Below are 72,089 nucleotides of genomic sequence, written 5' to 3'. Positions count from 1 at the left end.
TTTTATCTAACAATTTGGTGCCGTGACTCGGATCCTGCTTCGGGGCGCGTCCCCTTCACGCTGAGCCGAGGGGCCGCGGAGGAGAAGTGGCCACAGGCGGTTGTTTTACACTGCCTTCTCCTCACGTCGGCGGTGGCAGAGGCGCTTGGGGACCAACGCCAGAGGGAGAGGGAGACGTGATCACTCCTTTTTGGCACCGGCAGTGGATCAATAGGCAGCTGGATGCGGCTGCGGGTGGGACAGAGGAGGCCTCGGGGAAGTGAAACAGCTTACTTTAGGGGATACATGCGGGACGGTGGTGTGTTTGTGATTGTGTGAGACGCCTACGGGCGAAGCGAGTGAGGAGCCCCGATCTGCATTTCCCTGTCTCGACGACGGGCTGGGTCAGAGGAGGGCGAAGCGCGAGATTTGTTGAGTGAAATCCCACCGTCATGGGCGGGTCCCAATCCAGGCTCACGGAAGAGTCCCATACGCCTTTGGAGTGTTGTTTGCGCAACTGGTCACATTTTAAGCAGGATTATGGAACTAAGATGACGAAGGATCGACTTGTCCTTCTTTGTGCCCGGGAATGGCCGGTATTAGAACCCAAATGGCCACCCGAGGGGTCTTTTGACCCAACCCTGGTATCTGCTGTGCGCATAATAGTAACGCAGAGGGGAAGTTGGGATCAGTTCCCCTATATTGATTCATGGGCAACTTGCGTACCTCTCGGCGGCAGGCCCGCCCCGTGGGTAGTTAAATGTATGTCCTTGGCCCTCCCTGTGATAACTGGAAAAAAATTGATGAGAAAGGGAACACTTAGGGTGGTAGTGACAGCCCCTGAGGATCTGTTGCTTCCTCCTCCCTACGGGACTGCTGTCACGGGGAGACTACGCCTGCCCCCCCCCCAAGGGAGCCTGCCCAAGAGTTGCAACCGTTAAAAATTCCCGAGATTGGGTCTATGACTGAGTTCGAGGACACTCTCCAAGATCGTTTGGATGCCCTCGAGAGAAATTTCAAAGAGATGAAGGGTGCTTGGGGGCCTCGAACCCAGGAAAAGGTGCCTGATAAAGAGGGGGAAACCAAAGGAGGGCCTAATTACAATTTATGAAAGGACCCTCAACCACTAGTAAAATTGACCTTCCCTATTAGAGAGGTCCCCGATCCTACCGCCCAACACCCACAGGGGACAATGTTTGTTTACGTTCCCTTTACGACATCTGATTTGTACAATTGGAAACAGTTCAATCCTCCCTTTGAAGACAACCCTGGTCCACTGTTGTCCTTAATGGAAAATGTGAGGCTTACACACAATCCTACCTGGGATGACACACAGATGTTGTTAAACACTTGCTTCCTTAGTCAAAAACCAACTATTCTTGCGGGGGCGTGAACTAGATTTAGAGAAGAGAACCCCCAGGCGACTGAGGAGCAAATGGCAGAGGTTTTGCCTATTGGGAGGCCTGACTGGGGAGTGGCCACGACAGCGCAAAGGCAATTACATGCCGAATACTTTCGGCTTGTTTTAGCGGGCATGAAACAGGCCTCTCGAAGGGCCCCAATCTGCAAAAGGTCTTGACGTTGAAACAGGACAAAAGCGAGCTCCCCGCCGTCTTCCTCCAAAGGCTGAGAGAAGCCTTTGCTAAATATTAGGGATGGTGGAGAATTTCTCCCTGAAACTTCGGGGGGCCGAGCGCCAACGTGTTCGGCCCCCCGAACAAGTTTCGGGGAGAAATCTTCCGCCCCCCCCCCTCCGGGACGGGACTTACCTTCCCTGAATGTCCCTCCCGGCGGCGGGTCCGGCTGGCGGTTCGTCCGGTGTTCGAGCGGGGCGGGAGCGGCAGCCGGTCTTTCGACCGGCTGCCGCCCCCGCCATTGCAATGAAAGAAAAAAAAAAAACACGTCCCCTGATAGGCTACGTGACGATTCACGTAGCCTATCACGGCAAGATTTGCAAAGTCAGCCGTGATAGGCTACGTGAATCGTCACGTAGCCTATCACGGGTGACTTTAAAAAAAAAAAAAAAAGTGTGCACAGATAATGGCGGCCCCCATAGGGAGCCGCCATTCCCCTTCCTTATTTGGTCGCTGTAGTCTATGTCAATGTTTACGTAGACTACGGCGAAAATAAGGGCAACGCAAATAGCGTTGCCCTTATTTTCGCCGTAGTCTACGTAAACATTTACGTAGACTACAGCAACTAAATAAGGAACGCGAATGGCGGCTCCCTATGGGGGCCGCCATTCGCGTACGCGCTTTTTTTTTTTTTAAGTCAGCCGTGATAGGCTACGTGACGATTCACGTAGCCTATCACGGCTGACTTTCCAGATCTAGCCGTGATAGGCTACGTGAATCGTCACGTAGCCTATCAGGGGACTTTTTTTTTTTTTTTTTACTTTCGTGTTCGCGGCCGGGCGAGGCAGGAAGCCTCCTCCCCGGCCTGAATTTCGGCTGGGCGAGGCGGGATGCCTCCCCCCCCGGCCTGAATTTCGGCCGGGCGAGGCGGGAAGCCTCCCCCCCCCGGCCTGAACTTCGCGGGGGGAGCAGCGAAGCGCTCCCCCCCACCGCGAACAAGCTGCGAGAAAAGGTAAGTGACTTTCGTCCACCCCTACTAAATATACTGACATGGACCTGAATGACCCAAATAACCTACGAATTCTCACAACGCAGTTTGTAGGAAATAGCTGCCAAGATAGTAGAAAGAAGTTACAAAAAGTCGAAGGAGGACTGGCGGCTGATTTGGGAGTCCTGGTTGAGGTAGCCCAGAAGGTCTATGAAAGACGAGAGGAAGAAGAAGAAAAAGAAAAAGATAAAAGGCAGGCAAAACTACTTGCTGCTGTTCTCAAGCCAGAGAAAGGGGGGACTAAGAAGGGTGGAAAGGGGAACACAAAAGGGCCTCCCTTAGGAAAGGATCAGTGCGCTTTCTGTAGAAAGATTGGGCACTGGAAACAAGACTGTGAAGCCCTGAAACAGAAAGAGAAAGAAAGCAGGGGGGAGAACAAAGAGTGTTGTATGAACAAGAAAGAGATTAGGGCAGACCGGGGCCCGGACCCCTCTTGGCCGTTTCCGAGGCAAGACGGGACCCCATGGTCAAAATTAAAGTTGGGGGTCGCTCCTATGATGCCCTTGTGGATACAGGGGCTGCCTTGTCCATACTCCCCCTTAACAAGCCACCAACGGGAAGTGGGGGAACTACCACCATAATGGGGGTCGAGGGAAGGGCAACGCGAGTGCCCCTTTCTCGTCCTTTGTTTACTAAAATTGGAAAAACACACCTAGAGCACACATTTGTCTGTACCCCCTCCTGTCCAGTGGCATTGTTAGGGAGGGACTTATTGACTAAGCTCCAAATTGAGATCACTTTCACCCCTGATGGAAGAATGGAAGTACGACTTCCCAAGCAACAGAGCAGCAACTATCAAATGGCCCTTTTTAAAGCCATGGAGGAACCCACCTCAGAGGCAAATGAAGACTGGTGCTTAATAGAAAACAGAGTCAACCCACTGGTTTGGGCCGGGGTTGGAGGGGCCTCTCGTGCCAAATCGGCGGCACCATACAAAATTCCTCTCAAGGAAGGGGCGAAACCAGTTCATATGAAACAATATCCCCTTTCCAGCCAAGGGAAGCTGGGTCTACAACCAGTAATAACGAAGCTCTGAGAGGAAGGCCGACTCATCGAGATAATGTCCCCCTTCAACACGCCCATTATCGCTGTGTCAAAAGGGGGGGGGCAAAAGGTTTCGCCTCGTGCAAGACCTCCGCCTCATTAACCAGCAAAGCGAGGCCCCCCACCCTGTGGTCCCTAACCCACACACCCTTCTCGTAAGAATTCCAGGAGATCATGCATGGTTTACTGTCATAGACCTAAAAGACGCTTTCTTTAGCATCCCACTCCACCCTGATTCGAGGCCTTTGTTCGCCTTTGAGTGGGAAAGCCCAGAGGGTGAGTCAAAGGTTCAATTAACAGGGACAGTGATCCCTCAGGGGCTCAATCTTTCACCGGTCGTTTTTGGTCAGCAACTTCAAAAGGACCTCGAGCCTTGGGTCCATCAGCACCTTGAGGTGCATCTCCTCCAATATTGTGACGACCTCCTGATCTCAGCCAAGGCTAAGGATATGTGCCTAAATGGAACAATTTCCCTCCTTAATCATCTAGCAGAGAGAGGCTATAAAGTGTCAAGGGAGAAGGTGCAGCTAGTCCGACCAACTGTAAAATTCTTAGGTTACCACTTAGCCTAGGGGACCCAAAGCTTGGGATCAGAAAGAGTCGAAGTCATTCGTGACACTCCTGTCCCTACGTCCCCCCATGAGCTAAGAGACTACCTGGGCTTGACTGGATTCTGTCGGCTGTGGATAGCCGACTATGGGGAAATAGCACGACCACTATATGAGGCACTGCAAAAGGATAAATTAGACAAATGGAAATGGACTAAATAAATGAATAAGTCTTTCCTCAGCCTTAAAGCTGCCCTTGTGTCACCACCGGCCCTCGCCATGCCAAATCCCAGTCGACCGTTTAGACTCTATGTGCATGAGAATAAGGGCGTAGCCTCGGGGGTACTCTGCCAATGGACGGGCCCTTCCTGGAGACCAGTGGGTTACTACTCCAAAGTCCTTGATGTTGTAGCACGAGGATGGCCGAGCTGCTTGAGAGTGGTAGCAGCAACAGCCTTGATCTGCACTGAAGCTGAAAAAATGACAATGGGAGGGACCATCGAGGTCTGGGTGCCACATGGGGTGCCGCAAATCCTAGGGTCAGGGGGAGGAAGCAAATTCCTCAACCCAGCTTGGCACTCCTGATATGAAATAGGCTTGTTAACGAACGAAAGCCTCACTTTCATAGGGATGGCGGAGAATTTCTCCCCGAAACTTCGGGGGGCCGAGCACCAACGTGTTCGGCCCCCCGAACACGTTTCGGGGAGAAATTCTCTGCACCCCCCCAACCCCCGCACCCCCCCCGGGACGGGACTTACCTTTGGCGAATGTCCCTCCCGGCGGCGGGTCCGGCCGGCGGTTCGGCGGGTCTTCGTCCGGGGCGGGAGTGGCAGCCGGTCTTTTGACCGGCTGCCGCCGCCGCCATTCCAATAAAAGAAAAAAAAAACACGAACGCCCCCGTGATAGGCTACGTGACGATTAATGTAGCCTATCATGGTTAGATTTGCAAAGTCAGCCGTGATAGGCTACGTAAATCGACACGTAGCCTATCACGGGTGACTTAAAAAAAAAAAAAAGCGCGTACGGATAATGGCAGCCCCCATAGGGAGCTGCCATTCGCATTCCTTATTTGGTCGCCGTAGTCTACGTAAAGATTTACGTAGACTACAGCGACCAAATAAGGAACGCGAATGGCGGCTCCCTATGGCGGCCGCCATTTGCGTACGCGCTTTTTTCTTTTAAAGTCACCCGTGATAGGCTACATGACGATTTACGTAGCCTATCACGGCTGACTTTGCAGATCTAGCCGTGATAGGCTACGTTAATCGTCACGTAGCCTATCACGGGGGCTTTTTTTTTTTTTTAACTTTTTAGTTCACGGCTGGGCGAGGTGAGGCGCCTCCTCCCCAGCCTGAATTTCGGCTGGGCAAGGCGGGAAGCCTCCCCCCCGGCCTGAATTTCGGCCGGGCGAGGCGGGAAGCCTCTCCCCCCAGCCTGAACTTCGCGGAGGGAGCAGCGAAGCGCCTCCCCCCCACCGCGAAAAGCTTCGAGGACAGGTAAGTGACTTTCGTGCACCCCTACTGACTTTCAAAGCCTGCTCTAGCTTCAACATCGCCACCCTGTTACCAGCAATACAGGCCACACGTGGGCCGGGGCTCCCAGATCATGATTGTCTTGAAGTACTTGACTTGGACACCAAGGGTCGGCCAGATCTTGAAGATGAACCATTGGAGGGGGCCGGAGATTTGTTTGTGAATGGGTCCAGTTATATGCTAGATGGGAAGCGTTACACAGGGGCGGCTATCATCACCCATAGCGAAAGTGTCCATGAAGAACGACTGCCTCCTCATTTCTCCGCCCAATCCGCTGAACTGGTGGCCCTGACAAGAGCTTTGCAGGCAGGCAAAGGAAGGCGGGTAAATATTTACACTGACAGTAAGAATGCTTTTGCCGTTGTGCACGCTCACGGACAGTTATGGAAAGAGAGGGAATTCCTTACAGCAAATGGATCCCCAGTTGCCAATGGCAGCTTAATCGTAGACCTCTTGGATGCCCTCCAGTTACCCTTACAAGTGGCAGTTATCCATGTCCGAGCCCATGGAAGGGAAAAAGAGGAAAAGTGGAGGCAAGGAAATCAAAGAGCTGATGAGGTCGCAAAGAGAGCAGCCAGGGAAGGAATCCAAGGAACATTCCTTGTCTTACCCAGAAGGGGGGAGTGCCCCACATACTCCCCCTCTGAGTTGCAAATGGCATAAGAACACAAAGTGAGTCTTGGCGATCATGGATGGATCCAGATGACGGATGGAAGACTGCTTCTTCCACAGACCCTGCAGGGAGCTATCCTGGAACAAGTGCATCACTCTCTTGGACACCCTGGGGCATCAGCCATGATTAACTATTGCAAGAGGCTATTTGTCTCCCCTGGCCTAACTGTACGTGCCCATCGACTAGCCGCAACCTGCGAGGTCTGTCAGAAAACTAATTCCCCCAGAGCTCCCCCTCCACCAAAAGGAGGGCGACCATGGGCATACTATCCCTTCCAGAGGGTACAGATCGATTTTGCTGAAATGCCACCATATAGAGGTTACAGGTATTTGCTTGTAATAGTGTGTCAAATGATGGGGTGGGTAGAAGCGTTCCCATGCAGGAACTGTCAAGCAAAAACTGTAGTTGCTAAATTGTTACAGGAGGTGGTGCCCAGGTTCTCCTTGCCTGAAGTTATAGAATCCGACCAGGGCTCACATTTCACTTCAGCTGTTATGCAAGGGTTGGCACGAGCTCTGGGGGTAGAGTGGCACTTACACTGCCCCTGGAGACCCCAGGCAAGTGGGCAAGTTGAAAGAACCAATCGGAGTCTCAAGGAGACTCTAACCAAGCTCCAGCAAGGGGTAAGACTCACTTGGGTTGAGGCTCTGCCAATAGCTTTGACAAATCTTCGAAAAATGCCAAGAAAAGACATAAAGCTGTCCCCCTTTGAACTAATGTTTGGATTCCCGCCTCGGGTACACTGCGGAAGGAGGGAGGAGGTCAAATGGGAAATGGGAGATCAGATGTTAAGGGGCCAGTTGATTTCTCTACAGTCTGTTCTTTCACAGCTACGAGCCTACTCTGTCCCATTCCAGAGATTGCCACTAAATGCTCCCATCCATCTTTTCCAACCGGGAGATGAAGTACTGCTGAAAAAGTGGAATAAAGAAGCTTTAAAGGAAGGGTGGGAAGGACCCTACCTAGTGGGACCAACCAGCCATTCATGTGTAAAACTTGTAGGTTCTAGCAGATGGACACAATGCAGCCGGTTGAAGCCATTTAGACGACCCCTGCCTCCCCCTGTCACCCGGAGAGAACAGGAGGACACGGGCAATGGTCCTCTGCTCCCTGGCACTCCCCAGGAAGCTGCCAGGGACACAGGCGAAGAAGCCATCCAGGAGCCACAATCGCCTCTTGTCTCTAAATCCCAGCACCTAGGAAAGGCCAAGATCCGACTTAATCGGGCTTGATAGAATAGCTACTCTTGCTAAAATGAAGTGGCCGTGGATCCTAACATTGCTTACCTATGGAGTAATGGGATCAAAACAATCTTGTTGCCAAGAAGGGGGAAACACAGTCTTCAGAACTTCTCTAGGGACAGAATACTACAAATCCATGAAGTCTATCACTTGCTTAGGAAAGAAGGTTTTCAAGATACAATTAACCAAACCCTACACCTATTATACTGGTACTCGGAAAAGCCAATTACCACTAGGGGCCAAAGTTTGCCTCACTAAGGGAGGGCAGTGGGGATTAGATCGATGGACCCGCGGCGGGTCCATCAGACCATTAAGCAAGTTGTGCAGCAAGCCAGGCTAACCCCTGCAGCCCCACGTCCGCCCCCCTTAATAAAGATCCCAGAGATAGAGAAGCGCCCCTGGAAAGCCAGATTAGGGGTCCCAATAACAGAAGAAACTGATAATGTGTGGCTAGAATGGGTAAAGTACACCGCCAAGTCCTTAAATAAGTCTGACTGTTTTATTTGTGCTGCAGGAAGATTGGTAGCAAGGGTACTGCCTTTTCCTCTGGGATGGGACACTCCCTCCCTCCTCACCTGTGTGATCCGTTTGTTCCAGCACCCTAACGCATGGGGAGAGGAGGAGTGCCAGACTCTCAATAAGTTGTACCCTCCCCTCAAATTAGAAAATCGTGTTATACTCCCTGTAGCTTTTGTGCAACAAAGAAACCATACTGGATGTATATACTGAAATCTTATAGGGGGAGGGGAGCCTGTAGGGAACCTGACAAACAAATGGAGATGTATTAATTCCACTAGCTTTAAAAATGATTCCCTCCCAATCCCACAGGCTGATCTCTGGTGGTATTGCGGGGGTCTAGAGTTGTATGAAGTATTGCCCTTCAAATGGTCAGGAGTTTGTGGACTGGTTCAGTTGGCAGTCCCCTTTTCAATCGCATTTCATCCAACAAGGGAGACTAGCCAACCCCGACAGAAACGGTCAGTAACCCCTTTTGATAATCGAATATACATTGACTCTGTAGGGGTGCCAAGGGGAGTGCCAGATGAGTTCAAAGGGAGAAATCAAATCGCTGCACAGTTTGAATCTACCCTGTTTTGGTGGGCGACCATTAACAAAAATGTAGATTGGATCAATTACATTTATTATAATCAACCAAGATTTATAAATTATACCCGTGATGCTGTAAAAGGATTGGCTGAGCAGCTAGATGCCACTAGCCAAATGGCCTGGGAAAATCGGCGTGTTCTTGATATGATGTTAACAGAAAAAGGAGGGGTATGCGTTATGTTAGGTGGGCGGTGCTGCACCTTCATCCCTAACAACACTGCCCCAGACGGCACAGTAACAAAAGCATTACAAGGTCTCACCACCTTATCTGAGGAGTTAGCCAAGAATTCAGGGATTAACAACCCCCTGACTGCCTGGCTAGAAAAGTGGTTTGGAAAATGGAAACACCTAGCAGCCTCAATCCTTATCTCACTTGTAGTGGTGGTAGGAGTTCTGGTATTATTTGGTTGCTGCATTATCCCCTGTGTCAGAGGCTTATCCCAGCGATTGATAGAAACCGCTCTGTCAAAACAGATGCTCTTGTTTTATTGTACCAATAAAGAGGCTCCGTTTTAAACGCTTTAAGACGTGAGTAAAGACTTAAAGGAGGGAATTGTTAGAAAAAGAGACTCCATAACCGTTGGCGCCTCAGTTACGTAGGAGCCCGAGTGGCGGGAAAAATGTGGGCGGAGCAAAAAGGAGAACCATAATGACGTGCTCATGACTAACAGCTTGGTAAGCTGATATTGACTGTTTATTGGCTATTGGCTTGGTAAGCTAATGTACTGACTGTTTCATTGGTTATTGGCAAGAACAATAGAGGTGATAAGGTATAAAAGGCTTTTGCACACGTGTCTCGGGGTCCAGACTGCTCTGCACTCGTTTTGCAAAACGTTCAATAAAATAGTGTTGGATCCACTGCTGCCTGCCTGGCATCCTTTTCTTCTAAACCGAAAGCAAGAACTTTTATCTAACAATGTGATACTAAACATGTCACTTATATTAGTATAATAATAATACCACCACCACCACCACTACCACCAGTTAAAAGTAGTCACAGGGGGAACTATTTTTTGTCAGGAACATGACACACGGAGAGGGAGGGTTAACCTTTTCCTCCCCCCAAGTTACGCTCATCCCCAAGCTGCTATTAGGCCTGGAAGTGAAGCTCCCATTGGTACTGCAGTCTTCCCATTTTCTTCGAGGGGGTAGTCTTCACAAGGGATTTGGTGTGAAGTTAGTTAGAGCAGTTTGAGGCCCTTCGCAACAGATGACGTCATCGCCAATCTCTTGCCAACCAGCCGCTTCCCTCTTGAAAAGCCGCATTTTCTGAAACTCCTTTTACTCTGACTTTTTTTTACTGAAAGCGGCTCCCTGGTGGTTTCGCCACAGTGTGCCATGTCCCCCCCCCCACATTAAATCCTGGGTATGCCTCTGTGACCTGGCAGTGACATGTTCGAGTGGGTGGGATGCCCCATTCCCCCTTGTTTCTCTAATCGAAGTAATTTTTCCCATTGAGAAAATCCCCAGGGGCTCAGCAGCAACCCCTCACATTGCCACAGTAGTGGAGACACTCATTCACCTTTCCTAGCCTGCTTTGAATCTTTAACATATCCCCCCTTCTGTGCATGTTTACTCGGAAGTAAGAAGTAAATCTTGTACCCCTGTAGTGAACCTTAAACATATCTCTATGCATTCAGGTCTCATCTACAAACCTCTTCCAGCTTCTCCAGGGTATTTCACTATAGCAATAAAGGGTTAAAGGCTAACTTTAGTAACTCACCCTAAAGCGCTCTTTCACTTCTCTGATTCTCTCTTAAATCGCTTTTGCCATGCTGTGCTTCTTTGATGTTCTGTAGTTTCTCAGATGTAAAATCATTTCTCTGTTGTTATGTAAAGTCCCTTCTCCGCTTTATCACAGTAATGATGATCTTTTGGGTTTACGGAAGCTTCTCATTGTGAGCAGGGTGAAGGAGAAAGGGAGAAAGGAGGGGTTGGAAGCAATAACTCCGTGGCAGAGTGCTGGAATGGGGTGAAATTGGGGGGCTGGGCTGCTTTCAGGGTGGGGGGTCTTCAGATGCTGTACTCCAGAATTGGGGATTTTGGTTTCTCAAGGCAAAAAGTGCACACATTGGAGAAAAGCGGGGGAGATAATGTAGTAGCAGCAGGAAGCCTGGACAGGGGTGGGAAACAAGCCTCTCTCATTGGTTGAGCCACCCCTGCCAGGTTGATGACACTCAGTTATACTCCCTGCCCCCCACCTGGAAGTATGTTCCTTTCAAGTGCTGTGTGACCCCTGAAAACCAGATTTTAAAGGTACAGTACATGGGGCTTATCTTGTGTTGTGTGTCCCTGGCAGACCAAAGCTGATTCCATGACAGCCTGGATAATACTCCAATGCACTTCTCATTCTGTTGTTGTGAAGATCTCCCCCTGGGCTCATAGCAGATGGTGGGAGTGGGGTTTTGGAACCACAGTGGGCTAGGAAAGGGTAACTCCCATACATTACAGTCCTGATGAAAAACTCCACCCCACCACTACTGTTCTGTGTGTGTGTTGTTGTTTTTTAAAAAAACTCACTCAACTGCAGGTGACAAGTTTAGCATCATATCTAGTTTGTCCCTTACATACTTCTGGTATCAGATCTGGGCTGGGAGAAAACATAGTGTCTGTGGGGCAGAGCAGAAGAAGGGAGCGGGGGGGGGAGGTTCAGTTCTTCTCATCCATGCATCCCTTTTCATACTGCAATTACACTCCCCCACACACCAGACCAAGATGAAGCAGACCAAGATGGTGCCCCTTCCGATTTCACATACAAAAGATGACTGGATTGCCAGTCTGTGTTTAGTAGTGATAATGCGACAGCAGTCTCCACTGCACCTGAAGGTAGCAGGTTAACTTAGGGGGCAGAGAGCAGGCTTCATGGCACACAGGTCTCTCCTCCAACACCTTGCTGCTGCCTCTCAGCCTCTGCTGCCAGAGGCAACTGCTTCACTCTGCCTAATGGTAGAGCCGGCCCTGCCCCCTATTTTATATGTGAATAGGTCAGGCAAGTGAACAACCACCATGGCTGCCCCAATCATGTGTCTTATTTGGCCCCCAATGATCAGCTGGGCCAACTCATCATGCTACCTTCTTCTATATTTCTCAGTTTCCTTTGACCTGACAAGGGTGTGGTATGTAGGGCACACTTAAGAATGTACTTGGCATGTTTTCATCAGATACATTCACAGTGCCAAGCAGGCAACATGTAAAATTTCAGACCTGTATATCTGCAGAGGACACAGGTTATTAAAGCATTCCTTAGGAAGCAGTTGTCAGAAGTCCTGTCCCGTCCCCTTCCACAAGCAGGACACTTTTAAGGCTACCATTTCATTGAGCGGTTGTGAAATTCAATTCTGAGTGCATTTTAATGGGTAACTCTCCACCTGCATCCAATAAGGACCAGTTCATTTGGGAAAATAAGTGAAACCAACATATGTATTGACCTTTAGCCTTTGGTTAATCTGCTGTCTGAAAAGCAAATTATTGGCTCTTCTTGTCAATGAAGTCATTTCTCCTTACTTAGGATGAGAACTAAGAGCTGGGTGAGAACAATATAAACAAGAGAAACTACATTGGACTAAAAATGTGGATATTCTTAACAGCAATTTTTTTTTGCTGTGCACCTCTCTCTATTGTGCTCTTATCCTAAAAAGGAATTTTCTCCTTTCGGTTATTCCTCCCCTGTGGCAGCCACTCCAGTGCAATATACATGAAGAACTGGCTGGAGTTCTGCCACAAATTTGCTGATCAGCTCACCATGTTGAAGTCCCAGGCAGCAAGTGACCGCCGTTTATGATTTTAACACCACTCAGTATAGATAAGGCTATCCATGGCTACCAGTAATTATGGCTATATATTACCCCAGTATCAGAGTCTTTATGCCTCTGAATACTAGTTGCTGGGTGCATGAGCAGGAGGGTGCTATTGTACACATGTTTTCCTTGTGGGCTTCCCGTAGATATCAAGTTGACTAAGGTGTAAACAGAATACTGGACTGAACAGGCCTTTAGTCTGATCCAGTATGGCTCTTCTTACGTTCTTTAAGAGGAATACATGATCCAGAGGGCAGTCCACTACCATATATTCAGTGGACAGTAACAGGATATTACTTTCAAGCCCAAGTCTGATTCTGTGTAAAACATGCAGCCAACCAGAAGCAACCCAACTCATAAGCCCAGTTGAAGTCCACCAGGAGAAGAGCCTTCAGTGTGGTGGCCCCCTTTCTTTGGAACTCCCTGCCCCTGGAGGTCAGGCAGACACCAACACTGTGTTGTGTTTGGTGCCTCCTGAAAACAGCACTGTTCCAGGATGCATTCCTTCACTGGCCAGCCATGGTTTCTATTGGTATTGTTTTTAAAAAGCATAATTTTCATAATGGTGTTCTAATCTTTCATCCTTTTACTATTTTATCTTTTATGTTCACCCCTCCAAAATCTGTTTTAAATATGGAGCTCTATACAAATAGTGTAAACAAACAAACAAACAAGCACTGGTCAATAAGGAACAGCACACTAAACCAGAGAGAACTCTTGAAAATGTTGATTTTGAGCTCCTTACAAATGCTAAACCCGGCCACATTAGAAACACTAGGAAGTTGTGCAGTAAAAACATGCATCATGGATTATGGAAGCTAATACATGGTTTCTTACTAAATTGGGTTGTTCTACCAAAGGGAATTGTGTCCTGTGCAAGGGGTTTGCTTCCACTTCTAGAAAGTTTCACCACAGCCCTTGAGTAAGCTACAGCATTTGAGATTATTTCCCCCTGCAGATCACAAGAAACCACATTCTCAGGCAAATCCCTATTGTTCTCAGGAGAATGACTCCTTTGGCACATACATTAATTTAATCCTACAGAACACAATGCCTTCTGGCCTGTGTTTTTTTGTTTTTCTTTTGTTTTTAAATACAGTTTTATTGTTGTGGAAAGGCCTTAATGAGGAAGAAAAAAATATTTAATAAAATGGATCAAGTGCCTTTGGGAAAAATTAGCACACAATGCCTTCTTGTGAAGCCAGTTGAAACAGTGGATTGATGCAGTGATCGACCTTACAGGAAGTATTTAAAAAGCACAGATGGCTCAGGTTTACATGTTTACAAAAAGCTAGAAAGGCAGTTAAAGTCTTCAAGTGTGGTATAATTTACGAGAAGGTCATATATTCAGTGGTTGAAAATGAACCCAAAGACTATTGTAAACACACTTATTAGGGTTTCTGAAGGTTTAATCCCAGTATATTTAATTCTTCTCTGCAGTATTAGAGGCAACTGTTTTCATTTCTTAGTGAGAAGAAATCCCTCGAGCATGGAAAAAAATGTAACATTTCATTTAAGGGTTTGGAAGAATCAAGTTGTTGCCATATGCTGGAGTTTTGTTACGCAACTGCTACTGTTACTATATAATTAGAATACTTTTGACACTAATTTAACAAAATGGCTCATGATGTGACCAAAATAAAAATTCTGGGGGTGTGGGAGGAGGGGAGAAAGTGATTAGAAACAAGGTAATAGCAAGCAGCAGTAAGAGAAACATACAACAGCCCCTTCTGCATTGAGATTTTCCAGTGCACCATGATAGAAAGGCAGTGACCGGTGGGCCCCGAAAGGCTATCAAGTTCCTAAGCAGTTTAGGGGCAGCTAAACAATGTAGGTAAGGGAAGTCAGCAAGCCAGATCCGTAACTTTCTGGATAAGGATAGTCTGGACTTTCCATCCATCCTTCTATTTTTTTTTTCTAGCTGCTGTCTGAATGTAAGTGGATCAAGACTGGTAAACTTAACACTAGACTTTAAAAGAAGTTCAGATTGCATACGTGCAAAAGTAAGTAACGTTACACATTGTGTAGATATTACTTGGCAGGGGTAATTAACTCACCAAGCCAAACACTGGTTAGTTTACCAAGCCCTAAATTCATGTTAACCTCTTTTTTCACTGAAACAGGACAAAGTAAGGAATTAGGGCTCAAATAAGGTGGTCCCTACCTCACTGCCATACTGGGAGCTGGGAGACCCATGTTCAACTCTCTGCTACCACCATCCCATGTACATTTGTGAACACACAGACCATTTGCACAGGGCAACTATATCTAAGCCTGAAGTATTTAACAGGGCTGTAGCAAAATAGGAAAACTTCATATACTCTGCCTTGAGCTCTTGGAAAAATGGTGGAATACAAAAGTAATATATGAATAAGTTCATTATTTCATAAGTTCATAAGGTGTTTACTGTTGTTCCCTATAGAAAATAACTTTCTGCCTTTCTATTGTAAATCATTTCCATTTAAAAGCAGAACACAATCGAGTCAGGATTTGCGAGGAATCCAGTAGAGGCAATGGACTGTTTTTACTGAGTTTACCATAGGTGATGTTCAGTTAACCAACGTGCACCAGCTATACAGAAAGTACAAGCCATATGTATCAACTATACAGAAACAGAATTTGTGTGGAGATGTCACTGGAAGTTGTTCGTAAACCAGCTATCATCTTCTGAAAATCAAAATGAACTTCTAGTTCCCTTCAGCTCACCTTCGGAACCGTGATGAAAATAAAATCAAGTTGACCATGGTGTAATATGTATAAGCATCTGCATACACACAGTAGGAACACAGGAAGCTGCCTTATACTGAGTCAGACCCTGGGTCCATCTAGCCCAGTACTGTCGACACTGACTGGCAGTAGATTTCCAGGGCTTCAGGCAGGATTCTTTCCTAGCCCTACCTGGAGATAATGGGGATTGAATCTTGGACCTTCTGCATGCAAAACAGGTGCTCTACCCCTGAGCTACATCCCCTCAGTAAGAAAGAATCCTAAACAGAGTGAACATCAATTATTACTCAAACCTAGCAATGTAGTTTCAAATCCCTGGAACGGGGTGGGGAATGAGGTGCTGTTATTTTGTTTCTGGGATTGGTGCTGCCCTTGCTGGAGAAGCCTGTGGGTTGGATCCAGACTAAGTAAGTCATGCTTTAGTCCCACTGAAATCAATGGGACATAAGTTGGTCATGACTAACTTGTCCTATTGAGTTCAATGGACTAAAGGAGGCTTCCCCAACCAGATGCCTTCCAGATGTGTTGGACTTCAACCCCATCACCTTCAGACAGCAACTGCAGTGCTAGCTAGGGATGATGGGAATAGTAGCCCAACCCATCTAGAAGGCATCAGGTTGGGAAGGCTGGATTACTTGACTGGATCCTGGATTGCTGGATCCAATCCTGTGTTCTTACATCACTAGAGAGATCAGACAGAGGTCAGTGGAGGTGTAGTGGTTCTGACGTAGTTGGTACCAGACTATTTGGCAAGTGCTTGAACAGCATTTACCAAGCACGACTCATCACAGAAAAATCCCAAGAAAACAATGATGAGCTCATTTAACATCAACAAGAAAATTTGGTTACCATAGCAACTGAAATACAATGCATCAACATCTCCTGACAAGTTTGAAATGTCTGGGTGAAAGAAATACCCTAGCTTTGTGCAGTGTTATAATATCTAGGGGGAGGGGGGGAGAGCTTCATGACAACAGAATGAGAAGCATGTTGGAGTATTACCCAGATTTTCATGGAATCAGCTTTGGTCCATCAGCGACACATAAAGCGAGATAAGCTGAGTGTAGCATACCTTTAAAATCTAGTTTTCAGTGCTTGAAAGTAACATACTTCCGGATAGGGTGGGGGAGTAGAACGTAACGTCATCAAACTGGCAGGGGCTGCTCAGCCAATGAGAGAGGCTTGTTTCCTGCCCCTGTCCAGGCTCCCCACTGCTACTACATTATGAATGGAGAGCAACTAATTTTCCCTGTGGGTGCAGATTTCCCTAAAGAACCCCAAATCCCCAGTTCTCCAGTGCAGCATCTGAAGGCTCCTGAGAGCTCCCCTCCACCCCAATTTCACCGCATCCCAGGAATCTGCTGCAGAGTTATTGCTCCCACCCCGTTTTCCCCCAAGTGCGCACTTTTACCTATTGCTTCCAACCTCCCTTTCCCCTTCTCCCTGCTCACAATGAGAAGCTCTCCTAAACCAGGAAGATCGTTACTGCAATAAAACGATAAAGCGGAGAAGGGACTTTACATAACAACAGAGAAACTACAGAACATCAAAGAAGCACAACATCGCAATGGTGATTTAAGAAAGCATCAGAGACTAAAGTTAGCCTTTAACCTTTTCACTGCAGGACAGATAGATTTATTTCTTACTTCTGAGTAAACATGAACATAAGGGGGGACATGTTAAATATTAAAAGCAGGCTATCTAAGGTGAATGAGTGCCCCACTACTGTGGTAATGTGAGGTGTCGCTGCTGCGCTCCTGGGATTTTCTCAATGGGGAAAACTACTTCCATTGGGGAAACAAGGAGGAATGGGGCATCCCACCCCCTTGACCATATCACTGCCAGGTCACAGAGGCACGCCCAGGATTTAATGCGGGAGTGTGTGTGTGGACAGACACATGGCACACTGTGGTAAAACCGCCAGGGAGCCGCTTTCAGTAAAAAGGTTGGAGTAAAAGGAGTTTCAGAAAAAGCGGATTTTCAAGAGGGAAGTGGGTGGTTGACAGCAGATTGGTGATGTCATCTGTTGCAAAGGGGCTCAAACTACTCTAACTTTGTACTAAATCGTTCGTGAAGACAGCCCTTAGGACACAAAGTCTTGATGACAGGGATGAGGTTTGGGGCCAAGATGCCTAAAATCTTCTTAATCTGGCTGCAATGTTAAATGCACCATATCTTAAATCTGATTGCTCCAAGTCTAGATGAAGACTCACTGCCTCAGGGCTTAACATTTCATCTTGGCGGTATGATTAGCAGGCTGCTATGACTTCAGTCTTTCGAAGCATCAACATGTTCTACAGCGACAGTATGCGTCAGGCCACAGGAGTCGATCTCATTTTGGAAGGAGTGTGCATGCGGAGCCGGAGCAAATGGTGGGACAAAGACTGCAGTCACGTATGGGTGCCAGGAGTCTGCATTTACAAAGCCAAAAGTTGTCTCTATGTTAATGAAACAACTTGTATGTTAGATTTAGCATGGATATAATGCCTCATGCAGAAGACACACAAAGGATAACATTCCAGACATAGCTCCAGGGGGTCATACATTTTCTCTGAGAATGTATTTTCCAACATGGCACTTTCAGAGCTCCGTAGGCTCGGGTGCAGCACCCAAGAATGTGTTTTTTAGTCCTTCAGGTGAAACAGGGAGAAGTGAACCTCAATTCAACCTAACCAGCTGTAGACAAAAACCGGAGTTATCTGTGAAAAAATAAGATGGCATGTAATTTTTTCTTAAAACAGCAAAGACAACTATAAGAAATATTTGCTAAATGCTCAAAGCAAATTTTTTGAAATGTTTGGAATTGGTTTCAGGTTTCAATGGACTTAAGTAAGCCTAACTCTGCATAGGACTGGTCTGTTAATGTCACTTTCATTATTATGAGCAGATGCAGTAAGTTCTATTTCCCATCTTTGTTCATCCTCAACAGGAATGTATTCTATTTCCTCACACCATGTAAGCTTTTATTATTACAGTGATTTTTTTTCTCCTTTGAAATGTCCTAAACCACATTATATTTGACAAACCCCCTTTCAAGTCAGCAGATATGGCCTGATACCTTACTAAGCTGTCAATTGATGATACAAGGGAAGTCTCTGAATCAAAGCATTTAGATATGTGAGCTCTCTGTTTTCATTTTGACAATACCCCCAAGGAAATGACTTCTGCTTCGTTACTACCAGTGCCAAATCCATCACAGTGAAATTATTTCTTAAAATGTAGGAAGTTATTAAGCCGAATTGTCATTAAATTGTTCTGAAAGAGGTCCCCCCACCCCACCCAAGAACTCATATGTAGAAATGTGGGTGGTAGAGACTGGCTAAAAGCAGAAAATCATGGACCTTTAAAAAAGTGGCTTCTAACAGCAAACAACACCCCACCTTTTCCAAACCTCACAAGAAGAATTTGTGCAGTGCAACAACATTGCCTGTTTTTTTAGTTTTTGATAGATGCCTTAGTTCAGTGCGAACACTCAGGAAAAAGAGGTATCGAAGGTATCAAAATGGTTACTGCAATGTAGACTGCAGTCCAGTCATAGGTGAAGCTGAACACAGGTAGAGGAGAAGAGCAATGCAAGCAGCCCATTTGAGCTGTTTATGGTGTTCCTTGGTTACCACAAGTTCCTGGGTTGCATCCAGTGTTAAACCTATTGAAGTGAAAGGGACTTAAGTTAAACTAACATTGGATACAAGTCCTTGTTACTGCCTTGGGGTGTGAGGCTCACTTGAGACATTTCCAGAAGGCTATATAATCCCTACCGCTTTGCCTTTGATTAAGATAATATATGAAGCTGCATTCTACTGAGTCACACCATTGGTCCAACCAGCTCAGTACTGTCTACTCCAGCCTTCTCCAACCTGGTGCCCTCCAGATGGTTTGGACTACAACTCCCACCATCCCCAGGCAGCATGGCATTGTTCACACTGGCTGAAGATGATGAGGGTTGCATTCCAGCACATCTGGAGGGCACCAGGTTGGGGAACACTAGTGTTACTCTATTTGGGCAGTGGGTCTCCAAGGTCTCAACCTGAGATCTTTTCCAGCCCTGCTATCAGAGATCCATTTAGCTGAAGATAGCAAGGACTGCCTCCTGGGACCTTGAGCATGAAATACAAACCATGTGCTCCACACTGAGCTACTAATGTCAAGTTATGACTAGTACAACATCATCAGGGCTAACATGATTTTTAAGGATGTATCTGAAAGCACTCTAAATAGCATGCGCGCAGAATCGATAGACCCATGGTTAAAGTACTAGACCACTAAATTTATGAAGACCGCTTGTTTTCACAGCAGAAACTTCATCAATGTGTGCATCGAGGCGGCTGCTTCATCAACTGCACATTCAGTTTGAGCTAGGAATGTGTGTGTTTGGAGGGCTGCTATCTAAATCAACGTATGTGTAAATTAAACCCAGCATGGACACATTCAATTTCTAAAAAGAGAAAAGAACAAAAGGAGGGGGTTAGTTCAAAGGCGCTTGAAAGGAACTGTCAGAATGGTCAAATCTCTTCAAAATGGTTGGGGGTTATTTAAAGCCACAATAATGGACGCTCGGGGCATCTCTACCCCAGCCTAAAACCCCGCATTTAAAACGGGGCTTTCTGCTTCCATTTTAAATGCAGGATCACACGACTCCCTTTTTCATGTGCTTCCTTCCCCCCCTTCCCTTCCCCCTCCTTCTCCCCATATCTGAGTCTTCCATTACCTTTCATGGATCTCACTCCTCTTCATTGCTCCTCTTCTTGCCACTTTCCCTCTTTTCACAGAGGGAACTGAAGCGGGTAATTTGATAGCTCATTATCTGCAATCTATTTAAAAACGGAATTAAGGTCATTTAGTGCAGGAGACGCCCTAGTTCCCAACATCATTTAAAGGGCCTGCAACGTTCTTGAGTGTGCAATCTCAATAGCAGGATAAAAGCTCCATGTGAAGGAGCCCCAAAAGTGTAAGTGCTGCCCAAAGTGGGGCAGGGGGAAGAGCACTTTGGCAAAAACAGTGAGTATGTTTTTGTCAGGGTTCCCCTTATGACCTGGACCCCCTGAGCAACTCCTTAAGGATCTCTTGCCTCCTTAAGCGTCCCACGTTCCTTCTTTTAAACTTCCCCTTCCCAGTAACATGGGGTTTAGGCTGTAGATGTGGGTGACTGACACTCTAGACACAGGGCTTAACCACAACAGTTTACTTAGTAGATTTAAAACAACCAATTTATAACTACAGGTATTTAGACAATAGAACCGAGTGATACAAAAGTCATTAAAAGAAAAGAAAATTTGCAAAATGCAAGTTCCTGTACCCAGCGGTGTAAAGGTGGTGGGCTGCGCTGGCGCATCGCTCTGGCACTTTTTTTGAAGCCTGCCCCCAGCCGGGTCACAGTCTGCTAGGGAAGGAGGAGGGAGCAGAGGGAGTGTGGGCGGCTGCCTCTCATCTACTACGCAGAGCCAGCCAGACAAAGGGAGCGAGAGAGAGGGAGCCGCCTGAGGGAGCTCTGCAGCCTCCTCTGCCCGCCCTTCTCCTCCTCAGCTCTTGGCTTCTCCACCCATCCCTGCTCCGGGCCTGCACGCCTGCGCTGCCCTCGTCTCCTTCAACACCGGCCACCCATTCAGGGCTGCTGCTGGCCACAGCAGCGGGGGTGGGGGTGGGGTGCTGCCACCATTATTTACTTATGGGGCGGAGCAGGTGGCTGGTTTGTGCCAGTTTTTAGGATTTATCACACCTTCCTATGCATGTTTACTCAGACGTCAGTCCCACTATGTTCAGTGGCCAATTGGGCTTTCTCCCAGGTAAGTGTGTGTACCGCTGCAGCCTTAGCTGTCTTCCCAAGGTCTCTGTAAATTTAATTCGAAATAAACACCCATTGGATTGCACTGTTAATTAGGGATGTCAGAGAATTTCGCCACGAATCTCAGGGAGGCCGAATGCCAGTGCATTCGGCCCCCCGAAATCGGTGGCGAAACGGTCTGCCCCACCCCCCCCAGGACGGGACTTACCTTGGGTGAATCTTCCTGGCGGCGGTGGCTCGGCGGCGGTGGCTGCGGCAGCCGGTCTTCCGACCGGCTGCCGCCGCCATTTCCAGTAAAAAAAAAACAAAAACAAAAAATCGTGATAGGCTACGTAAAGATTTACGTAGCCTATCACGGCTAGATTTTTAAAAAATACCGTGATAGGCTATGTAAATGTTTACGTAGCCTATCACGGCTGAGTAAAAAAACAAACAAAAGCGCGTATGAAAATGCCGGCGCCCATGGGCGCCGTCATTTGCGTTCCTTATTTTGGCACGTCCAGTCTACGTAAAGATTTACGTAGACTACGGCGAAAATAAGGGGAACGCAAATAGCGTAGCGTCTACGCTATTTGCGTTCCCCTTATTTTCGCCGTAATCTACGTAAATCTTTACGTAGACTACGTGTGCCAAAATAAGGAAAGCAAATGGCGGCGCCCATGGGCGCCGGCATTTTCATACGCGCTTTTGTTTGTTTTTTTACTCAGCCGTGATAGGCTACGTAAACATTTACGTAGCCTATCACGGCTGACTGCAGGGACGCAAACGGCGGCGGCTATGGCCGCCGCCATTTGCGGACCCGGCCGGCCAGGATTCGGGGGGGAGGGACGGAGCGCCTGCCCCCCGGCCAGAATTTCGGGGGGAGGGATGGAGCGCCTCCCCCCACCTCGAATCAAATTTCGTTAAAAGGTAAGTGACTTTCGTACATCCCTACTTAATTCTTGAACCTTAATTTCTACAGGAAGCGGAATTGCCAAACGCAGCCTGCTCTGTCAGCTACACTTTTTGGTACAAGGTTGGCATGTATATTTGGGCAAACAAACCCTGGTGGAGGGGAGGGAAACAGAAAAAAATCAGTTGGGGGGAGAGGAGAAAGAAGGTGTGTGTGTGTGTGTGTGTGTGTGTGCGCGCGTGCGCGTGTGTGGTTCAATCCAGCTGGGTGTGTGGATGTTTCTGTTGGAGGGAGAGGGGAGAGCTATAATGAAGGAGCTTAGGGAAGGCTAATGGGTAATGTTGGGGTGCTACGGGAGTGTGCTAGGGGGCTGTTGAAATTAGAAGGGATCTGCCCATGAGGGCTGAGTTGAGAGGGTGAAGCTTCCATAGAGGATCATATTCTGAAAACTTAAAATGTTTGTGTTTGAGTGAGTGAATGAGTGAGTGAGTTGGTGGTGGGTGAAAAAGATTAACACCCCTGCATTTTTTCTCAGACGTCCAATTGAAATACCACTGCCTTACTCTCAGCTGCGCTGTTTTTGAATCCCAGTTGAAGGCTGTATATCTTACACGGTTGTACTATCTTAGAATGGGGCGTGGCTGTGACTCTCACGAAGGGACCCTGCACTTCTGAATGTGCCATTACACTACTGCCTGTACCCTAACTCCAGTTAGACTTTTCAGTCCGCTTCTTCCTGCTCCCTCTTCGGGCTCTGCTCTCACTCTCTCTGTTCTTGCTGCTGCTGCTCCTCTCTGATTCTCTCTTTTAATATCCTCCTCTCCACAAAATGAAGGTACTGTTTCAAATGTGAAGAAATGAAGCTTACCAGGGGAATTGAAACAGAAACTTAACTGGAGAAATGAAACTACTCCTCTCAGAGATACCCCCTTCCAACCCCGCCCCCCAGGCCTTTAAGCCTGCCCTTTCCCCCCTTTTGCCTCTGTAGGCCTCAAACCTTCAAAGTTTTATTCGAAGAGAACTAATTGTGAACAAAGACTGACAAGGAAGCTCTTTTACTGACATTGTTCCAGTGTACTCAAGATGCTGAAGAAGACTAAAAGTCATGGCCAGTGAATTCAACAACAGTACACATGTGTGTTTCTATCTATGAACAAAATGCTCTGTCAAGCAGTGGACTTTAAGAGATATTGTTGCCAGTTTTATTATGTCCACAGTGTATATTCTGCACATGTATTCTACACATATTATCCTAACTTTGTGTGTGTGTGTGTGTGTGTGTGTGTGTATGTGTTGGTTTCAGTTTTTGAGTTAGGCAAGCATGTGTAAGAATGTAAGACAAACCCAGATGGATCAGCCCACGTAGTCCAGCATCCTGTTTCCAACAACAGGCAGCCAGATGCTCCTGGGAAGCTCATGTGCAGGCAATAGCCCCTCCCGTTTCTTTGGCCCCTAGCAATTGGCATTCCAAGGTAGACTGTCTCAGACTCTGGAGGTTCCATTTAGCTATCATAGTCAATAGCTGTTGATAGGCCTCCATGAATTTGTTGAATCCACAGCTATGTTAAGTCGACGGTGACCACTTGCGCATCGCCAAAAAAGAGGACAAAGATTTCCATAAATGTGCACATGCTAATTTATATGTATAGATGCACATTTAGAAATAGTTAACATAATTTAAATAGAAAGAAGACTGCAACCAGGTGACCTGGGTGTCTGCTCAGTCTGCAGTCTAGGTGCTCACTGTTGATGGGTAACTTCAAGGCCCCTCCCAGCTCACTCTTTTTGGGGTTCTTTGACTTTAAATTAGACTTGGTGTTTTATCTAGATTTAGTAATGACTACCTTATGTCCCATTGATTTCCATGGGTCTACTCTGTATGACTAAATCTGGATCCAGCCCTTGAACTGGACAGGCAGTTGAACAGAAGACATCTTCAAATAGAGGACTATCCTCTGACTGCCCTTTAAACAGAGGACTGGCTTCCAGAACATAGGACGCATGGCCACCCTATATAAGCTACCTAAGGCAGTTGTCACCCCACATCTAATGACAGCAAATTCCTTAAGAAAGTACTTTTCTTTTATCTGTCCTGAATCTCCTGCCAATCAATGTAATGGGGTGCCCCGAGCTCTAGCACTATGGGGGGGGGGGAGACAGACACACGCTTCTATCAGCTTCTCCAAAAAAAATGCATAAACCATTTAAAATAACAGCAAAATCCCATTCCCCTTTTTGTGCTTCTACATAAGTAATTGAACAACTTCTTTAACATCTCTTGCAGAGCTACACTGATGTAAACACACTCTGGAGTAATTGTTTTATTATGTTTCTGGACTGCTTAGCTATGGCTGTTACTTACTGCTTGCTTCTTTTCCCCTACCCAGCCTGGGCTCTGCCTTTATTCAAGTTGGCTACAGGAAGAATTTGATTATCTACAAGCTTTTAAGTACCTACGTTTTTTCCTGTCCACAACACCCGTGTCCCAAGGGCTTGAGTTCTAAATGAATTAGGCAAGGCCCTATAAATCATGATCAAATACATCGTCACCACAGTGTGCAATTCATTTTGAGCCGAGGGAGGGAGGGAGAAGAAATCTGAGGAAAGACAGGATAAAAGCACCTTCCTGAAAGATTGAGTGTAGATCAGAGATTACTTGTCAACTTGAGCTGCTGGCACATTATCTCATGCACACAGGCAACAACTAGTAGTCCTGTGAAAGTGCTTTATTCATAAAGCTTAGATGTCTCCTCTGAGGAGTAACTTTTTTAATGCCTTGTTTCTATTTATCTGAGAAGGGGGGAAAGGTAACACACAATGGACCCTAAGGGGTATTATGTCTGTTTCCATAAAGTTCTTACTGAACACTCGCCTTGAATTAAAATGTTCCTTGGATGAAAGCAATTAAGTGATTTGAAGAGAGGTGTCTGTGCTTTAGTTCTTTAGAAATTCTATCCCCAAGTTTGCAAAAATATGTCAGAGGAACAACTAAAGCCCTCAGATTTTGTCAAAGGGGAAAAAGAGCCATGACACGGGAGCGGAAGCCTGTCTTTAGGTTTTGCCGTCTGCAAAACTATCTGAAACTTGCTTATGTCAGGCCTACTTTATGATATGAGAGAATTCACAGTTCAAAGAGAGCAATTTATGAAACACACATCAAAGACTCTCCATCCCAAGTATCAGACCATAAGCTTATTATCCATAATTGTGAGCAGCTTATATTGGAGTAGACAGACGTTAATATCTTACATAGCACAGACTGCTTTATAATCGTATCAAGATTATGCAAACTACCTTGTAAAACAGATTGTTATTTCCATTCTACAGATGAGAAACTGAGGCAGAGGCAGATATCTGCTGCATAGCTAAGCAAGAATCCAAAGCCGAGTTCTCTGTTTTGCTATGTAGCCTCTCCTGAGCATAAGCTGTGCTGCTTCCCAAACATTTGAGACTTGAGTGCCAAAAGATATATAACATATGCCACTGATTCAGTATGGACGTGGCCAATTTTTCCTCCTCTAGTTTTGAAGTCCCCTTCATGGATCACTGCCTTGTTGTGGCGAAGGGGCTTGCGTAACTCAGTGAAGCCATAAGCTATGCCGTGCAGGGCCACCCAAGACGAGAGTTCTGACAAAATGTGGTCCACTGGAGAAGGAAATGGCAACCCACTCCAGTATTCTTGCCAAGAAAACCCCATGGAACGTATCACAAGGCTAAAAGATATGACGCCGGAAGATGAGCCCCTCAGGTCGGAAGGTGTCCAATATGCTACTGGGGAAGAGCAGAGGGTATTTCCAAGTAGCGCCAGAAAGAGTGAAGCGGCTGGGCCAAACCCGAAAGGACACTCAGCTGTGGATGTGTCTGGCGGTGAAAAGAAAATCCGATGCTGTAAAGAACAATATTGTTTAGGAACCTGGAATGTCAGATCAATGAATCAAGGTAAGCTGGAGGTGGTCAAACATGAGATGGCAAGATTGAACATCGACATCTTGGGAATCAGCGAACTAAAATGGCCAGGAATGGGCGAATTTAATTCAGGTGACCATCATATCTACTATTGTGGGCAAGAATCCCTTAGAAGAAATGGAGTAGCACTCATAGTCAACAAAAGGGTGGGAAAAGCAGTACTGGGGTACAATCTTAAAAATGATAGAATGATCTCAGTACGAATCCAAGGCAAACCATTCAACATCACAGTAATTCAAGTCTATGCCCCAACCACTGAGGCCGAAGAAGCTGAGGTTGATCGGTTCTATGAAGACCTACAACACCTTCTAGAACTCACACCAAAAAAAGATGTCCTCTTCATCATAGGGGATTGGAATGCTAAAGTAGGAAGTCAAGAAATCACCGGGATAACAGGCAGGCATGGCCTTGGTGTACAAAATGAAGCAGGACAAAAGCTAATAGAGTTTTGCCAAGAGAACATGCTGATCATAGCAAACACTCTTTTCCAACAGCACAAGAGGCGACTCTACACATGGACGTCACCAGATGGTCAATATCGAAATCAGATTGATTATGTCCTTTGCAGCCAAAGATGGAGAAGCTCCATACAGTCAGTAAAAACAAGACCTGGAGCTGACTGTGGCTCAGATCATGAGCTGCTTCTTGCAAAATTTCGGCTTAAATTGAAGAACGTCGGGAAAACCACTAAACCGTTCAGGTATGACCTAAATCATATCCCTGATGAATATACAGTGGAGGTGAGGAATAGATTTCAGGGATTAGACCTGATAGACAGAGTGCCTGAGGAACTATGGACGGAGGTCCGTAACATTGTTCAGGAGGCAGCAACGAAATCCATCCCAAAGAAAAAGAAATGCAAGAAAGCCAAGTGGCTGTCTGATGAGGCTTTACAAGTAGCTCACGAAAGAAGGGAAGCGAAAAGCAAAGGAGAAAGGGGAAGATATACCCAACTGAATGCAGAGTTCCAGAGAATAGCAAGGAGAGACAAGAAGGCCTTCTTAAATGAACAATGCAAAGAAATCGAGGAAAACAACAGAATGGGAAAGACTAGAGATCTCTTCAAGAAAATTGGAGATCTCAAGGGAACGTTTTGTGCAAAGACGGGCATGATAAAGGACAAAGAAGGCAGGGACCTAACAGAAGCAGATGAGATTAAGAAGAGGTGGCAAGAATACACAGAAGAACTATACAGGAAAGATCTGAATGTCCCTGATAGCCATGATAGTGCGGTCACTGAACTTGAGCCGGACATCCTAGAGAGTGAAGTCAATTGGGCCTTAGGAAGCATTAGTAACAACAAAGCTAGCGGAGATGACAGTATTCCAGCCGAGCTATTTAAAATCCTAAAAGATGATGCTGTTAAAGTGCTGCATTCAATATGCCAACAAATCTGGAACACTCAACAGTGGCCACAAGACTGGAAAAGGTCAGTTTACATTCCAATTCCAAAGAAGGGCAACGCCAAAGAGTGTTCAAACTACCGCACAATTGTGCTCATTTCACATGCCAGCAAGGTGATGCTCAAAATCCTACAAGCTAGGCTTCAGCAGTATGCGAACCGAGAACTACCGGAAGTACAAGCTGGGTTTCGAAGAGGCAGAGGAACTAGAGATCAAATCGCCAACATTCGCTGCATCATGGAGAAAGCAAGAGAATTCCAGAAAAACATCTATTTCTGCTTCATTGACTACGCTAAAGCCTTTGATTGTGTGGATCACAACAAACTATGGCAAATTCTTAAAGTGATGGGAGTACCAGACCACCTTACCTGTCTCCTGAGAAACCTGTACGAGGGTCAAGAAGCAACAGTAAGAACCAGACATGGAACAACCCAGTGGTTCAAAATTGGGAAAGGAGTACGACAAGGCTGCATATTGTCACCCTGCTTATTTAACTTATATGCAGAGTACATCATGAGAAATGCCGGGTTGGATGAATCAGAGGTCGGAATTAAGATTGCCGGGAGAATTATCAACAACCTCCGATATGCAGACGATACCACCCTAATGGCAGAAAGCGAAGAGGATCTCAAGAGCCTCTTGTTGAGGGTGAAAGAGGAGAGTGCAAAAGCTGGTTTGAAACTCAACATTAAAAAAACGAAGATCATGTCATCTGGCCCTATCACTTCCTGGCATATAGAAGGGGAAGAAATGGAAGCAGTGACAGATTTTACTTTCTTGGGCTCCAAGATCACCGCAGACGGTGACTGTAGCCATGAAATTAAAAGACGCTTGCTCCTTGGGAGGAAAGCTATGGCCAACCTAGACAGCATAGTAAGAAGCAGAGACATCACCTTGCCGACAAAGGTCCGTCTAATCAAAGCTATGGTTTTCCCAGTAGTAATGTATGGCTGTGAGAGCTGGACTATAAGGAAGGCTGAGCGCCGAAGAATTGATGCTTTCGAACTGTGGTGCTGGAGAAGACTCTTACGAGTCCCCTGGACTGCAAGGAGGTCAAATCAGTCCATCCTAAAGGAAATCAACCCTGAGTGCTCATTGGAAGGACAGATAATGAAGCTGAAGCTCCAATATTTTGGCCACCTAATGCGAAGAGAAAACTCCCTGGAAAAGACCCTGATGCTGGGAAAGACTGAAGGCAAAAGGAGAAGGGGACGGCAGAGGATGAGATGGCTAGATAGCATCACCGATGCAATGAATATGAACTTGAGCACGCTCCGGGAGAGAGCGCAGGACAGGAAGGCCTGGCGTGCTATGGTCCATGGGGTCACGAAGAGTCGGACACGACTGAACGACTGAACAACAACAACAACAACAACAAGTTTTGAAGTAGGTGTAGAAAGCATAAAAGCCTAAGGTAGGGCTGAGCCAAAAGTTCTCCTTTCACCTCAAACATAGTGACTTGGGAGCGGGTTCTCTGTGGCTTTTCCCAACTTGTTCTCTGCTCTGTTTCTACTGCTTTAGCACATTTTGTTGTTAATGGGTTGATTCCGAGACCTGGTGTAACATAGTGGCTCTGTATCAGAAAGTCCCAGGTTCAAAATCAGCTCTGTCACCCTCCGGCAAGCCACTCTCAACCCTTGTCCCCTGGACCCCATCTGCAACACTGGGATAATAATGCCAACCTACTTTATAGGATTGTTGTAGGAATTAAAACACGATAATATATGCGAAACACTCTAAAATGCAATCTAAATCCTAAATGTTATTATTATATTCCTGGTCAAGCCAGTCAGGAGTCATGTACTGGATGTGTTGTCAAACAGATGTAGCTACATACTGATGTCACTAAAAGCAAACAAAACCTATCAAGCGAGGGCAATGCTTCCTATATGGGTCTCATGTTCTTCATTACCAAGAGAAGATTTATTTTCACTAATCTCAAAGGGTATATTTTAGATAGAATATTTGGAATGGAACACATGTGGTATACCCTTCAGATATCCGCAAGCACCTCCAAGTCATGACAGGTTTTCTTTCAGAAAAACCTCAGGCAAGCCTCAGCAGAAGCTAGGATAGTTCTTTATTGGAGAAAGGACCACTGAGGCGGCTGGCTTGTTCTTATGGCAAAGGGGTAATTTCTCCTATGTATCAGCCTTTCCCAGGACAGCCACCACTCCCAAGCATCCCTCATGTTGTTACCATTTTGCTGCCAGTTCTAAAAGAAAAGGAAAAGCATGTAGCAAGTGCAAGCCACCCTCTCAGCCACTCGGGGTGGCATCTAAATCATTTTACCCCCTGCCAGGTCCTGGAATCCCTCCAACTTCCTTCTCTGCCCAGCCATTTTTACTGGGAAAAGAGAAAACCACGTTGTGGCAGTGGTATGACAGAGCTGCGTCATGGCTGTGTCAACAGAAAGGAACAAGTGGCACAAAGATTGAAGAAGGTGGTCTCAGACTTGAGGGAGCAGATGATGGTCCAAAGCCCTATTGCTAGGTTTTATCCAGAGTCAAATCAAGTATGCCACTAACGTGTAGCAAAAACAACAAAAGAGTCTTGTGGCCCTTTAAAAACGAATATATTCATTCTTGCATAAGGTTCTGCGGACTATAGCCCATTTCATCAGATGCACAGCAAACCTCTGGAAATGGTTACTTACTTGTAGGAAACCACAATACTGAAGATGGGGTGTGGGGCAGAATTCTGCTGGTGGCAGTTATTGTCCTTTTCATGACATCTTATGACTCAGTAGCTGAAATTGGTCAGTAGCTGAAAACATGAAAAAATAAAATGAGGTGGCAGAGTTGTTGAAACTTCATGAAAATGACATAGTCTGTCACTTTGTTTCCTTATGTTTACTATGTCTCTTTGCCCACACTGAGATGGTAGACGTGTGTCTAGATTAGCCATTCACACACACACACACACACACACACCCCGGACGCCACTGTAAGCCACACTGCTGCCACTACAACCTTGCTGTTGAATTCAGGTGCACAGCAGTGGTGACATTTAAAAAAAAAATATTGGCAGTTTGAAAACAAGCTAAATTTGGCTTTTCTAAGACCCTGTCATGGTCTGCTACTGCATTTCAGCAGCAAACTGGCCAGTTTTTTACTGCTGCACTGCCAAGTTCAGCAATGCAGGGGCTGCACAAAGAGGGTTGGGGGGTGGGTGCATGCAGTCCATAGCCCACCCCTTGTCTAGACTATACCACTTCAGATTGCAGACAGGAGCTCACATATTTGAATGATCCATACAAAATTATATCCTTCCATGTAGAAAAGTAAGTCCAAGGGAAGTAGTTCTAGCTTAGCCTTCTATCTTGCATCTAATTTTCTATATAGAAAGGGAAGGATTTGGTGGGGGAGCGGGCTGGAGGGGCTATGGAAGAACCTTCAGTCATGTGTGCTCCCTTGTGTAGTCTGAAGTGGTACAACCCAGAGAGAAGTCTACAACTCAGTGAGAACTAGATTTTAGACCTAAGATTCAAATACTTCGGAGGCCTATGGTTGCATTTCAGTTTTGCACATCTAATGTGTGTGCAAACAAATAATGATTTAAATGTATAACTGCTGCCATAAAAACATAATAGATACACCATCCAAATATTTCAAGGTGAACTCCCAACACACAAGATGTACATGTTTTTACATGGGCGATGCAAATTCAAGGGTCTTCAATATTGCCCTGTTGTATGAAGGAACTTATTTCAGAAAGTTCTGAAGAAGTGGCGAGGGGAGCATTGGAATAACCTCAACATTATTAACCCACATAAAGAGCAATCAATATAGCACAAAATCAGTAATGTTGATGTTGGCATCTACCAGAAAGGAAGAGATCAAAGGCCTTTTGGCTACTCTGCCGAAAATGTTTCTTATTAGTTTGTTTGCAGAGCTTTAATGTGAGATTGCCTTTACCAGCTTACTACTGAAGCAATATTGTTGCCCTGGTCAGTAGGGCTTTTATAGTCGGTAAGCATGCTCTCATTTATTTAGCTGCTACTTTGGAACTTTGAGGCCATCATTTCCTGTAGAAATGAGGAAGTTCTCCCCTTTCTTAAGGAGTTGATATTTTAAGGAATGAGAGGGAGTTAGGGTTATTTATCAATTTGTGAACTTTCCAGTTCAGGATGACTGGAAGAGGCCATGTAATTGTAAAATGTGCAGAAAGGATATGGTCAGCAAATATATTTTAGAGAAAAACAAACACTATAAGCAAAGAGGAAACCATCTGATACTTTCAGGGCATACTGGTATCACATTCATGGGATGGTGTTGTGGACCACCCCAGAGGGAAATATGCTATCTGCATAAGATTATCACATTGTGGTGATGTTTAGGGATACACACCTTAAAACCCCCCACTTTTCTGCCAAGCAAAAAGCACAAGTGTCACACTTCTGTCCACAAGGTCTTGTCATACACTTAATTTCTGGTCTATTTCGAGATCATGAAGTCACAGAGAAGGCCAGCCAAATACGTAGCCTCTTTTAGGCTGCAATCCTAAACACATTTACTAGGAAGTAAATCTGACTGATCTCAGTGGGACTTGCATCTGAGTAAACATGTTCAGAATTACACTGCAAGTCTGTTTTCTGGGGTCTTGATGAACCAATTTCTATCTTGGGAACTCATGGTTAACAATACTTATATAGTGCCTTCAAGTGTTCATCCTGTTATGACCCTTACAACACACCTGTAGGATAGGTGACTATTATTATTCCGATATTGCAGGAGGAGAAGGGTGATGAGAGAATACCTTGCCTAAAGCTACCTAGGGAACTTATGCTACAGGTGAGACTCAAACTGGCATCAGCTCTCGTGTCTGGAACTTCCTTGGTGGCAAGGAGTCCTCATTAAGGGCATTTGCCTTTGTTACACTCAGTTCACACAGTTAATAACTCGGGGTTTGTTAACCATGGGCTATTTTGGAGCATGTGGGACTGAGCGAGTGTGCTGGTTCCCCAAAGCTTGCCCACTTCCACTTTGTTAAACAGCCCAGGAATACCCCATTCCTAGGTTGTTCTCCATGATGTCTAAACCTGGAACTCTGGGTTGTTTCTCCCTAAACAACCCAGAATTTTAACCCATGGAATGTTCTTGGGTTAAAACTCTGGGTTGTTTCTCCCTAAACAACCCAGAGTTCCAGGTTTGGACATCATGGAAAACAATCCTGGGTTGTATGGGTTGTTTGTGTGAACTGGGTCATAGTGACACTGCCAGACAATTGTCATGATATTTAAAAGTGGCAGGTCTATAGCAGCACCACCATTTACCACAATACTGTACTTTATGCTCTACACCCCAAAAGTATCCACAGGTTTTGGCTCTGTTTCAATCTGCTCCAAGTTAACGACACTCGTATGCACATCTGTCTAAGTTTTTTTTTAAGGTTTACCAGGCTTGAATCAACATTTCTAGGCATATACCTGAACATTCCTAAGAATCGCCATCATATTAAAAGGGTATCTGACACACCAAACCCTCAAATTAAATGGCAGTTTCAGAATGACAGGATACTAGGGGCTGTTGTTTTGTCATCCAGCCTGCCACCCACAGGAGAGATCCCTTCTGTCAGATTGGAATTGTCCTGGTACTGACAAGCTTTCCCAGGAAGCGTTTGGGGAAAGCTCTCCTGAATTCCAAATGTTCTCTACCAATTTAAAACATTGGTGCATGTACCTGGATGGTGCTGTGTGCACCTGGATGGTGCTGTGTGCGTGCACATGATCGTATAGCCCCCTGGGAATTGTAATTGTCAATGTAATTAGTTTATTACTTTACACAGCATGGTATCATTTTCTAAATTGCATGCTCATTTCACAGCAAATTAATGAGAGTTTCATCACAAGGAAAGGGGTAAAAAATGTCTGTGCCCCTACTTACAAAGGTGACTTGGGATGCCTCCTCAGCTGAACGCTGAGTGTGCATGTGGGGAATCTAATTTAGCATTCCAAAAGCAAGGAATAGTTTTGGGGGATGGTGCTCCATTCGTACAATAGCTAAGCACTGCAGGTTACCTGGGCCAGGTAATTATGAACACCGACTCCATCGCTAGACAAGAGAACAGCATGCTCTGCTTGGTCAGGCATTCGTCTGCATTTGTCTCAGGTGTATTCTGACCCATGGCAGACAGGACTGGCCCAAGACATTTGGCTGCCTGAGGCAGAACAACAAATAGTGTGTGTGCCCCTGCACTGCCCCACAAGCTAGTCAAGTTATTTTGGCACCGGAGGCGGAAAACCTCACATCCCCCCTCTCCCTCCCCGGCAATAAAAATACAACAAAAATAAAGAACAATTTGCTGCCCTTTCATGACACCCCAAATCAGCTGCCTAAGGGGGATGGGTCACTCTGCCTAATGGTAAGGCGGCTCTGCCACTTCCCCTAAAGGTCCTCTCTCTGTGTGTACAAAGCTGGCTGGACCACATGCAAGAATTCTTGCATGCACAGTCCACGTGTGAGAAATATCGTGTGCAATTCCCCCTTTCCCAGAGCTTTCCCTGTTCTTTCTCTTCTTACAACAAACTCTGTAATCAGGGCTACTTGGCCTAGGCCAGCTATAAGTCTACCTAACTAATTTTATCTCTACTGCTGCCCAGAGAAAGAAAGATTTTACCTGACCATGAAGATTGGTTTAGAATTCCCTTACAGTTGGGGTGCAGGCCTAGCAAATAAGTAGCATTTCCAGTCTCCCGAGGATACCTTTTACAACCAACTTCAGTTTGACCAAAGGAGCCAAGATCATTTATCATTTATTTAAGCTCAATCCTATGCATATTTAGACAGAAAAAAGTCCTGCAACCCCCAGCATTCCCCAGCTAGCATTGCATAGGATTGCATTTTAAACTGTTCCTTACCAGACTGTATGCACACCAACATTTTAAACAACCACTTAAGCACTTAAAGAATTTTTAATACCCCTTTGCCCAAATCCAGATATGCAGTTGTAGATTGCATACAGGCAGCTGAATGCCTGGATCTCCATTTGCCTACCCATCAAACAGATGGGTAGTAATGGGTTGTGGGGGGGGGGGGGAGAACGCACAACTTTGGTTTAGAAGGAGAGCCAGCATTAAATAACAACAACAACAACAACAACAACAATAATAATGATGATGCATTCAGTTCTAGATGCTGCCATATTGTCAACTGTTTACACATTTGTTGTGTGAACACCCAACATCCAGTGCTATTGTGGAATGTTACACTACTAAGAAAAGGCTTAATACGGAAACAAATAAGGCCAACAAAGACATCAGTCACTGCAAGCATTTGCATCTGGCAGGCAAGGTTTTGGAAAGAATTATCCAGCCAATCTCTTGCCTTTGAAAACTGATGTTATTACAATGTCCAACATGAAGCCTCTATTTCTAAAGTACACTAGATTAATAGGGCCTTAAATTGAAACCATGTTGGCTCAGAGGTAATAAAGCATGTTTGAAGCAAATGCTTCACTTAAAATGAAAGCATTCTTTATGCTACAAACTACAATACAATGCAGCACAAACCTTGCTCTTTGGATCACTTTGCCTTCCTAGAAAGCAAATGTGGCCATAAAAAGCACTCTTGGAGTCTCTGAGATCTGAGTGACGTTCAGAGGTTTGCTTCATAGAGGATCAGATCATCAGCCCTTATTGATCAATGTCACTTTATTCAGTGGTAAGAAAACAACAACCAGATTTTACTGGTATGTACCCACAAAACCAATTGATCAAGCCTGAGGTCTTCTAACACATACCTGCCAAAGAAATCTGAGCTCATTGTAGGAGACCTCATTATTTTACTATCTTTCCCTCAGCTCAGATACTTCATTCAATCTGCTTCACAGTTGTTCCTGACATAATCGGGTACAAGCTGTATGTAGGCAGTCATTTTTCCACATGTAGAGGGTGGTGGAGCAAATTGGGATCATGCCAGCAGACATCATGGCCAGCCTCTCTCCTTCAGGCATGCTGCATCAGCACGAGGTCACAAATGGCCAGCCTCTCTCCTTCAGACAGGCAACATCAGCATGAGGTCACAATGGCCAGTCTCCCTCACAGAAGCAAGCAGCAGCACGCAGCATAATTGCTCTGTCTTTCTCACAGAGGCAAACAGAGACCCAGTGTCTGGCGATGATGGTCTCTTTGTTGAGATGGACATTTGCTGGAGCAGGTAGACCCATCTCTCTGTTACTGAGGTGGGCAGCAGCACTGAGTGGACAGAGTGGCTTCCAGTATCCCTTGAATTGAAATAGGCTGGAGCATTTGAGCAGAGAAGCAGCAGGCTAGGAGTAAAGGACAGTTGGCAGCTGGGTACCCCAACTATTTCATGGCTTCTGCTTACAGCGAGCACCCAGGGCCATGTGAAGCACACAACTAACAGTTCTCTTCTCTTCCCCACTGCCATTTCATGCTTTACAACTACTTCTATGTTCCTTATATGTTAGAACAACAACAACTTAACTGTTTGCCAACCTTGATTAAAATAAGGACTGACTTGATGTTGAAGTCATGACGTCTGCACGGTCAGAGTCTTAAGATGAAATGGGGGAGGAAGGTTTGCAGACATTCAAACTGGGCTCTACCAGATGATGTAATAGTTTCAGGTTTTACCTGGAACTGCCCCAAGGACCTCTGGGAACAAGAAAGAATCAAGCAATGGTTGATTTTTGAAAATATAAAATCAGTTGTTACTCAGAACTGTCCCACATTCAGGACAAACCACATAGGTTCCTTGATTGGTGGAAAACAGTAGAGTGAAACTAGGCAGGCTTTATATTAACAAAGCTAGAGATAACTTTAGATGCTGACCTAGATATTCTTTCTCAGTTTATCCTCATCCCCATATTCCTCTACTGACCACCCTGTGTTGAATTTTAGATTGTAAGCTCACAGCAGTCTTTATGTTGTTGCTCAGTAAAGTACCATGCACATTAATGGTGTAGACAGCGGAGGACAGGAGGGCCTGGCATGCTGTGGTCCATGGGGTCACAAAGAGTCGGACACGACTGAACGACTGAACAAAGTAGTAGTAGTAATAATAATAACAGTAGGAGCTGAACATATGAACCAGCGCTCACAGATGAAGTCTGTTGACATGGTCCCAGCCATACATGCAATTGCTTGAAGAAGGGCAGCTATGATCACATAGTTGGTGGAGGCAACACAGACAATTCCCATACGAAACCACTGGTGTATACAAGCAATGCCTCTGCAGGATCGTTCCAAGCAGTGAGCCTGCCAGGTAGGTAGCTACATGGTGGCTTTTAAACATAAGAGCCAGAGCTACAGTTCTGGCAGCTGAAATATAGCATGTACTAATGTTTTCAAACTACTGGTGAACTTACAAAAACAAACAGGTAGAGTAGAACACTTGTACCTCAGAAGAGGCATACCTAAGGTCACACCCCAGGAGGTCAGTAACAGAGCCAGGTCAGATCTCGAACACAGGGCTCTTTTGGTAGTCTTCATTCCCTCTCGGATTACTTGAATTGCTACTGAACTGAGTCCTGAACTGGTCACATGGAGTAATGCAGAAGTCAACTTCTGCAGGCACTTGAGAGACTGACCTGCCAGAAAACTGTTGACATGCCAAAGACCAGTGAAGAAAAAAGTCATGTCCTTTACTAATCAGACCCTCTATAACACATCCTCACAGAGATGATATCAGCTAATGGCATCTGAAAGACACTTTGAACATACCATGGCACTTCAGAGATGAAAGCAAATGTACGATGTGTGAAGCACCAGAAGGAAGTAAAGGCCAAGTCTACAATGCATGCTGGAACTTGCCAACAGACAACCTGTAACTGAAGACAACAGCTTTGTCCATAGTCAGAAAAGACGAGAGTGAAGGGGGTGGGGCGGGGTTAAGGGATACATCTGATGAATGAGGGTTTTGCCTACAAAAGCTCATACCGCAAACAAACAAACAAAAACCAACAACCCAAACCCAAGAAATCTCTTCATCTGCTTCACAAAATCAACCTGTTCCAATTTGGAAACAGCCACATTAAAAATGTTCCTTTCCAAATCCAGTGAGCAGCAGGTTATGGCACCCAGGCAAACATCGAGGGGTCTTAAAGGCCATGGGAGTAATGGGGTGGCTTTAACAATTTGCAAAGACTTCTAGCAGTTTGTAAATGTGACACTGGAGGAAGGGCTGCTGTTCAAAGACTTGTTGGGTGCAGAGAAACCCTTAGTCATGCCTAATTGAGCTCAGTATTGTGGCCAGGGGTTTGAAGAGGTTGTTAAAATGCAGGCAAGAAAAAAAGCAATGTTGTGTCAACCACCACAAATCTATGCAACTTAAAAACAACAACACCCATACAATGTGGTAAATGAAACCTCTCATCACAAGCCTTCCACTTTTCTTTTCGGACAGGCATCGCTGATCACAAATTGAATGATCTTTGCCTACAGAAATATGAGATCATTTGCAGAACGGCAAGGTTGTTATACAATATGACAACCTTGCCTCTGTCATCCTTTATCCTCAGCCTGAGGACCTCACATCTCCCTCAGTCCTATGTTGAAGCTTTTCCACAGGACTCTATGCTTGCTGAAATGCTTTTCTTGTTGCCAGAATGAGAGCAACAATGCCAGAGATCTAATCAGGTGGTGACACAAAAGACTCTTAAGAGATGTTCTGCACATGGAAAAGGCTAATTCTACGGCCTTTTGTGCCAGTTGGCTCTTTAGAAACAGAAAGGTAAGGTTGGGAAGCTAGTCCTTAAAGGGGCCTGATGATCATTCTGCTTTAAAGCTGCAATGCTGTGGACTCATACTTGAGAGTAAGTCCCACTGAACTCAGGCCTGCCCTACACATCGAACGCAATGGGGTGGGAGAGAGTACTGAAGTGGTAGAATGGAGTGTACCACCTCGGACTGCAGGTGGGGGATTCCTGAATGCTCTTGCACATAAATCAAAACATTACTCCCTGCAAATAGAAATCTAGCAAAGTGGGGTTAAAGCTGCTATCCCAGCCTTTCTGTTTGTAGGGGGATGGGTTAATGTAGGGAATCATTACAAAAATGGGATTCCCTCACCAACAGTTGAGGTGATACAGTCCAGTCTGCCACTTCAGCATTCTCCTACCTCATTCTGCTGCATGTGCAAGACCTCACAGTGGGACTTACTTCTAGGTAGGGATGGATGGCTCTGTCAATTTTGGTCTTGCTGAGATTGTAGGTTGTTTGAGGTCAAGCACAGTCCATCCCGTTTCTGCACAAGCTTGTGTTCTATTTATTTTTAAATCTGTATGGAAATTTTTACTTTTTTGTATGCCTTTTTCATAATGTATGCATTAACGGTTGGGTTTTTAAATGTACACTTTTCTCCCAAGTACTTTCATTGCTGAAATGTTTTGTGCACTGCACACATTTCTCCCTAATAGGCACATTGCATGACATTTTTCTCAGGATGAGCAGAATCTTATAGGCCTTATAGGCCCCTTCCAACCCTACTATTCTATGATTCTATGAATCAGAAAGCTCTCAAAAATGCGAATTTCAGGATGCAACTCTGTCTTGGCTCTCTGAAAGGCTTGGGAGGTGCCAGATGGGTAAATCCATAAAAAGAACCTTGATGGAGCAAATTTCTCACCCACCCCTAATTCTAGATAAACCTGAATAGGATCGGGTTGCATGGCATGATCCTCTATGTTGTGTATTAAATCTTCCAACAGTGCTGACTCCAGGGTTTTGAGGGCCCTTGGCCAAGAGACCCTCAATGGGCCCCCTCTCTGGAGTTTACCTTCTCACCACCACCATTGGTCTGGGCCAGAGCAAGAGGCAGGTGACTAAGTAGGTTGCAATGGTGAAGAAGAGGAGCAAGTCCAGGGACCTCTTGTCATTGGGCCCCTGTTGGGGTGTGGGCCCTCAGCAAGTGCCCCACCATGCCTACCCTTGATGCCCTGCCTCACAGATGGATGGCATATGCCCCCAAATGCATTTCCCCATCCAGATTCTGCCCGAATGAAGCATGGTAAACTGCATGTGACTAGAGGTGGATCAGGGCACATGTTTTGCTGTGCAGCACTGGAAGCAATGAAACTGCCAGCATGGCGAGGTGGCAGAGAGCACCACCCATCTACCTGGGCAATGGGCATGTGTTCCCTTTCCTAGCCCCTGAAGCAGCAGCGCTCAATGGCTGCAAACAGGTGCCAAAAAAAGGAAACAAAAATGAGGATGACGGGGTGGTGTGTGTGTGTGTGTGTGTGTGTGAAAATCAGTGGAGGTTGGTGGCTCCTATATCAGCAGGCCTGTGAATCCATTCTGGGTTTCAGTCAGAACCAGCCAAAACTCCAAAGGAGCTATCCAAGGTGCTGAACCCTATCCCCAAAATAGTTCCTTTAGAGTTCTGGCTGGTTCTGACTGGAACCCAGAATGGATTCACAGGCCTGGGGATATAGGAGCCACCAACCTTCACTGGTTAAAATACAACCCCTTTTGCAATGAAAACGGAACCTCACAAAATGTTGATGCAACACTCTATGCCACAAGCGGAGCACAGATGCCTCAAATGGGCCCAGCATGTTTCCGAGCACAGTTTAAGATGCTATTCTCAAGGAAGTGGACGGAACCAAAATATTTAAAAAGAAAAAAGGGAGAGGGCAAAACAACACAACCACACCTATTGCGACTAGACTAGACAATCAATTCTGCAGAGAAATTCCTTCCCCAGATGAGTAAAACCTTGACTGTGAAGCGCATGTCCAAGACCGCTGCGTGTGTTTGAAGGGAGAATATCCTGGCACCCAACTTCTTGTCGTCAGTTATAGCAATCTTAGCCCTGTCAGGGCAACAAGGAAAGGAGGGGCAGGGCTAACTCAAGAAAGTCTCTGATGGAGGTATCGCGTGAAATACAATACCTACAACTCTGAGTGGTTTGGGCAGTGCAACCCTAAGTACACTGTGTGAAAATAGACCCAGCCAGCTGTGATGAGAAGAGCCTGGTTCAAATCTTGCCTCTGCCCTGAACTTAGTAGGTAGCCTTTGTCAAATCACATTCTCTCAGCCTCAGCCCATCCTTTTATAATATGGGGATGATCATACCGAGCTACCTGATAGAATGGTTGGAGAAATGCTGAAAAAAGATACTGTATGTGAAATGCTCTGAGCATTCTAAACTTAAGTGCTGTATAAATGTGAAGCATTCTGATTATTACTATTATTACAATTCTATTGCTCTTTTAATATGGTGCCTACCTTTGTATTGCAAAGTATGTTTTTAAGTCCACATGGTTCTTTATGCCACTGCTCAGAATGTTTACATTTGCAGAAGTGTGATGTTTTCTGATCACCATTTCAAGTGCATTAACAAGATGGCCCAAAGCAGGGCAAAACTGAGGACAACTCAGGCCAGACGATCTTATAATGTTGCCATGCTGGTGGCCAGTCTATGCCAGTGTAACACTGGCTTATGCTTGGCATTATACTGGCATGGAGTATGGCTGTGGTACATCTCCAAGAATCGCCAATGTAGAGGATTTACCCTGGATTTTAAAGGGCTCCAGCTGGTGTCATTTTGGCATAATACTTGTGATTCCTCTCTTATTTCCCATACCATTGCTTCCCCCCCACACACACTACAGTAAGAACCTTGTTAATTGATTATTGCTTTCAACTGGACATAACCTATACTTAAGGAAAACACCCTATTCCAGTCTATAATGAACAATTGATATTGCTCATACTGAAGGAATGCAGAATGTAAAGACAACAGATTCCTGTTTCTCCAATATGTGACTTAACCACTCTTTGTAGGAGACAAAAGACTATAATGTATTTACATGGGACATTACGTATGTCTAACCCTGGCATTTCTGTTCAGAAGTCTCAGTCTTTTCTTATGGCTTATTCTCCTTCTTAGTACTGCCATGCATATTATGTTTCAAATACAAGGTTGATTTGGAAATATATTCTGGTTAGTTCAGCTACCTTTTCCTACCACAGATTATCTCCACTCGTTAACAGGGAAGTGACTCAAAGAAGGAATGTGCAGTAACCTGCCTTTCTGAAAAAAGGTTGCTAATTACAAGTTTAATTCGGCTTTGTTTTGAAGAATCCAGGTGCCCAATCTTTTTATGACAAACACAACAAAGCTCAATACAGGTGTGCGTTGGCAGAAAAGATGGCTCAGCTGGCAACCTGCCGATCAGGTGGTTCAAACCTGATATTGAAGAATCACTTGAAATGACATAACGTGAGAGGAATTTGCTGTGGTCAACATCACGAGTGCCAAAACAGCCATATGTAAAGTTGAGCCTTGTGTGGCTGGGAGGAAGAGGGTCAGAGTGTGTTGTTCTGTTTGGGTGATTCAAATCAGGGGCTGAAAGGGGGATCCCTGAACAATGTGTAGTCAATTGACTTCTGTTGCATCCAGCTAAACAGCTTTCCAATGGATGTGGGTAGTGATGCCGGTGAAGTTTGCTGTACTTGAAATACTTGCCTAAAAGAGGCAATAATTGTGGTTGCCTGAATTCTTCTCCAGCTTGGATTAATATCTGAGCTGGAGACAAATTCCCAGTTTACTCCCCCGCACTCACCCCTCATTCCACAAACTCCTCCCTCATATCCAGCTCTGCCAATGCTCCCCTTCCCTTTCAATACAACTAACCCATCTGTGGCAGCAGTGGTGGTTTTCCAGACACAGTAAGAAGGATCTGTCCTCCTCCTTCCCTTCTCTGACATAGACATTAAGAGCACTAGGTGAAATCCTTGGTGGCCCTTGGGTGGCCATTGCTGTAGCCCCTGGGAAAAAATACATTTTTAAAGGCCACTGGGCTTTTCCTCCTAGAGCTCATAATGAGCATGCCAGAGAGAGAAGGGGGGGGAGGGAGAGATTGGGGCTCCTTCTTTCCCCCTAACTGTATCACGAGCACTTCTGCTCCACACAATTTAGTTGTGTTGGAAGGGAAGGGTAGTAGGGGTTGGGGGGATCAGATGAGTGAATGAGTGATTTATGAATTTTGGATTGACTTGGAAAACAAACCAAGATATTTCAGATTGGGGTGGGGGGAAGCAACTCATCTTATTTTCCAATCCAATTCAACACAAGGTGGCTGGGAGCTTGCCCATCGCAACAAATCTTTTGGTGGTACCCAAGATTTCGGCAGTTTGGTCCATCATGGCTCAGAATATGGCCTTTGGTGTCATAATGCCCACTCTCTGGAACCACCTACCAGTTAGGCAGGCACCAACACTTCTGGGTTTCCAGCGCTGACTAAAAACTTTTCCAACAGGCATTCCCAGGAAGGTGATCTTGTTCTCATTACATCACTTAGAAATTTATTTAATATAAGTGATTCATAAATATTGTTAAACAAACAAATCTGTTATGATGATATTTTTTAACAATACAGCTAATTGCACATGTTGGGTGTGTGTGCGCGCGTGTGCATTGGAACTGAAAGCACAGGGGAGATGGAGTTGACCCTTTCCCCATGCCATTTTCCTAATTTAACCCCTTCCCACTATTTTCTCTGAGGAAGGATGTACAGTGCTACCACACCTAAATCTGAAGTGCTAAAGGTGATGCACTACTGCAAGAAGGAGACACACGATTGTAAGCTGTGATAGTGCATCAGCATAAAACACTGCAGTAACTCAGCAAGCAGAATTAACCCTCGGCACCACTACAAGGCAGGCAAAAGTGCAGAGGACTGACTCATCCAATTCACAGCTCTGGCATTAAAAAAAAAAAAAAAATCCTTCCCAACCCCGTCAACTAGCAACCAGCTGGACAATGCAGCATACCCACTTAACATATGCCAAACAACCTGAAACCAACCTGGCTAAGCCTGAGAACCTACCTACAATACACTGTTGGTGAGATTAGAGGGAAGCAGTTTTTTCACCAACCCTACCCTCCAAGCAAGCCACACCCTGGGCTAACTCTTCAAAGGGATGGTGGCAGATTGGCCAGCTGCATACTTAGCCCACAATAATAGCTCCCATCTGTTTTCTGACTCCTTCTGGGACTGCCTGCCTGTCACAGTGGTGTCCCAGCCCAACAGAGGCACCTTTTCTTTTGCTGCTTTATCCAACTGGCTGTCTCAATGGCAAACGTTTCACAAAGGCAAAACCACCACCCTTATTCCTTCCTATGCCAAAACTCTACAACACAACAGTGCACAAAGCTAATCTCTGCTTTTGTATTTAGTACTGGAGTTGGGTTTAGAGGGATGAGCTTTTTCTAATAAGCAGCAGCGCATACACAGAATGGCTGGATATGGAACTGGTTGTGAGTGTGGTGGCGCGTGCCATGCGCATCTGTGCACAGAGGTAGGAAACCTGTAAATAGGGATGTTGGAGAAATCTGCAGCAAAATCAAATGAGCTTGGATTTCTATGAATACGGCCCATGGATTCCACAGTGGACCAGCTATTCCGAAGTCTTCAGAATCAGAATTCAGAATCTCATGGATTCTGCAGTCTTGCAGACCGGCTTTATTACTTTTCAGATTTTTACGCAAATTTAGTTGTAGAAAAATGCATAAAATTAAAAAAAAAAACACCAGCTGAAAATGCGCATTTCCCCCATAGGCTGATGCATGAAAATGTGCATTTTAGTGTGGATGTGAGCATTTTTGCAAGTGCAAATTTTTACAAACGCAAATTTGTGCAAGTTCAGGAAATTGGAAAAAATCCGATTCTGTCAATGAGCAGATGACAGAATAAAAGCCATAGGATAATCTGCGAAACACAGAATGTATTTTACAAAATCTGTACATTCTTACCTGTAAATATGACTGTTTGAATTAGATGGGGTAATTTGTTTCGCTTAGGTAGCAAATAAAGTTTTGATCCTCAAAGCTTTCTGCAGCACAAGCCCATTTGATTCAAGAGAGTTTATTGCCAATGGAGGACTTGAGGACTAGACTGTTAACTGATGGATGCAAGGAGGTGCTATGTCTATTGTGTACATACAATGCAGTAGATGGCCAAGACAAAACACAACTTATCTGCTAGCACAATAGCAAAAGTTCTTTGCCTTACAGATCTTTGGACTCAAGTGTAATGAAAGAGAATAAGCCTCCATTGTTACGTCTAAGCTCAGCACTCTGTTCATTCCCTCCCTTCCCCCTCCCTACTTCAGCACTACAGTAATATCATCTTGTCAGTCCTGAGACATGTTGGCCTAGTTCACAATCATTGATGGATATTCAGCCTGTGAATGTACTAAAATGGCTTGTTTCTGTTGATATATGTCTTTGTAGAATCCTGTAATGGAAGAGCAAATAAAAGGAAACCTTCAGCAGTACTGATTTTCAGCAAAGTCCAGTTTTAACTCCTAAATGTCTGGAGGTGGTACTTAACATTTCTTTTTATCATTCCTCATGCATCTAACTCAAAGGAAAGGACTTATGTTAAGATATCCTGGAACTCATACTGACTTTGTGGGGAGGGAATAAAAATGTGGTGTGTGTGTGTGGGGGAACAGTTCAAACATCTGTTCTTGGATGTGTTCAAGGTTAAATTGAGCAACCCCCCTCCCAAAACCAGTGGATTTTAAGAGCATTTGCTGTTGTTCTTCCAAATGACCAGATAAATATGTGCCCTTGCAGAATAATCCAATGTGATCTGAAACAGGGGGGTTGGGGACAGGGATGCCCTGCCTATACGGTGCCCCTAACTACCACCCTCCATCTCTCCAATGATGGTACAGGCCTGCACTGACATATAACAGAGATAAACTAGAAACAGACATGTATAAATTGCTTTTTGTCCTACAGAGTTATTTTCCAGGCATGCTAGGGCAATGGTAGACTACCTGGTTTGCATGGAGAATTTTCATTTATGCTACTTAGTGTGTAGACATACAAGACAGCTCCTTAGAAAGGAAGATTGTACACACACTGGAGTTAAGGGAGCATGCTACTTCTCAATAACGTCAGTAGTGAGTGAGTAACATAAGTAGTCAGTAATGTAAGTAGTGAATTTTTCCCACTAAAATGGTTGGAAAATGGAAGTTCAGCAGCACTGCAGGAGAAGTGGTTACCTAAGCACAGGGATAGGCAACCTGGTGCCCTCCAGATATTTTGGACTACAACTCCCATAATTCCTGACCACTGGCCATGCTGGCTGGGGTTTATGGTAGTCCAAAAATATCTGGAGGGCTTCAGGTTGCCTACCCCTGCCTTAGCATGAATGTAAAACAATGGGTACATACAATACAGAGTGATGATATAGTTCAGTTCACTCTGTGGCACCTTTGGGTGAATGCTGTACAATAACTGGCCATGAGGTAATTATCGTGCAACAAGCCTTCCCACATCTAAGCTTCTCTCTCCCCATCGACTAAATCTGTGACAGCAAGGATTTTTAAAGAGAAGGATTAATTTATCACTCCCACTGATGTCTCACTGATATCACCAGGGATGCGCTATAAGAAATGGCGAGAACCCTTGACTTGCAACAACTCGGGAGTTTGGGGTTTGAACTGAACATGCTATTTTAATTAGGAAACACACACACGCATCTTGCCGCTGCTGTTGTTTTAACATCATTTTGAACATTTAACTTTTGGAAGTTTTAAACAGGGATACTGGAATCTGACAAGTGTACAGCCAGGAGGAACCGGAAAACCATGTAGGCCTAGTGCTCACAAACAACAGCTGTGACAGTAATCCTGATTCTTGAGACTGCAGGTGGGAGCTCAGGTGACTGAATGCTCCTCCACACATACATATGAGCAAGCAAATCTCTCTGCAACCCCCCCCCCCAACCCCCTCCCCCAGATGTCAGGGTTAGTTACTGAGAGGCTCTCAGGAGCCTCATTCCAGTGGTGGGAGAAGCTGAAGGCAAAAGGGGTGAGACCAAAAATCTCAGCATATTGTAGCTTAAAGCAATTACCGCCAGCAACTAAGCCTTAGGAGAGTTATTTCTACATTTAGAATGGGGAAAAAACTGCGCAAAAGCCTGGAAACCACCACACAGTCAGTGGTTGGGAGAAGGGGTGTGGTCACCTGGAGAACCCCAGAGGGCCAGATTGAGATCCTAGCACATGGATTTGGTCTCTGGCCCCGAGGTTCTATATCCCTGTGTTAGGGGCTCCTTCACACTGGGCTTTTATCCTGCGATTGAGATTGCTCCTTCACGGAAGTTTGTAGGCTCTTTACATGACACTGTGACCCTGCCATGACCTTCCTGCACTAAATGCCGGTTGTTCCGTTTTTAAATAGATTGCAGATAATGAGCTATCAAATTACCGCATTGTGTTCTGCTTTAGTTTCCTCTGTCAACAGTTAAAGTGGCAAGAAGAGGAGTGGGATCAATGAAAGATAACGGAAGACTCAGATATGGGGAGAAGGAGGGGGGAAGGGGAAGGGAATAAGGAAGCACATGTAAAGGGAGTCGGTTGTGATCCTGCATTTAAAACGGAAGCAGAAAGCCCCATTTTAAATGCAGGATTTTAGGCTGGTGTAGAGATGCCCTTAGAGTGTGCAGAACTCTTAACCTGTACTGTTTTTATGCTGATTCCGACCCTGCCCATTAAATCTTTTACTACTGTGATTACTTTAGTGTCTTTTTATGGTCCGTTTTATTTTTGCTGTTTTAAATTGTAAGCCTTTGGGCTGAAGAGCAGTCTGTTATGTTTTGGCAAACAAACAGACAAGCCCCACTGGAATTGCTGGGAGTCCCCAACTTCTGTGGGTCTATTTACCTCATCCTGGAAATGAGGCAGAGGAAGTGTACAGGAGCCAGTGGGGAGTACAAGAGCTGGGCAACAGGGGGAGCCAGTGTAAGCAGCAGTTTAGAACAAGGCAGATGAGAAAGGAGTGTTACAGGCGTGGGTGCTGACGCTGGGAAAGTGGCATATGCACTTGGTTTTCTGACAGTGTGGGTTAAGACTAGGCATGGCAGAATCGGGAAGGCTTGAGCTTGTCAAAGTTCTCCAGGTTCCACCTTGAACATTCCTGTATGCGAGCTTTCGGTGGTGGCTGTTCGACTGGGGAAAGTGCACATTTGGGGGTGCATTTTTAAAGTGTGTTCCCAAATGCACACTTTCCCCCATTGACTAAAATGTAAAAATGTGTGTGTGTGTGTCCGTGTCCGTCCATCCCCAAATCCATTTTTAAGGTGCACATTTTTCTAACAAATACATTTTGCAAATGCAATTGCAAGCTCACCAATATGCAAGCTTTGCCTGAAAAATGCATTTGCATTCAGGGGCACAAACGGAACGTTCTGGTCAAAAAATGGATCAAAATGAAATTCTCGTACATCCCTGCTTAAGACCTAAGGAGTACAATTTCATACACTGTGACTAGGTTCACATGATCATGGAGGGAAAATAAGCCATGGTGGCTTATTCTCCTTCCCTGTGTGCACTAGTTGAGAGCCGCCTAATTAGCATAATCACCCTTGGCAAGCATGGGTTGTCATGACATCCAAACCCACCAAGGGTGGGCAGCAGGGGTGGTTTACAAACCACCCTGAAAACCATAGCTTGTTCTGGGTGTTTTGTAAATCATTCCAGCCAGCCACCCTCGCAGGGTTTGGACATCACAACAACCTGCTCTTGGTGAGGGTAATTATACTAATTAGGCAGCTTGCAACTGACATGTGCAGGGAGGGAAAATAAGCCACAATGGCTTATTTTTTCCTTGTGATCATGCAAACCCGCCCTTTGAGAAACCACTTCTGGTTTGCTGTTTATGGTTTGCTGATATGGATCAATGCAGCTGCCTGCATTCTTGGCCTCTCCTTGGGGGTGTGGCTATGGGGGCTGTCATGATGAACGCCTGCACTTCTAAATTTACCACTACACCACTGGTGGTGAATAGCTGAAATGGGACAGAAAAAGGTTTTGCAACTCTTAAGAAGAAAGCCTGGAACCTTCTTTAAACACAAGCAAAAAGTGCAGGCTGATTATAGAAATGTCACAGGCATAGCTGCAGAGATTATGGAACAGCCCCCAACATCTCTGTACTCTGTTTAGAACATAAGGAAATCTGAACTCTAGCCAAACTGATCAGGGCACACGACTTACATTTCTTACTTGTGTATCATGCTCTAGACATCTAGCATTGACAGATTACATTCTGAATCTGTTTTTATGATTATTACAGTCGCCCCAGAGATAAAAGGGCTCTTGTGCTATATACTGTACAAACAGTGCCTGCCCCAAAGACTTTGCAGTCTAGGCATACAACACAGACAAAGGGTCCATTGTCACCCTTGTTTTTATAGAAGGGGAGCTGAGGCCCCACAGCAATGAGGTGAAGAATTCCAAGCAGATACTGCCAGCCCTGTCCCCCCACCCTCTGCCCCATGAAGCACATGGTTTGAATGAAGAGAGCTCATGGGGATGCTGAAGGACAAAGTGCCCCCCCTGTCAAGCCTGGATGATCAGAAACATACTACAGCCAAAAACTGGTCCATCATGGCTGCTAATAAAGACAGCTCAGTATGGAGGTATATAGATACGCTAGGCCACCCTTCCCCAACCTGGTGCCCTCCAGATGTTTCCTGATCATTGGCCATGCTGGCTGAGGCTGATGGGAGTTGAAGTCAAAACAGCAGGAGGGTACCAAGTTGTGGAACACAGCACTAGGCAAAGAGAAACTTTCTCAATGAACTGCCCATGGTAGGGCTGGTTCACACAACTGGTACATCACTTGATTTCTCTACTTTTGATTACTAGGAGCTGATGCATCAGAGACATTGTTGTGCTGAACAGAACTAAACTGAACCCTCATGTATTAGCATAGCCAATGAGGCTACATCAGCTCTGGAGTCTCACAGGCAACAGTCCTGCCTGGGATTGGGCTGACTGTGTAGATTCTCTGGGATTGGGAATTTGGGCTGTAGGGTGACAGGGCTATCTTGCTTACTCTTGAGTTCTCTGTGGGGTTGTCTTCATTCTTCAAGAAGGCCCAGGAACCTCATAATCATAAGGGGGGGGGGTTGTCCCAGGCATGCAGAGAGTTTAGGAAGAGCTGTCTTCCCCCGATACGTACATAGGCCACAATTGTGGCATCTTTGGACACTGACTTTGGTATGGGATGGCCAATTGTTAATTGAAAAAAAAGAGGACATGCATCACCCCTAAAGAGGACACCTATCTGCATAACAGCTGCATATGCTACTTTATATGTATAGATGGAAATTTAGAAATCATTGTTATAATTTAAACAGAAATACAGTCCATCTCTGCATTTTGAGGAAGACTGTGACCAGGTGACTGGTATGCCTGGGTCAGTCTGCTGTTCAGGTGCAACTTCAAGACCCCTGATCTCCCTTCTGATGGTGCTTTATCTTTAAACCTGACTTGGCCAGGAAATGGACAACCCTTCAAACAGAGGACACCTTCAAAATAGAGAACAGTCCTCTGGCAGCCCTTCAAATGTAAAAGAGGACACTTGGCCACCCTAGTTGGAAACTCCTAAATAACTGTGAGATCTGGTTTCTTAAATCTGCTACTCTGAGAGCCATATCAGCTGAGAAATTCATAAAGTCTGATCCACCAACGGAGGCCTGGACTATGACATTGCCTGACTGCAGCATAATCACAGGATGAGTGGTGTTTGATGCGTTTAGCCAGGGTAGAAGGTAGAAAATATTTGAGACTAGGATTTGGGTTGGTGTGATTAAGGGTATAATTAGACCTTCTGGATAATTAGTTAGAAGTGCTCCACCCTAATGGGAACGTGCCCTCACATATTGCCTCTTTGACCCCCACACCGCACTCATCCAGTCACAGGGATGAAACATAGACACACCTGGTGGAAGAGAGGAATGTTAATGGCAGAAGGATGAGAACTACAGCTGTGAGACATGGGAGTAGCTATGACTCAGCCACAATGGCCAGCTAGCATGGAGAGAGAAGCTGAAAGGAGATCATTCCAATCCAGATGTTTATGATCTAAGCAGAGGCTACTGTCAGCTCTGGATGTAATTACTTTTGTCCCAACCACTAGCCTTGTTCAAACAGCCCAGTGAGCAGCTTTTCAGTATTGTCAAACATAGTATTGTACAGGGCTTCAAAAACTAGGATGACATTAGTGTCGCTCGCCTTTTAAAAAAACACAACAATCAGCAGTGATGTTAAAGCTGATAAAAAGGGACGCGTGGGTACTGGTGCCAGGGAGCTGCTATTGTCTAAACCAGCTACAAGCTGAAGCATCTTAGCTAATAACTCACATGCAAGCATGTATTTACTTGCATGTCATTTTTTTGAGGGTCACCTGGAGACAGGTGAAGGGAGTCTGGTCCTGAATGTATGAAAATTACTATCTATAACGGGCAAGGGTGGCAGATTTTAATCCTACAAGCTTGTAGACAATTACAAAAATGGCACTGACAGGCAGGTCTGCTTTTCTAGTTTTGTCGGTGTGCATTTTCACTATTTCCTGACATCACTAAATGATCCGGTTAATTACATGCTTCCCTGCTCCTTGAGGAACTCATAGACTTTGAGTTGCCTTCCCAAGGATTACAAAGTCAAGAGTCTAGTCATGAAGTCAGCTGCAAGCAATGGTGCTTACATAAGACTGAGCCATGATCTTCTAGCATTGAAATTAATCTAGGGCAGCCAGCATGGGAACTATGGGAGTTGCAGTCCAACACATCTGGACGGCACCAGGTTGGGCAGATCTAGGGAGGCTCTTATACAGAGTGGTGCAAACCAGACATGATTAAAAAGGAATGAAGACCTACACTGATGCCTGATGCTGTTTAGTGAGTTATTTCCTAATGGTTATCATTTCTCAGAAGGATTAAATATCAGAGGAGATTGCTTGAAGATGGTGATGCAATGACAACTTATGCATGGAAATAATATACAAGTTATGAAATGAATAGTGGAAGGTGTTGGTATTGTGCAGATGTTAATGGCAATTTCTTTCATATGTGGTGGATATGTACCAGAGCAAAAAATGGTTTGCAATTAATAAGATGTTGGATTTACAATTACCACTAAGCCCCTTGATCAGTTTACTGACTATGGTATAATGATATCACTTATTATATATCATGGTAGCTGGAAGATTAATATTTGCTAAGGACAAGAACAACACTGAAAGAATGGGTTAGAAAAGGATGGGAAATGTTTACTTTGGCCTATCAAAAGAAAACCATGTATTATTTATGTATGCATGTATTTATTTATTGCATTTATACCCCGCCTTTTTTCCTCTTGCAAGGAGCCCAAGGCGGCTTACATTATCCTCCTCCTCTCCATTTTATCCTCACAACAACAACCCTGTGAGGTGGGTTGGGCTGAGAGTCTGTGACTGGCCCAAAGTCACCCAGTGAGCTTCCATGGCCGAGTGGGGCCTAGAGCCCGGATCTCCTGGCTCCCAGTCCAACACTCTAGCCACTACACCACGCTGGCTCCATGTAATGAGGGATTTGGTGGGAACAGTTATAGGTTATATATTACTGGTGTGCTCTATTAATAACTTAGAATTTGGGTTGTTGTTGTTTTTAATCTGATATCATTTATGGTTCTGTAATAGTAAAACAAATGTAATGTTTGTTTTTATTGAATGAAGCTATGAAAAGAATGGAATGATACAAGAATTATACAGGAATTATCCTGTGGCCATGAGGCATTTTCACATGAATGCATCCTTCACTATTTTATTGGTGCTTATTTATTCAATTTATATACTGCTTACCATATCTTAAAAAAAAGTGGTATTGATGATTAGTCCTCATGCTCAGACAGTTTAGAGGAATGGCACCCACTAATAAGGGAAGAAAAAAGTATGTGGGAGGAGAAAGTTGGGAAAAGGGTAGTTCAAGTGAATATTGATGCTCAGAAGAACAATCTGGGAAACCCCCTATTTTTCCTATTCTATGACCAGTCCAGAGGTTTTACAAGATTTGCTCTTTTTTTCCTTGGATGAGTGTTTATTAGAGCAATCCATCTCACAGTTCTTTCCCCCACCAAAGCTTCATCACCTATGACCAATTTGAATATCTCTGAACTTCATTTACTTTAAGGCTCCTCTTGAATGGCTACCCCCCCCCCCAGCCATCTGTTTCTGTACATATAAAAATATGTGAAATCTCCTTGCAGTGTGTATTTCATGTTAAAATAAACATAATACATTCAAATCCACACAACTAACAGCTAAAAGAGGAAGAATGGAATGTCAGCAAGTTAAACAGAAGTTTAAAAGAAGCATTCTTTGCTGATTCCCAATATATGTAGGGTGTGGCTGTATGGGGGTTTATTTTTATTTATTAAAAACCTTTATAGAGCACTTTCCCACCCTAAGGCCTTGAATTAAATTCATATATATATATGCACCACCCTATAATTCTAAGGGCAGCTCAAACACTGAAACAGGATAAAACAACAAATACACTAATAAAACTCTAAAAATCTAAAATGCCTAGCAGAAATCTCTTTTTGGCACCAGGTGAAGACAACCATGTGGGCCCCAGGCAAACCCCCTTGGGGAGAGAATTCCTTAAACAGGGCACCACAACTGAGAAGGCTGTCTCTTCTGGGAGAACCTGGAGGAGGGCCTCTGAAGATGACCTGAGGGACTGGGTAGGGATATATGGGAGGCTTATGAGGTTTATAGGGGGACTGGACCTGTATGCGCATCCATAGGAACATAGGAAACTGCCTTATACTGAGTCAGATCATTGGTCCATCTAGCCCAGCAGTAGACAACATGGTACCTGTGGGCACCAATGCATCCCCAGACAACTTTCTTGGCCTCTGCCAAGGTGCCCTATCCCTCCCACATTTTTTAAAATTAACACAAGTGTGTTGGAACTCAGACACCTACCTCTGCCTTGTACTCAGTCTTTTGGGCAGGTTGCACTTCCTGTGCCGTGCCTCCCATGGGAGCCATTTTGTGGTGGTAACCAGGACATTTTCTCAAATTGCTAAATGTGCTAACAGATCTATCCTGGTATTACTGACATTGACTAGTAGGACCTCTCCAGGGTGTCAGGTAAGATTCTTTCCTTGCCATACCTGGAGATGCCAGGGATTGAACCTGAGACCTTCTGCATACAAAGCAGGGGCTCTACCACTGAGCCAGAGTCCCACACATCTCAGTCCCCCAGTTCACATGCACCTAGGCCTTTAGCCTACACTGCTTCTCTAAGTTTTCCTACTGCTGATGGGGCCAAATGCAGTGCTAATTAGTCCATAACGTTTCCACACCTTCTCTGCAATGGAAATGTATACCCACGCTGGCCCTTTTCCTGTGTGGATGGCAGGTGGGTGTGACTGTAAGGAAAGTAAAGGAATGGAAAGGAAAGTCATAAAGGCTATAATTCAGAACATTCATTCATGAGCACCAAAAGGATTTTTACACTACTACTGTAAAAGTAGCACAGTCAGTACTATGTTCTACCATTTATTTGTATGGCAGACCTAACCTCCACCCGGCTCCCACCCCAAATGGGTGAAAAATGGTGGTTAAAAAAATCCCACTGGGCTCATGTCTGGATTGTTACCATCCTGATGCTAAAGGGAATACCACTGAACTAGTTAACAAGGCATTTTGCATCCAACAAGCTATCAATTAATTGTACATGGGTGTAAGTTGGTGTGGGAAAATCAGGGTTGTGGAAATCATTCCCCTGATGTCATCATGTATTCATATGTCTTTATAAAAACTGGAAGTACATCCCTGTTCATCATGAGGAAAAGTAAACCCCTTGAATAATAGCTGGAAAGCTCTGTGTAGGGTTATGAGATGCTGGGAATTCCATTCTGATTAAACACGACTGGATTCTGCAGTGTTTCCATTCTGGTAAGTGATGGTGGACTCTAGCTGATTTTTCCCCCTGATTCTTGAAATTTTTTGGGTTTCCGCAATTGCGGAGGGGGGAATCTTGAAATTTGCACAAATGGGGTCATAATTTGTTTAATTTTTTATTGGCGCTCTTGTGCAAGTGTGCATGATCGCAAGTTCGTTTGTCCAGGATGTAGCCCCACAGAGGCATATTCCCTCCTGTAAATAACTTTGTCAATTTCATCCTCTCCACACACTACTTAATTTAGCCCAGCAGAGGAAGAACATATCAATTTCATCTTCCCTTTCAGAGCTTCCCAAGTTAAGGGGGTGGGGGAGTGCCAGAGTGGATCCCAAAAGATCCAATTTGCGCAATTTGCCACCATTAAAAATGACAACAATGGAATATGCATATTGGATTGACTTGCTACAGATGGAGTCAACGTTGAGGGGTAGGGGGAATGGAACTAAATCTGCTGGGCCGAACTGGAAAAATCCATAGAGATTTCACCTCCAAAACAAAATTTTCATACATCCCTAGCTCTGTGTGACCTTGATGGGTAGTATTTGGCTGTGTGACCCTTGTGCAGAGCACCTTCCAACACACGCAAGCACATGTTTAATAGCATCTTCTTCAGGGTATCAGGATTCCGTCAACCAATTAATCACACTCTCAGTACTCTACAATCTCACAGTTCAATTGCCTTCTAGCTAAGTAGTGTTATTCAGCTGGTCCTCTTGCCCCTGAAGATATGACATATCTCAAGATTAGCTGAGATCCGCAGTAGGCACTGATTTAGCATGAGTGGCTAAGAATAGTTTGGCTGCCTGGAAGGGAACTGACACAGGCTCAGAAGTATGTTATCACAAAGCACAGGCACAGAAGAAAATCTTGTCATCTGCCACCTGGCTCCTTTTAGCTCACTGTCTCAGGTTGAGACTGTTTGACAATTTACCATTTCTGGATGGAGGGTTCAATAGTCCACTGTCAACGGGACACTGATGACAGACGGTAGCTGGTGTTTCCCTGATAGCTTGCCTTTGGAAAGAACCATAAAATGGTTAGTCAATGTAAACAGTTTGAGGAGCTGTAGAAGAAAGGGACTGATTAACACCTTTGTTTTTTTCACAGCAGCTTACTTGATGAGGAATTACTTGCTGCCCACTTGACTCATTGCCTTAGAGCACCGGGGAGGGGAGAGCGAGCGAGCGAGAGCACACTAACAGGGATATTTGCTGGAGCTTGCCTGTTGTTTTTGCTCAGCCAAACGAGCTTAGTCCAGGAGGTGACCTACAAATCTTGGGGGGCATTCAGAACTTTGGGGAGCAAATGAGGGGCATGTGGGATTTTAGGCAACCTCCTTCCTCCATCTTGCAATGGCTTCTAACAGCAGAGAAGACTTACTGACTACTGCTCATGCCAGCTGGATAAAATCCAATATCCTACATGTCTCCTCCAGGCTCTTAAAAAATGGCACACAGCAAAGAGGAATCAAACAAGAATACGCCCTCCCTGCTTGGGGCAAAAATCAACAAAAAGATACTCCTCCATCCATTTACAATGAGACTAAGTATGTGTGATGAGCTTCCATAAAGAAAACTACAGAGGGGGCACTGTAATAGCCACAAAGCAAAGGAGAATTATGTTCTCCAAAAAGTGCCAGATGGGCTCAAATAAACCTGACATGTATGCCTGAGATCTGTGTATCATATACATATATAATGAATAGTTGCCTTGTCTGGAATGCTATTTTTACATCTGGGGGTTGTATCCCATGGTGTCATTCTGCTAGAGGGCAGAGCTCTTGCTCATGGATGTTGTCTCCACCTGATCTTTGGGGATTAGCCTCCACCCCTGCACAGCAACTCACCCCATTCAGGAGGGTCCCCCGGTCCTCTGTGAAGCATTTTGGGGGGGCTCTGGGGGCTGCTTGGGGGAAGAAGGGCAGGGATATCTGCTTCCAGAAACTTCCTTCTGCCAGAACAACATTGGATGAAACCCCTAAATTTCTTCTTGTGACTTGTGAGGCATTCGATGATAATGTTGCATACTTGGAGGGCAGTCATGGATTAAAGTTTGAGAGCTACTGGCAGAGATGGCCCCTTCCGCCATCTTATCCTCATGACAAGCCTGTGAGGTAGGTGAGAGAGAAGGGTCAATCATCCAATGAATTTCATGGCAAAGTAGTGATTTGAGCCCAAGCCTCTCTGGTCATAGCTAGACATTCCGTCCACTACACCACACTGGTTCCACTGCATCACACAGCTTCATATCTCTTGGGTCCAGATTATCCCTGGACCAGAACTGATGGAATTTGTCTATCTCTAAAATAAAAGAATAGAGGGTAAGATCGGGGGGGGAGGATTGAGGAAATAACTCACCACACCGGTACCCTATCACAGTAAGGGCATCAAAGTGTCCAATACTGGCCATGCTCTATGTTTGCAGAATGAGCACTGTGCCAAATTTCCCAACTATTCATGGCGGGCGGCGGGGGGGGGGGTAGGGTTGGTGGAGAATTTCTCCCTGAAACTTCAGGGGGCCGAGCACCAACGTGTTCGGCTCCCCGAACAAGTTTCGGGGAGAAATTCTCCGCCCCCCCGCCCCCCGCCCCCCACCCCGGGACAGGACTTACCTTTCCCGAATGTCCCTCCCGGCGGCGGGTCCCGGCGGCGGTTCGTCGGGTCTTCGTCAGGGGCGGGGGCGGCAGCCGATATTTCGACCGGCTGCCGCTGCCGCCATTCCAATAAAACTAAAAAAAAAACCCGCCCCCGTGATAGGCTACGTGACGATTAACGTAGCCTATCACAGCTAGATTTGCAAAGTCAGCTGTGATAGGCTACGTAAATCGTCACGTAGCCTATCACGGGTGACTTAAAAAAAAAAAAAAAAGTGCGTACGGCTAATGGCAGCCCCCATAGGGAGCCGCCATTCACGTTCCTTATTTGGTCACTGTAGTCTACGTAAAGATTACGTAGACTACAGCGACCAAATAAGGAACGCGAATGGCGGCTCCCTATGGGGGCCGCCATTTGAGTATGCGCTTTTTTTTTTTTAAAGTCACCCGTGATAGGCTACGTGACGATTTACGTAGCCTATCACGGCTGACTTTGCAGATCTAGCCGTGATAGGCTACATTAATCGTCACGTAGCCTATCACAGGGGCGTTGTTTTTTTTTTAACTTTTTATTTCGCGGCCGGGCGAGGCGAGGCGCCTCCTCCCCGGCCTGAATTTCAGCCGGGCGAGGCGGGAAGCCTCCCCCCCGGCCTGAATTTCGGCCGGGCGAGGCGGGAAGCCTCCCCCCCCCGGCCTGAACTTCGGGGGGAGAGCAGCGAAGCGCCTCCCCCCCACCGCGAAAAGCTGCGAGACCAGGTAAGTGGCTTTCGTGCACCCCTGGGAGGGGGGGAGAAACTGCACCAGAACATTGTGGGAAGGGTGAGAATTTCGATGCAATTTCTCAGGGTGCGGGGCTAGAGTGCTTACTTTACTGTAAGGAGGTGGCCAAGGGGTGTCTGTGCTCTTTCTTTAATATCCCCCTCCCCTTTCTGTCCTCGCAGCCTCTCCGGCTGCCTGAGCTTCGTGGAAAGCCCCCTGGAGGACTTAGCCAGACTTCCTCCCGTGGGGCTTTGCAGTGCTGCTGCCTGCTGAGTGCCTGAAAGCTGAGCGAGGATTCGTTTTTGTTGTTGTTGTTGTTGAAAGGAGTTTTAGTAACAACAATGCGTTCTTTATTAAATGCCCCTCTTGGCTTTCAGGCACTCAGCAGGGAGCAGCCCTGCAAAGCCACAAGGGAGGAAGTCCAGCCTAAGTCCTCCAGGGGGCTTTACGAGAAGCTCAAGCAGCCGGAGAGGCTGCAAGGGGGGTGGGGTGGGGATAGGGAAAGAAAGTGCACACAGGAGCCCCTCTGCCACCCCCTTCCAGTAAGACAAGTGCTCAAGCCCTGCGCTCTGAGAAATGTCAGAGAAATTCTCAATACCCCAGCGAAAGAGGCAGAAAAACGACAGCCTCTTTCACAGGGAAACAAAGAGGTTGCAAAAGGGCAGGTGGGGTCTCGGCACTGCGCTATGCAGAATGTTGCTCTGCTCCTCAGGGACGCAACAACAATCTGCAGTTGGCAGTACTGCATGGTTGTAGATTACTAGTTCAGTGAGCTGCATCTTCAAAATGTCTGTTATCAGGATAGATTAGAAAAGGTCTACCAAGAGCAATTCTTCCCAACTGTGCTTCTCTTTTGCTCTTTTGCGTCCTGTTCACCCCCCGCCCAAGAAGTCATATAATGAAACTACTGTATATGTGCCAACTTTGAAACAATGCCACTTCAAAACATGACTCTACCTTGACATGCTTCCATTATTTTTATACTCAGGGTAGCTAGAATTCCATTGCACCTCTACTCTCCACCCAAATAACAAGAATAATTTGTTCCCCTCGTTGAGATGCAATTTTTCAAAAGCAGCCTAACTGAAAGGGATGGGGGAAAGTTTTTAAAGTGGAAAAGTAAAGAGAAATTACCACTATAGCAATGGTTATAAAAATACACTGGTTTCCCAGCATTCAAAGGGGTTTAAAGACTGCATCTTCCAATATGGCTTTACGTGATTAATCTGCCTATAGTTGTCCTCTGTAAGTAGTCTTAGATAAAGGGTTTCCCCTTAAAGGCCTGTTTTCTGGAATTTTCCCCTACATGCATTTTTAAGCCCTGTAGTGAGGTGGCTAGAAGATGTACATTTTTGGCTGAGATACACATCTGACTAGTCCCAGGTTTCAACAAGATGCAACCTCCAGCTCTTCCTTCCACATATATTTAAAGTATCATAGCAATTGGCTAGATTTAAAATATGTGAGAGATGAGGTTTCAGAAATAGGGCACAGCTTTGCTAATTAAAGGGGGGTTAATAGAGACAGAGTTCATAGAGGAATTGGTTTCCACTGGAACCTCTAACTGCCCCTTCAAGATAGTTTTAAAAATTAAGACAGAAAAAAACCCTCCTCCCTCCCTCATATGAAGCCTGATTAATTTTCCATGTTTTCAAAAGGAATGAATTTGTCATTTGTATAAATATTTCATAGGAAGACAAATCCATTTAGGCAGACAAAATCTCCCAGCAATTCTAGGATCCTCATCCATCATCTTGAGGTTTTTGTGCCCAGAGGCAGAGTATGCCGCCAAAAGGGAATATTTGCTCTGGGCTGACTCCCAAAGCCTCATGGCACATCCACCATATCCCAATAATTACCCCTCTTAAGCCGAGGGGGTTCCCTCCTGCCTCATAACAAGAAATATAGATCTCTGTTGGAGAGTTGGGGAAGCTGAAGAGAGGAAGCAAGACAGGGACATACCCAGTTCAGATAGTTTGAAGATGACTGGTGCTCCCTTACTAGATGGATAGATGGATAGATGGAGGATGGCTGTGGGTGTTTCATAGAATCATAGGGTTGGAAGGGACCTACAAGACCATTGAGTCCGACCCCCTGCTCAGTGCAGGAAGCCTGATTCCCAAGTGGTCTCCTGTTTCCACACTAGGGTTTTACACTGCAATAGCTACTGTATCTTTGTACAATGCCTTTTTATGGGGCATCCACATGACACATTACTTCTGTAGTATTATTTCATACATGAAAATGGTCCAAAAATACTTTGAATATAACTCAGTTTGTTTCTTTAGCTACTTTAACAGGCTAGCAAACCATTAGTGCTGCTCCACTGTTTTACACGGATGATATGGACTATCATATCGAGTTCTTGGATCTAAAATATTCAGGATCTTGGACTTTGACATGGTGGAATGTTGATGAACAATGTGGTATACCTGGCAAAAAATGTGGAAATTAGATGAAGCCCTGCAGCCTGCAGTATATTTCCAATGTGTTCCTCTGTCTTAATTAAGTGAACAACTACAGGTAGAGAGTCACCTCAAGCCGTTTTGAGCTTGACTTTACTGCCCTGGGCTCATAGCCCATTCCGCACACTGGAAATGTTTATAGAATGAATGCATGGCAGGAAAGGGGATTTGTGCCTGCTTGTGTGTTCACATACACACTCACACACTCCTATTATTTTTCAAATGGAAAATGTCAGCTAGTCTTCCCCTGTTCCTACAATAAAGGGTTGTTGTTATGATGTGTGAACCCGGCACTCTGGGTTGTTCAGGGAGAAACAATCCAGAGTTTTAACCAAATAACAAACCATGGGTGAAGTTCCAGTGCATATCTGCACAATTTATAATTTTTTAAAGGCACCTGCCCCAACATCTCTCTCCAAACGAATTCAGAATAGAATTTTACCAGGTACAGGTACCAGAAAATAGGGTCTGTCCTTGACAGGGAAAGATGAATCTGTCCATTTCAGTTTCTTCCCCCCCAATCTTACATTTGTTTCATCCTGAACTTATGAGAATTTATCCAATCCTTAATTTTGGTTCACTTCAAAGCTTGAGCATTTTTAAAAAAGTTTGCAAGAGAATTCATATGCATTTTGGTGCATATTTCTCCTTTTGTATGCAATTTTGGCTAATATATACATGTTTTGCAAGCAATTTTCCTAATTCAATGCATTTGGAACATTAGTTTCATCAAAATACAAGTTTTGGGGGTGCATTTCCCCCTAATATGTGCATTTTTGTCTGCATTTTTAAAATTGGAGCGAAATTTGCTAATGTGCAAATTTCGAAGGGTAATTGAGTTTTGGTTCGTGTATTGGTTCAAAAGTGCAAAGTTAGGTAAGTACACATTAAAATGTGAACTGAACAAATTTATCCCTCCCTAGTTCGTAGTAAGAACAGATGGAACCTATGTCATTGACTATGATGTCATTACCTGACCACAGAGGTTACATTTGAAATTTACTCAAGTAGCATAAGGCATCACTTTCAGTATCTGAAGTCTGGGAGGCTCAGAATGATTTACATCACACACATCTGCAGAGTGCTTTATTTTTACCCTAACAAATCAAATACAAGCCATGTGACAGTGTCAAAAGAATGATGAAGTATATTTGAAGTGTGTGTGAGTGTGTGTGTGTGTGTAGCTAGTCACCTTATTAAAAGCCTGTAAGTAAACATCTGTCCGTTTGCTTTGTTGGTGTGCCACATTACTTAGCCCACCTCTCTCCGTGACTTTCCATAACCACCGTTAGCTCTGTAAATAGAGACAGTATTGTAGGCTACTGCTAACTGGCAAAGGGGCTCTGTTGTGAGACCATGGACTGATCAAGGTGAACCAACATGCTTCGCGCACACAGGCTCTACACTGGAGCAACAAACATTTAAAAAATTCATGTTGATGTTTCACACAGAGTAGCTACCACCACTCTACCACTCATTTATATCCAGAGACGTAAAGGTATTTGGTCAACACCAGAACAGGAGTATCTGGAAGTGATGCGGCATGCACCTTATTCTTTTCCCCAAGGTTTTCCAAACACACCATGCCCTCCTCAGGAGTATTATATCCAAGGAGTATTATATCTAAATAGCATAGCAAGGTTCATTGGCAGACTACAGCTTTTGAATAGCCCAGGACAAAGCATACTCTTAAGCACAATATACAATGAAATCAGAGACAAGAAAAATGACAAAAAAGGCACGCTTGCTCAGCCCAACATATCTGCATGAGCAGTGGAGGTTGGTGGCTCTGATATCAGTCAGGCAGTGAATCTGCTCCGGGTTTCCATCAGAACCAGTCAGAACTCTACAAAGGAGGCCTCAATCTTCCCTACGCATGCTTCATTCTGTATCTGAGGCTTTGCTCTGGTTGCCATTGCCAAATGGGCTGGGCGGGCATCTACCAGGAGTGGGGAATTTGATTGGTTTCTGACCATGATGCTGCTTTGCCCTGTCATTTACTGTTTTGCCTTGCATTCCTGTCTTTGGGAATGGAGTGGTTGTTATTTTTCTGATGCTTTTGTATTTTGGAATTTTTCATGGCATATTTGGCATTTTGGACGTTAATACTTGTTTAATATTGTGATGTCTTGTTTTACTTGATTTTATGGTTTTGAGCTGCTTTGGATCCATCTTTGATGGAGAAAAGCAGGGTATAAATTATTAGAATAATAATAATAATAATAATAATAATTGCTTGGAGTCCCATCTTCTAAAGAAATTAGACCTTGTAATGATCACAGATGTGCCACTACGATTCTGCTACAGAGAAGCACGCCAGGCCTACCTATTGCTTAATCTTAAGTAAATACTTTTTTTGTTTTGTTTTCTGAAGAGCTGGAATGTCAGCCTGACTGAAACTGTGATATTTCCATTTGCTGATTTCTTTTTAGATGTGTTTACTTTAAAATTTGAAAAAAAAGTCACCTTGAACATTTGATTTAAAAGACAATGAATACATTTAGAGCATAATTAATAAGAAAAATAAATATTCTAGCTAAAGACAGAAAATACAGTCAGAGAAAAAAAAACTTATTTATAACTTTTACATCCCATCCTTCCTCTAAGGAGCTCAGGGTGGCATATATAGCGCAGTAACTAAACCAATGCTACCACTAATATAAATTACATAGCGCTGGCATAAGCAACCTCTAGCACAATGCCAATAGCATATGCTGGTGCAACAGGTTTCCTGGGGAAATCTGTTGCACCAGCAAATGATACTGGCATTGTGCTAGAGGTCGCTTGTGCTAGCACACCGTAATTCACATTAGTGGTAGTGTTGAACTGGATACAGCCTACAGTTCTTCCCACCCCCCAGTTTATCCTCACAACAACCCTGTGAGTTAGGTTGGGTTGAAAGATAGCGACTGGCCCAAGGTCACCCAATGAGAGCTTCATGGCAGAGTAGCATTTGAACCTGGGACTCTCCAGTCCTAGTTCAACATGCTAACTATTATATCCTGTTGACTTAGTTACCAGAGCTCCTAAAAATGTCTGATTCATTAATAGGTACGCAACATTTCATTCAATCGAAGCAAAGCAAGCACATAGTATCTGAGAAGCTGGGATCCTAAGCAGAGCATTTCCAAAGCTAAGGGAAATCTATATTCACAGGGGTGGGAGTGGGGACTCCTGGTTTCAGTTGTATCTAGTGACCTCACAAGTTGTTGGTTTACAGTCAATTAAAAGTATTTTGGCTACATTTCAAACAGGACAAGAATTTAATGTGGTTTTTATCCCAGCTGGGAGCCAGGAAAGAGGAGATAGACAGGTGCATTCCAGAATTTGCCAACAATATCTTGTCTGCCAGGAACATGCATTTGAACAGAATAATGATCAAAGTGCTAGCTGTAAATGGCTTCCCATAAATATTCCAGAGGAACAATTTTCTCAGTCTTAAACTTTAACTTTAGGCAATAGCAGGGCCCAAATAAATCTGTACTTTAGTCAAGAGAGATACCAAAGTTAACACATGGAACAGCCTAGATAATAACCTACTAATTAACTAGCCATTTTATTAAAAGTTTAACTGAACAAGTATGTGTTCATTTTCTTGGTATGTCAAATTGCTTTGGCCATTTTACCAAGGCTTTTCAAAAGAAAATTGTTAGTACTGAAAATAGATTCAGCAATACACTCTGGCACTAAATACAAATGCTAATCCTGTTTATGTGTTTAAGTTATGAGTTGCAATGGAATATGCTACATGGCTGAAGTACTCAAGCTAGAATGGAACAGGAAGTTGCACATACCTTTATGTTAGCCAAGTGGAAGAGCAGGCATCAAAACTCTTCTTTAGGTCAGAAAGGAGGGCCAGCAGCCTTGAGATCTCTTCCTGAGACACCTCCAAGTTTCAGGACATAGCTTCAGCTCAGGGTGGTTGAGAAATCTGATCTTTGTGAATTACGATAGGAACGGGCGTGATCTGTACTTCCTGGAGTAATGTGCAGATTGAAATTTAGTTATTTACCGGCTTTGGTACTTCCCAAATGTTCCAGTGCAGTTCTTAGCTTTAAAAATGTATCAAAAAAATTTAAAAGCATGTATTTAAATGCAGGTTTTCATGTGGACTTTTTAAAAAGTCCAGATCAAGGCAGGATGGAATGGATTTCTAAGTGAACAGATTCAAAAGTGACACAGAGCAGAAATACCCCAAGTGAGTCATCTGCACCTACATCAGCCCAGTTCATAGTTTAACCAAGTAGCTGAAATAACACCTAAAACCCCCAATAACAGGAAAAATAAAATGGAAAAAAAAGCCTCCAAGGAAGCACAGGATAGAAAGAATTTCCTCCAGATTCCCTGACACAGTGCATCTCTAACTGGGAAGTCTGCACGAACATGGAATTGCTTCCCTTCCCAATGGCACCCTTAAGCAAGTTTGAGGCTAGTCTGTCTGCCCTCCCACTTGACAGAACAGAACCTCTTGGGACGTCTAACCACCCATTCTTGTTCTGTCAGAGAGAGGGATTTATGTGTAAAATGGCCCTCATCTTGAGAAATATACAATCCTTTCCTTATGGGAAGTGCTGTCATCTCCCATGCCCATCTCGCAGAGGTAAGGCTGACTAGGAAAACCAGCTTCCAGATAAATCCTTGAAAAGCGATGGTTGAGAGTGACTTGAAGGTGAGTCTCATAAGGCCCTGTAATGCAAAGGTGAGCTCCCAGCTAGGGAAACCATGAACTGTGTGTGTGTGTGTGTGTGTGTGTGAATACATTGAGAATGCTTAATGTATGTATGGTGAAGAAAAGGAAATCCTTCAGGAACTCTGAAAAATACTGTTTTAACATGGAGATTTGCCTCTTTAGAAGTATTTGATCTAAAACCCTGAACTAGGTCTGCTTGGAGGAAGGTTAACACTTCTGGAATAGAAACCCTTGCATCTCCACCATCTTTGAAAGGCCTTCCACTGTAACCTTGTGGATTTTGCTGGTGGTAGACTGACAAGAGACCACCATGGCCTTCTCAGCTGCCTTTGCTGAATATCTTTCCCTCTCTTGTCTCCACTCGACCTCCACGTATGCAGGTAGAGCCATGCTGAGTCAGGATGAAGGACAGGGCCCTGAGAGAGCAGATCCAGCCTGACTGGCAGATGAGAAGAGAGATCAAGGATTGGAGATTTTATTCTTTTGTTCCGTTTATATCCTGCCTTTCCACTACAAATAATGCTCAAGGCACCTAACAACAATAAAACACAAGAGAAAATAGAACATTATCAGGAAAACTTAAAAGCAAATTAATTAAAAGCACATCCATAAAAAATAAATAGCACCCACACATTAAAAGCTTCTTCAGCAAACAAATCAGCTCAATCGCCAAAGCCTGCCGGAATAAAAAGGTCTTTGCTGGCTGGAGAAAGGACAACATGATCTGCAAAATGTACATGCTGGAAATCCCATTGAGAATCTGCAAGACTGGGACTCTGTACCGGAAGCAGGTATTTTTGGCCTCTTAACACAGTTAAAATTAGGGAAAGCTCCAGGTTTAGATTTAAAAAAAGTTTTCCAAAACAAAATCAACCAAACCAGCAAGAAAAAAAGGAAGTGGATAGATTTAAACTTTATGTATTTCTTTTTATCTAATTATTGTCAGAGGGTAGTACATTTAACATCTCTTCGTATTTATCCACATTACTTTACCGAGCAAGTTATATGTGGAATCCAGAGACTGCATAAAAGTTTTCATTATAATTCTTCAATATATCAAGTTTGTATTTAGTCTCTTTTCCATAATCTGAGGAAAGGCTTTGACAAATATTGCTGTATATGCCCCTGATCAGTATTATATAGAATAAAATCCTGCCATATTTTATAAAAGTTGGATATTTTGCCTTTGTCTTTAGCTAACTTCAGTTGGTATGTCAATTTTTCTGCCATGCCTATTTGCTATAATTCCATATATCATGTTTCAATGTTAAATGTTCTGGAGTTTTCCAACTTTCAGCTATGACTTTTTGGGCTGTCATCAGCATGAACTCCAAGCCTTAGATGTCACTTTTGCATTTTGTTCTTCCCATATTGTTAATAAGGCCAACGCTGGTGTCACGTGTATGGTTTGATGAGTAATATTTGCCGTTTCTAAAAATATGATGTTCCAGAACTGTGACACAATAGGACATGTCCACCATATATGAATACATAAATCTTGCTGATTGCAGTTTCTCCAACATTTTGTATTATTTGTGTTGGCTATTCTTACCAGCTGCACAATTTCAACATATTATCTCTGAGAGTTATTGAAACAGTTTTTCTTGGCTCTGTCATCCATTCTGTATCCATACCTTTTCCTCTATTGGTATCCCAATATCATCTTCCCATATTATTTTCAGCCCATCTGACATACTCGGATCTATTTCAAAAATTTGTGAATAAATTTTCGAAACCAATCTTTTTGTATTAACCACATGTTCCAATAATATACCTTCAAATTTTGTCATGCTTCTAGTCATAGTTGGTTTTACTAAAGGATTTGTAATAAAATGATGTATTTGATGAACGAGCATCCAGTTTATTTGCATTCCCTGAATCTTTTCTTCTAATTTTACTACAGTAAGGGGGATTTTATTTTCATAGAAACCTCTCATTCTATAACCCCCACCCCCTTTTTCCATTTTGCGTATTGCTCTTGTTTATCTATAGAAGCAAAATTCAGATGCAACAAGAATGGAACCAATGGAGATATTTCCGGAATTAATTTATTTTTCTATTTTCCCCAAATGTCGAAACTAGCATATACAAAGGGGTTATCTACCCATTTCAAATCTTTTCTATTTTCCCTCCAAACAAAACTTGCTCAGTCAATAATGAATCTTTCCCTCTTGCTTCCATACCTACTCAGAGCTGTGGACAGATTTAGATTTTGTTCCATTTGAGCTCCTCAGATCAAATATTAACTGGTGGTGACTTTTTTTACTTCTCTTTTTTTACCCATATTGATAAATCCAGATATATTCCTTCTACATGGCTTAAAGCCATAGAAGTCCCAATTTGTAAAAAGGGATCTATGTTGGATCCATATAATATCAAATTAGAGCGCAATCCTATGCATGTTTAGATAGAAGCAAGTCCTACAACTCCCAGCATTCCCCAGCCAGACTTTCTTCTGTCTAAACATACATAGGATTGCACCCTTATAGCCCTGTTTGTCTATCACCAATCATAGGGAAATTATGCCATGCATTTAAATCATACGCTAACAACATGGATGACTGATGGTAATATTATGGGCACAGAACAAATTGGCTTCCGAAAAGGCCTCTCCACTATGGATCATGTCTTAGTCCTTTTCCAGATGGTTGAGAAATACTCTAAACATTGAAAAGATAAATTATATTCTGCCTTTATAGACCTGAAGTCAGCCTTTGGCTCAATATCTAAAGATTATGGGAAAACTTGAGGTAACCTTAACTGACAAATTCGAATATATTTGTATTACATATCTCTGCGTTATTGTCTGTAGACCGAAATAAACCAACTGACAACAAAAATGGAGCTCGCCTGGCCTCCCTTGACAGGGAGTTCCATACCCTGGGAGCAGCCACTGAGAAGGCCCTTTCTCTCATTCCTAACACATGTGCCTCTGATGGCGGCGGACAGAGTGAAGGGCCCCATTTCTTCTTTGGTTCACATCTCACACCCAGTTGTCAGGACAGGCTTACCTTAGACATCATTGGCACAGAGAGCTACGTTCAGAATCACCCCCAGGTGCTGAAGACATTGTATCAGGTGAAGGGAATTATTTTGCTGACTGACAATAAAACTGCAATGCTCCAGCGACAACACATTGAGTGACATGTCCCTTATTCCCTTTGCCTCCAATAGAGACAGGATTAGCAGCTCATCCAAGTAGATGTGCATCCTTTGCATCCCTTAAATCTGCTACCAGGGCAGCACTATCACCTTTGAACAAAACTATGGGGCTAAAGAGAGGCCAAAGGGTCTTGTACTGATATTCACTCCTTTTGCATGGAAACCTCAGGAAGCAGCAATGTGCAGGTAGGAAGAGTATGTGCAGATGTGCCTCCATTGAATTCATCCTCTTGTGCACAATCCAGCTAAAGTGAAAGACTTTTAAGTCCCACTGATTTCAATGGAAGATACCTAAGCACGTGCTCAACTCTCCCACTGAAATCCATGGGAACTGAAAATGCCTACCTTTGGCTGGATTGTACCCAACATAAATTCAGTTGACAATGTTTCCTTTTAATGATTTAAATCAGCAGCTTCGTCCTGTACTATTTTACCTAAACATAAATGAAAGTCAACCATGAAAGAATGCAAACATAATTTCCAAAAAAGACTAATAGCTAAATCACACAAAATGAGAGTGTTAAATGAGGGGGAAAGAAGTAGTTCAAAAAGTGTTGGGCTGGAATCCTAAGTATATTTACTAGGGAACATCCTATTAAACTCAGCGAGGCTTACTTCCAAGTAAGTATATGACAGGGGTGCCAGAGTCATTGATTCACCATTTCGAGTCGCCAACATACACATTGCATTGTATGCACTCCAGCAGCTGTAGTATTTGTCAATGATTTAATCTGATAAGTTTTTCTTACATAGAAAAGTAAGATCAACAGCTATGAATAAAAACAAGATGGACAAGGAACCCACAGAGGTTACAGAATAAAGCAATGCGTGTTAATTCACAGAGAAGTAAGTCCAGAAGTTCTTACAAAAAGCAGATGAGGTGTGGTCAGCCTGGAACGTACTACTTCAGACAGGTGAGGGTTTGCTTGACTGAATGCTGCTTCATACAGCCCACCCCCCACTCCCCATCGAATAAACTCTCTACACACCGAAACATAAAAGCCAGGCATAAGGCTACCCTAGAACCCTTCTCCCAGACATGGATGTTTCATATGTGGAGATATTTTTCTTCCTACAGAGTAACATTCAATCAAGTGCGCTCCCTTTCCCCCTGCCTCCACCCCCCCCCCCCAGTCTGAAGTGGTATGACCAAAAAACAGATTGACTGTCTCATCTACAGTTTGAGAGAACTGGGCTGTACAGACAAATTGCTATTTGTTTTTACTCTATACCTTGTATTTCAGAAGGGTAGTCCACAATTCTGTCCTCCTTTTTCCTGACCTCTTACCTGTACATGATCCCTTGTCTTTGCAAGAAAACTGAAGTCTGCTTTTATGTCAAAAAATGTTAAGAAAATATTGGCATTATTATGATTACCACCGAGGCATTTGGCTTCTAGGGATCAAGAAAAACTTCACATCACCACTGTATAAGGTTACATCACCGCAAGATCACATATGCCAAACACCAGTGATCGGAGCATGTTTTTTTTTAGAGGGGGACCCTTTAGTGGCTTTCATGAGCTTCTGAAGAAAACCTGCTCAACAACTTAATGAAGTAGACATACGGAATGTTTAACCATTCCTGGGCTTAAGGAGGTTTCTCTTTTCCTCCAGCCAGTGCCTCCAAACATCCAGATGCTATTGTTCTTTCAATCTCTGATAAGTATAGCAGACCATGAAGGACATCATTATTAGAACATGTCTTTAATAAAGGATTTATTAGATTGTTCATGCGGTTATCCCTTTTCTATACTTTCACTGTTTCCTTCCTCTGTTCTTATGATGGCTTTGTAGTGACTGGTGGTGTTAAGAGCAGTCCCATGGCCTGAGAAGGAGCCTGAAGGGCTGGAACATCAATGCTGTTGGGGAAAGAACTTCCATGGTAACCAAGGTACAGAGAAGTTTACAAGGAGGATGAGGCAGGAGCAAGAGGCTGGGAACCTTCCGCCTGCCTTAAATGTTCTCTACCCAGGGTCCATGAGCGAGTGAGGAGCAATATTTCCCACATTGTGCTTAGGAAGAACTTCAAAACAACATGTTCTGATTGCTTCAAATATACTGATGCAAAACTGCCTTGACTAATAGAAGGAGAATGCAGTTCCTGATATGTGTCCATACATAGTGCATGACTGAAAACACTCGTACAATGTACACTTTCCTTACCAGGCTCCACTTTGTGACTTCACCAGGCCCAGTCTTTGAATTTCAGGGAATGGGATGCTGTTGGCCATCACATCTCAGGTGATCAGAAGCTGCTGCTGACCTAGCAAACCCCCCCTCCCCTGGAATGCCCTTCAGATGTTGCCTTCCTGCAAATACCAGTTGTTCCTTCCACATATCGCACTCAGATAGCTCCAGAAGATTATCATCCTAAACCATCATCCCTACTACTGATGAATATATATGAAGAGGGAACATTAAACCAGATCCCATGTTAGTAACCATGGTACCCTGACAGACTGGGTGATTGAATTTAACTTGTGTCTATGCATGCAGAGACAGTATATTCCCTTTCCCCCTAGCTATGTCTTTTGGAAATATAAACCATAGACATCATGGCACAACGCTCGGCAAAAAAGGGAAATAGTTCTTTGTCAGCTTTGAACCACCCACCCCAATAACTTGATTCAGTTAGAATTAGATTGTATTCCGCTGCCCTGGTCATCTGATATTTATTAAAGTATTTATATACTATCTTTCTGTCCTATCAGGGCCCCAAAGGCAGTGTACGTAACAAACATTAAAACCTACTGGCAATAAACGCCAAATAAAAACAGAGCTGTCTTTAAACCATTCAAGAAAACATCCAAGACTGCAATGGGTTGGATTTGGAAATGTCAATGTTCTGTCTTGATTCTTGAGACAACATTCCACATTCATTGCTCTCATATAGGAAGGGGGAACATTTCTTTCTAGTGACAGCCACTCATGCCTCACAGGGTGCCGCTCTGGAGACCCACAGCCAGGAACTCCCACCGGAAGTCAGTGCTTAAAAGTCCCCATGCACAGACAGAGCACTGGTTTCTTGTTGTTGTTGTTCAGTTGTTCAGTTGTTAAGTTGTGTCCAACTCTTTGTGACCCCATGGACCATAGCACGCCAGGCCTTCCTGTCCTCCGCTCTCTCCCAGAGTGTGCTCAAGTCCATATTCATTGCATCGGTGATGCTATCTAGCCATCTCATCCTCTGTCGTCCCCTTCTCCTTTTGCCTTCAGTCTTTCCCAGCATCAGGGTCTTTTCCAGGGAGTTTTCTCTTTGCATTCGGTGGCCAAAATATTTGAGCTTCAGCTTCAGTATCTGTCCTTCCAATGAGCACTCAGGGTTGATTTCCTTTAGGATGGACTGATTTGACCTCCTTGCAGTCCAGGGAACTCGTAAGAGTCTTCTCCAGCACCACAGTTCGAAAGCATCCATTCTTCGGCGCTCAGCCTTCCTTATAGTCCAGCTCCCACAGCCATACATTGCTACTGGGAAGACCATAGCTTTGATCATATGAATCTTTGTCGGCAAGGTGATGTCTCTGCTTCTTACTATGCTGTCTAGGTTGGCCATAGCTTTCCTCCCAAGGAGCAAGCATCTTTTAATTTCATGGCTACAGTCACCATCTGCGGTGATCTTGGAGCCCAAGAAAATAAAATCTGTCACTGCTTCCATTTCTTCCCCTTCTATATGCCAGGAAGTGATGGGGCCAGATGCCATGTTCTTAGTTTTTTTTAATGTTGCGTTTAAGACCAGCTTTTGCACTCTCCACTTTCACTCTCAACAAGAGGCTCTTGAGATCCTCTTCGCTTTCTGCCATTAGGGTGGTATCGTCTGCGTATCTGAGGTTGTTGAGAATTCTCCCGGCAATCTTAATTCGACCCGTGATTCATTCAACCCGGTGTTTCTCATGATGTACTCTGCATATAAATTAAATAATCAGGGCGACAATATACAGCCTTGTCGTACTCCTTTCTCAATTTTGAACCAATTGGTTGTTCCATGTCCGGTTCTTACTTTTGCTTCTTGACCCTTGTACAGGTTTCTCAGGAGGCAGGTAAGGTGGTCTGGTACTCCCATCTCTTTAAGAATTTGCCACAGTTTGTTGTGATCCACACAATCAAAGGCTTTAGCATAGTCAATGAAGCAGAAATAGACGTTTTTCTGGAATTCTCTCGCTTTCTCCATGATCCAGCGAATGTTGGCGATTTGATATCTAGTTCCTCTGCCTCTTCAAACCCCAGCTTGTACTTCCGGTAGTTCTTGGTTCACATACTGCTGAAGCCTAGCTTGTAGGATTTTGAGCATCACCTTGCTGGCATGTGAAATGAGCGCAATTGTACGGTAGTTTGAACACTCTTTGGCATTGCCCTTCTTTAGAATTGGAAAGTAAACTGACCTTTT

Source organism: Heloderma suspectum, chromosome 1, assembly GCF_057233095.1.
Source record: "Heloderma suspectum isolate Gila_16-S chromosome 1, 16-S_ref, whole genome shotgun sequence".
NCBI classification, from domain to species: domain Eukaryota; kingdom Metazoa; phylum Chordata; class Lepidosauria; order Squamata; family Helodermatidae; genus Heloderma; species Heloderma suspectum.
Note: the sequence above shows the minus strand (reverse complement) of the source record.